Below are 52427 nucleotides of genomic sequence, written 5' to 3'. Positions count from 1 at the left end.
ATCAACATTTAATTAATAATCATTGTTTTCTATTTTATCTACGTAAAAATATTGAAAATAAATATAAGCACGTCGTAACTAAAAGATTGTCATCTCAGAAACTGAATATAAAAGTTGGTAAACAATTTAATATTATAGGCAGAAACAGAATTTGTAACCGGTTTGCTTTGAGAGACATAGATGATGAGTTTCAATTCACTTTGAAATGTCCGTTTAACTAAAGGGATTTGAGGTTAAGATTTATAAAACAATACTATTAAAAATACCATCTTTTTAAAAAATAATTCAGCTTTTAAGTATACATAATGACAGTTAAGGTTAATATCCCTGTCTAGCCTCGACAGGGGCGTGGTTGAAGGCTTTGGTGTTTGTGAAGTATGAAATGTACCGTGTTTATCATGAATTACAGTAAACCCCCTCTTACTCGAACTCACGGGGACCCGATCAATAGTTCGAGTAATACATGGTATTCGAGTTATCCGCGGTTGTTTCTGGATCCTCAAATATAGATCTGTCAAATCCTGAGTGATACTATATATAACACAATACGCATTGTGAAACGGTACTTGTGTTGTTATTATGCATGCATCATCGGAGACCCACGGTTGATTGAACTACGCCAAATATATGTCTAGATATTATTATGATAGACAAAATACATTTAAATTCCATACATTATTCAATTACGTAACTCATGATCAACTTACTTCATTGACTTGATTTATTATTGATGCAAGTTAGATAATTAATTCACAATACTGATGTCCATCCTGTTTCAGTATGTATCATTGTTATCCATTTGTTAATGTTCATATTCTCTGCACTGTACTGTTTATGTTTACGAGAATAAACAATTGTCATTGTCATTGTCACTATAGATAAGTCTAGCATAGCGTACTGCAATTAACCGTGGGTCTCCGGCGATGTTATCCACGTGGCCAATAGCATATGTAATGACGGTGATAAAAAGGAAGATGAATACAGTAAAAGCCCAATTACTCGAAACATTCTGGTATGGTAGTTTGTATATGTTTAATGTTAAATGTAATGTTATATGTTAATTTTCAAAATGATAATTGATCAATTAATATTGTATCATGCGATGTAAGTTTAAGTTAACTGATCTTCTCAATATGCCTATTTAAAGAAGTAACATAAAAACATAACTGACGAAGTTGTTGAAATGTTAATAAGTCCATAATGTTATGCTACATTAACTTATTAAGCTGGTCAAACATATTCATATCTTAATATTATTATAAGATTTATACAATGGAACGGTCTCAGGTGTTCGGCTATGATGTTGAACATTAATCTTATGTCAATTCGATGATAATGTGATTTAAGTTGGCAACTAGGGCAATGTCTAGGATGTACACAAAAAAACAAATGCAAAAAATAGTTTTACACAACCCCAAAATAAAAAATGATTGACCCGAAGGAAAACTGATGTCCTTCGGGATTAGAACTTGTTGCACCTATCTTCCCTTACAGATCTTTCGTAACATCTTAAAATCCCACTATAAGCTTTTTCTCCAGTTCCACTGGTCTCGTTTGGAAATTGATGAGGATATTAAGGAAATGAAGCCGAAAAAGTGTTATTTTTCGGACATGAGAAAAGTTTGACACGGCATCCATTTTATAATAGATTGTGCATGGATTTCCTGAATAACAACCTATTCAAACTTCATCTCAAGAGCCGTTAATGGGTTTAGCTCTAACTTTTACACAGGTTTCATAATTTTTTTAATACAGAGCGCCGGCAATGTAATCTCAAGTTGTGGTTGTATCCTTGAGCAAGACACTTATTGCTCTGGATGGCACGCGAGGGGCCTCCGTACGTTGTTCAGTGAGGTAGTCACCAACTACTACAAGGAAACTTCGCCTCAAAATGACCCTGGCTGTTCACGGGGCGAATAACCCAGCAAACAAACAAACCACTCTCTACATGTAGCTCAAGGAAATTAACACAGGTGAAAAACTAATATATAACTTACTACATTTATTTGTTATTATTCCACATGCGTCTTGCGGTATTGTTGACAAAGCATGGTAGGTCAGGCCAGTATTACGATTAATACAGGAACTTCAATGAGTTATTATTTCATGATATTTTATGAAATGGGTCCTAGGGTTATTGGTTTGTTTGTTTGTTTGTTTGTTTGTTTTTCACTCCTTGGCGAAATCGTATATTTTGACAGGTTTTCATGTCAAAATGGCGACGTAAACAGCCATTTTGTTGCGACATTATCAATTCACAATGTAATGTCATATTATGAGGTAAGAATCGCTTTCTGGTTGGTGTAATTAAAAGATACCCCGAGGTACACTATATACACTTCTGTCACAGCGAATCAACAGGATAACACGCCGATTAAGTGATGAATATGTATGCCTACATTCTATTGAATACGCTTTGCATCACTGACCAGCTCGTCCGAAAATCGCCAGAACAGATACATGTACTATACACAACTGTACCAGTTACTCCCTGTTATTACGAGGACGAGGCTGTAGTCTGTTGATCTTCCAACTCAGTTAGTGATATCAGAACTTATAATCGTTATGTCAAGTGAAATGGAAGAGAAGGAAAACAATGATGGATGTTCGAAATGTGCCAATACCTTGTGTCGAGATGGATTTAAAAGCGAGTTGAAGGTTCAGTTAGGCATCGCTTTGCCCGTGGTGAGTATAAACGAATTTATTTATTTATTTGTTTATTTATTTATTTATCTTTTGATTGTATTTTTCAAAATTATTTTCATCTTCTTGTAGCTATTGAATGAAGATGCTGTGAATATGAGTATTTATTAACCCGAAAATTAAAAACCGAACCGAAGACAATAATCATTTGAACATTATTATATATTTAAAATTCAGTCAATTAGACTCATTTATAACATGTCTTCATTTATCATGTTTGAACTGTACAGTTTATTATGAATAAGATTGACTTGAATTATTAAGAATGGATTAATAAACGGAAGATTGAAATTTTCGCCTGCCCTTGACCAAGAGCTTAAAATCAGCAGTTTGACGTCATAAATGTGGCAATGACCAGTGGACCTTTATCACAAAACATTGACACTTTCGTCCAGTAACTGGTAATAATTCGGAACAGTTATAAATGACGCTATGATTATGGACATTCGTTGAGGTGATTGTGTGGTTTATGAACAAGCGAAAGATATATTAACCTCGGCGAACCTTACATTTGACTAGAAATAGAATTTTTCTATTTAGTTCTAATCACGACGGAGAGTAAAAAAAAAAAACTGTCAGGAGAAGTGCCGAACTCTTGACAATTGAAGTGACGTCATGAAATCAATTTTGAGTTCCTCATTCTACAAACAGACAATACGCGATTGGTACACGTATCTTTAAATGTTATCTATATAAGACTGGTTTTTAACCTTTTATTTTTACTTTTTATCTATTTACATGTATGTATTTATTTACACCATCTTATATGTTTTCTAATTAATTATAATAGGTCTACGGCGAATTAATTATCAATCAAGGGGTCATAATCACAAACATAATGATATTGTTCCCTGTTTATCTACTAAACTTATACATGTAAACTGTCAGTGACTGTTTCATGCTCTATAAATATATATGTGATCGTTTGTAATTTATTTGTGTGTTGACAAATTTAAAGGGGCACTCGAAAATTCGACAATTTACTTGTCTGTACTGTCGTTATTACTACATGACCAATTATCTAATGTTTTAAGGTATTGATAATATATTCTATTAGTCCTGCAAACGGTACTGAACACGAAAAGGTTTAAATCTTCATTAATAATGTTTGAACTAAGTTTATTTATCGTCTACTCCATGCACGTGAAAATATCCAAACTCTGTATCTAACAGAAAGAGCGCTTGAAAACGCCGGCAAAATTACTCTGCGTGGAAATGATTGAAATTTTGTGCTTCAGATATTTTAATGAACTATAGAACTTCATCGGAATAACAAAGTCTTATTGTTTGTCTAGATATTAGATGTTCTATGTTGATACAGTATGACAAATGTTTCGGAGAATTAATGTACACACTAAATAAAGTCATGATTGACGACATGGATACATCTGAAATGTACGTTAAACCAGTAGCAGTGCGGGTTTCCGGATAAATACCTACACAGTGAATATGCTAAATATATCATATTGATATCTGGTAATATAGAGGTCATACTAGGGCCATTCAAATGTGAGGTTTATAGTATATGACGTACGACTGCACCCTAAAATTGCAGTGACAAAATTTAACACCTTGGTACTTGGCCGTTTATCTTTGATGTAGGTTAGTTGTTGTTTATGTACTACTTACACCCTGTTTTAATTTAAGGTTTCTTCTCAAATTAAGGAAATTTGAAGGCCGATTCACTGTGCCATTTCACCAGAATGTCATGTCGCTGACACAATGTCTAACATATATCTCGGTCTTTAATGTTGTCACTGTTATGTCATGTCGCAGATACAATGTCATTACATATGTATCGGTCAATTGGTGTCTACCGTTATATATTAATTGGTGTCTACCGTTACTAATTAATTGGAGTCTATCGTTACTTATTAATTGGTGTCTACCGTTACTAATTAATTGGTGTCTACCGTTACTTATTAATTGGTGTCTACCGTTATATATCAATTGGTGTCTACCGTTATATATTAATTTGTGTCTACCGTTATATATTAATTGGTGTCTGCTGTTATTAATTAATTGGTGTCAGCCGTTATATATTAATTGGTGTCTACCGTTATATATTAATTGGTGTCTGCTGTTATTAATTAATTGGTGTCTGCCGTTATTAATTAATTGGTATCTACCGTTACTTATTAATTGGTGACTACCGTTATTAATTCATTGGTGTCTACCGTTACTTATTAATTGGTGTCTACCGTTACTTATTAATTGGTGTCTACCGTTACTTATTAATTGGTGTCTACCGTTACTTATTAATTGGTGAATACCGTTACTAATTAATTGGTGTCTACTGTTATTTATTAATTTGTGTCCACCGTTACTTATTAATTTGTGTCTACCGTTACTTATTAATTGGTGTATACCGTTACTAATTAATTGGTGTCTACCGTTACTAATTAATTGGTGTCTACCGTTACTTATTGATTGGTGTCTACCGTTATATATCAATTGGTGTCTACCGTTATATATTAATTGGTGTCTACCGTTACTAATTAATTGGTGTCTACCGTTACTAATTAATTGGTGTCTGCCGTTTTTAATTAATTGGTGTCAACCGTTACTAATTAATTGGTGTCTACCGTTACTTATTAATTGGTGTCTACCGTTACTAATTAATTGGTGTCTACCGTTACTAATTAATTGGTGTATACCGTTATATATCATTGGTGTCTACCGTTATATATTAACTAGTGTCTACCTTTATATATTAATTAGTATTTACCGTAACTTATTGATTGGTGTCTCCCGTTACTTATTAATTGGTATCTACCGTAACTTATTGATTGGTGTCTCCCGTTACTTATTAATTGGTGTCTACCTTTACTAATTAATTGGTGTCTACCGCTACTTATTAATTGGTGTATCCCGTTACTAATTAATTGGTGTCTCCCGTTACTAATTAATTGGTGTATCCCGTTACTAATTAATTGGTGTCTCCCGTTACTAATTAATTGGTGTCTACCTTTACTTATTAATTGGTGTCTACCGTTATATATCAATTGGTGTCTACCGTTACATATTAATTGGTGTCTACCGTTACTTATTAATTGGTGTCGACCGTTATATATTAATTGGTGTCTACCGTTACTTATTAATTGGTGTCGACCGTTATATATCAATTGTTGTCTACCGTTACTTATTAATTGGTGTCTACCGTTATATATTAATTGGTGTCGACCGTTATATATCAATTGGTGTCTATCGTTACTAATTAATTGGTGTCTACCGTTACTGATTTATTGGTGTCTACCGTTATATATCAATTGGTGTCCACCGTTACTAATTAATTGGTGTCTACCGTTTCTTATTAATTGGTGTATACCGTTATATATCAATTGGTGTCAACCGTTACTAATCAATTGGTGTCTACCGTTACTTATTGATTGGTGTCTACCGGTAATAATCAATTGGTGTCTACCGTTATATATTAATTGGTGTCTGCCGTTATTAATTAATTGGTGTCTGCCGTTATTAATTAATTGGTGTCTACCGTTATATATTAATTGGTGTCTACCGTTACTTATTAATTGGTGAATACCGTTACTAATTAATTGGTGTCTACTGTTATTTATTCATTTGTGTCTACCGTTACTTATTAATTGGTGTCTACCGTTACTTATTAATTGGTGTATACCGTTACTAAATAATTGGTGTCTACCGTTACTTATTAATTGGTGTCTACGGTTACTAATTAATTGGTGTCTACCGTTACTTATTAATTGGTGTATACCGTTATATATCATTGGTGTCTACCGTTATATATTAACTAGTGTCTACCTTTATATATTAATTAGTATTTACCGTAACTTATTGATTGGTGTCTCCCGTTACTTATTAATTGGTGTATACCGTTACTAATTAATTGGTATCTACCGTTATTTATTGAGTGTTGTCTACCGTTACTTGTTAATTGGTGTCTACCATTACTAATTAATTGGTGTCTACCGTTATATATTAATTGGTGTCTACCGTTATTTATTAATTGGTGTCTACCGTTACTAATCAATTGGTGTCTACCATTACTAATTAATTGGTGTCTATAGTTACTTATTAATTGGTGTCTACCTTTACTAATTAATTAATGTCTACCTTTACTAATTGATTGGTGTCTCCCGTTACTAATTAATTGGTGTCTACCTTTACTAATTAATTGGTGTCTACCACTACTTATTAATTGGTGTCTCCCGTTACACATTAATTGGTGTCTCCCGTTACTAATTAATTGGTGTCTCCCGTTACTAATTAATTGGTATTTCCCGTTGCTAATTAATTGGTGTCTACCGTTACTAATTAATTGGTGTCTACCGTTATATATTAATTGGTGTCTGCTGTTATTAATTAATTGGTGTCTCCCGTTACTAATTAATTGGTGTCTCCCGTTACTAATTAATTGGTGTCTACCTTTACTAATTAATTGGTGTCTACCGTTACACATTAATTGGTGTCTCCCGTTACTAATTAATTGGTGTCTCCCGTTACTAATTAATTGGTGTTTCCCGTTGCTAATTAATTGGTGTCTACCTTTACTAATTAATTGGTGTCTACCGCTACTTATTAATTGGTGTATCCCGTTACTAATTAATTGGTGTCTCCCGTTACTAATTAATTGGTGTCTCCCGTTACTAATTAATTGGTGTCTACCTTTACTAATTAATTGGTGTCTACCGTTACACATTAATTGGTGTCTCCCGTTACTAATTAATTGGTGTCTCCCGTTGCTAATTAATTGGTGTCTACCGTTACTAATTAATTGGTGTCGACCGTTATATATTAATTGGTGTCTACCGTTACCTATTAATTGGTGTCTCCCGTTACTAATTAATTGGTGTCTCCCGTTACTAATTAATTGGTGTCTACCTTTACTCATTAATTGGTGTCTACCGTTACTAATTAATTGGTGTCTACCGTTACTAATTAATTGGTTGTCTACCGTTACTAATGAATTGGTGTCTCCCGTTACTAATTAATTGGTGCCTACCTTTACTAATTAATTGGTGTCTACCATTACTAATCAATTGATGTCTACCGTTACTTTTTAATTGGTTTCTACCGTTTCTAATTAATTGGTGTCTACCATTACTAATTCATTGGTGTCTACCGTTATATATTAATTGGCGTCTACCGTTATATATTAATTTGTGTCTACCGTTACTTATTAATTGGTGTCTACCGTTACTTATTAATTGATGTCTACCATTACTAATTAATTGGTGTCTACCGTTACTTATTAATTGGTGTCTACCTTTACTTTATCTATTAGGCTGTTACACAGTTGCTGCAGTTCCTAGTACTTCTTGTCAGTCTGACATTTTGTGGTCACCTCGGAAAGGAGACACTGGATGGCGTGGCACTGGCGACCACGGTATGTAAAGTCAATTAAATTTCAATTTTTATTATGTTTTATTAGATATTGTGTGAATTTTAAGAAAGCTGCAAATTTAATGTTATGTGCAGGTCTTCTTATTAGTATTGTTATTGTATAGAAACCCTTTTACTTTTAAAAGACTCCGATCACTTTTATACTCTCAATGTTGTAATTGATATTGTATATCGGTATTCTGTGTTTGTTTGTGTGTTTGTTTCTTTCTTTTTTATACACTTGTCTCTATAGGTAATCAATGTAACAGGGAATTCCGTGATGATGGGCCTAGGTTCGGCATGCGACACACTCTTCGCGCAGGTAAATATGATATATGCACATGCGCAATTGTTCGTTTGGTTTCACATATTTGATGTAAAATTTGTTAACACTACGAATATAATAGAATTTTATCCAACTACCACTAATACAGCTGTCCCACTGTCTAGCAACAACTTCTACAGCTATCCCACTGTCTGGCAACCACTTATACAACTATCCGACTGTATAGCAACCACATAAAAACCTATCCCACTGTCTAGCAACCACTTATACAGCTATCCCACTGTCTAGCAACCACTGATACAGCTATCCCACTGATAAGCAACCGCTCATTCGATTATTTATCTAAACAATGGATTATTTATCTGCTGTATTCTGTTCTGAAGCCTCGATATTCCCGCCGTTCCTTAAATGTTATCAGGTATATTATTATGTATTAACTACTGATGACAGGTCCACGTCATCAATATAGTAAGGCACGTCTGTAATAGGGGCCTTAAGCTATTGCCATACATAATTCATGACGTCATAATTAATATATGACGTCGCATGGTTGTCTCTGTAGGGAGTAACATACATTGTACGTACAAGTCGGAATTCTCCTGTCTTAATTAAAGGTTAATGTGAGCGTTTTTCACTTACACATATTGCAATATCATTAATATAAGTTATGTGATAAACAGAATCCTACACTCGTGTCCATGTCATATGGAATGAATTAGTTTCGTCCAATAATTTGATATGCCATTCGCCCAAATACTCACTGATGTAAGATTCTCTATGTATAATTATGCACTACGATTTTTAAAATCGTCTTGAATATCTATAACGAGGAAAAGCTGATGGAGTATCTAATATGAACAAACAAATGTCGCTTTGACGTTGTCTGGCAGGGTGAGTATGTCACGTGACAGGACACTGATGCTCTATTGCATACGAGTAGCTTTCATGTACAATTTGTATGTACTGTTTTGTTTACTACAGACATTCGGCAGCACAAACAAGTTCCGGATGGGAGTGATTTTACAGAGAAGTATGTTTGAATTTCTTCAATGTTTGTACCAATATACAGACAGGTCTTCACTCTTTGATTAGAACAAATGTAGTATTCTTAGTTTTCTTAGTTTTCGATAGGGATTTTAAAAAGGGTAAATATCGAACAAGGGCCTTTACGGTCGTCCGAGTCCTGAAATGTTTCAGTCCATTTCAACCTTACGCCTCATCAGCCCTTGTGGTTAAGTCAGGGCCAACGCATGCAAAAAATTGTCATCCCATACTGATAATTCTAATTGAATTCCGAAAGAAATCATCAAATGATAGCCAAAAATGTGATTTCCCTATATAAACTATACTGGAAGAGTAAGCGTCTTTTACGTCATCACTAAAATAAGCGCCGGTACTCCAATTATACCATTATTACCTTTTCTTACAATGAACAACATCATTACGTCATAAAGTAAGTTACTACATGTATGTAACGTAACTATGGCATAACTGCAATCACATGAAGAGAACCGCAAGGCTTGAAAACATTAGCGACTTTAATAATGAATTTCAGTTGTCATGTTAATATTTTTTTTTTTTTTTTAATTGATATACACGATACACAAAGTGTTTCTCATATTTAAACTAAATACAAAGGTTTCGGTTTCAGGCCTGATCATCATGGTGCTGTGTGGGTTACCATGTTGGGCAGTACTGATGAATACGGAACACCTCCTCATCCTTCTGGGACAGAATGAGTTTGTGGCAAGGTAATTAGCACCTTCCAATAGAGCAGTAGAGTAAGACGCTAGGGAACAGAAGTGTTGATACCTTAGGTACTTAAAACAATAGAAAGAAATGTCAAAATCGAGATGGAATGGTGAAATAACCCCATGATGTTATATTTTTCTGCATATTGGATTTCATTGGATTTTCAAGTAAGTTCATGCTCAGATAATATGGCATACAGTTTGAAAAAGCTTGGACATTCATAACCAAACATATATATATTCATCTTAATTTGGGGAGATCAAGACTTTTAGTGAAAAGAGCTAGAAGGGTGGCATAGCTACATAAATCAGGATGTGAGGCACTGCTAACCATTGGACTTCTTTTTTTCCAGACAAGCAGGAAAATACGCTGTTGTCTACATAGCAGCATTACCGGTATGTACTTGTGTGTAGTATTAAGGACATAACTATATGCAGCAAACAATTAACGGAAATCTTAACCAAAATTGGTTCCATATAATTCATTAATAGATAACTAAATACATAACAAATTAAAATAAAGATAATAAATAAGAAAATTAAAAAATAAATAAAAATAAAATAAAATAAATTAATTAATAAGAGAAACGTGAAAATAAAAGTAGTAACAATTTGAAATCAAGTGTGTTCAAACTTTATCTAAAGATAATAATAATAATAAAATACCTTTATTCGACCAAATTTAATTTTACCTTTATGTTTTCCTTGTCCCTTTATATAAATAACCAGGAGCGCTATCTAAGGTGAATCGATCTTCTGTATAAAATGAATAGTTACTTTATATTAATCATTGCAGGGTCAGGTCATTGCTATTGTTTTAGCGAAGTATCTTCAATCGCAGGTAAGATCCCCCTCCCCCACCTTTTATCCTGAACATGTGTAGCCACGCTGTAGCTGTAGCTGTTAGATTAACAGAATAAAAAGGGAAAGCCTCCTGTTTGGAAACTTCACAATGACCCCTCTGATCCTGGTTCTTTTGTATTTTGACATTGAAATGCAAATGGCAGCTGGGGATAATATATCACTAATATGGCCTAAAGAGAGGCGTTTCAATCAATAACAGATGCTCCTATGTCGTACTAGTAAGACATCTCATCATAGTAAGATAGATGTTTCAAGTGTCAAATAACAGCATTTGTAATGTTTGAAATACCTTCCTATTTGCCATATTTGTGTGATATTGTTTACAACAGGCATTTGCATTTCAAGGTCAAATAGAATCAAACACAAAGTCGTCGAATCCAGACAAACCTTTTTTCTTTTTTTTAATGCTCCTATTGTGTGCTATAAACATTTGTGAGCAAAACAGCTTTCTATGCAGTATATGTAATATAAATTAGCTAAAGGTGTCCCAATGAAACATGCATTTTCGCATGATTTGTTGAAATTTACAAACAGCTAAACAAGTAACATTTCTAAAGCAAGGCCCGTGATTATCGATAATGCATACTAAAAAATGTTATAGTTACTTCTGTTAAATTGCACCAAAGAAGTGAATACATTGTTTACGCTTCTATAATGTCATTAATATCGCTAGATTTGTTATTTAGATGACCCTTAATTAAATAAGCCAAAGAAAGAACATAAATAAGTCGGCTTAGAATGCTACATCTAATACCAAACAGAATCGTGACACTTACATTTTGTATATTTAGTATTGACACGTAAGAAAATATGAAATGATACATAAATTTGAATTTCTTGAATTTCTAACTTGTCAGTGACGAGATGATCTATTTATAGAGCATTGTTGTGCCGAGTCTGGTCATTGCCGTCGTGACAAACCTGATTAACCTGGGACTGCATGCGCTGTTTCTGACTGGTCTCCATTTTGGAATTATGTAAGTTAAAGTTTCATTGCCGAAGTAAGATATCCTAATCAATAATTTTTTTTTAATTCGTGATATTTACATAACTAATATTTTGATTGTGAAGAATTAACAGTAAAGACGAAATATAAGCTGATATACCGTCCGTCAATTTCCGTATAATCTTTAATACTGTCATTTCCCGTAGAATCTAAAATACTGTACGTATAATATTTTTCCCATGCTTTCGGTGTAATTGTATATGCTTCGAATTTTTAAACTCTAAAATTCCCTTGAACTAAAAAAAGTTGTTTCCTGATATACTCCTTAGTGACTGTTACCTTCCCTTGTTCCCACATTGAGAACGTTAATTGTTGTTTTTTAAGTATCAAGTGACGCGTCTACCTTTTCAGAACACATATTCATGAAACAAGTATCATTCTCAAACAGAATTTTTGAGCTCATATAAAACCGAAACTGTTATTATGCTTAATACTTTTTCTCACATTCAAACAAATCTTCGGGAAAGATATGAACATTTATCATACATTTTGTCACATTAAAACAAGGAATGAGACTGAGTAAGAGTGTGACAAGATAAATGGTCAATACAATATTTATATATATGTATGTACATTGTACACACAAGCAAGTAACTCTATAAAGTCATACCTTTTCACACACAATAAATCCTGTCAGACATCTAGCTCTGATCCACTGATATACACACCTATACATGTATTATACACTTCAACATACAGTATTTATATATAAGTACATATCATATACATGGCGTACTATATATACAATTAGTCTATGTAGCTTGCTAGTCAATAATCAGATAATCACATAGCCCATGTGAAGCCCTCTATCCCCTGACAAAACACAATGGTCTCCACACCGAATATGTTCCGAATCTGGCTGATGACGTGTAGATTAACAGCATCTAATTAATATAAGCTGCTCAGTCTACAGTCGGAATGACATGAATGTTACTACCGACGCTCCATACAGCAGTATGCGTCAATCACTTTTCAACTTAGATTAGCCTTTCAACGTTCCTAACTTCATTTTAATAGCGACACAGTTCTTATTTTGGACAAGTACCAATATTACAAAAAAAAACTTAAACATTAAAAACTACTAAATGTATTGAATGATCTGGTTTTTGCACCTTGCCATCCAGATTGCCACTTTTCGTCGGCCTATCATGTGGCAGGAGTATTCTCCGTCAAACACAACATTCCAGGCCCTCAGAACCACTGATGAGTTCAAGAAGGACGAAATAATTATATAATGCAGTTTAATTTTTTTTTCTGTCTCTACTGATTATAACTTTCAATTTGTATTTAAACTGTGGCAGTGAGGTGAGTGATTTTTTATATTTTCAGGGGCGCAGCCCTCTCTGTGGCTCTTACCCAATGGCTAATCGTACTAATAACTTTGGTGTACATACTTGTCAAGGGCCGACATAAGGAGACATGGGGAGGTAGGTATAATTGTTCTATTTATACACCAGCTAAAATACCCTACAGCTGGTTATATTCGCGAGTCAAATATGTTACAATTTTCATAGAAAGAATATTTTTTTAGCGAATTAATATTTCGTGATCTGGCTATGAGTGGATATCTGATTATTGCTTTTTTTCTTCGGGTATTCCACTGTGCTATTTTTAGCATTCAAATTCATGTAAGGTTTAACGTGATTAAATAACGATTTATGCTTATAATTTTTTTTTTTTTCGGAAAAACCATGCATTTTTCTTTTAAATCTGTTCTGATCAATCGCAATTGTCGAAATAACCTTGGATATAACGGTACAATATGATGAAAGTCTAAATCACAGGATTTCGTGTAAAATATTTCCCCGTGTCTTATTATTTCACGGATCAAATTTTCGCGCCCGTGGCAATGGCCCGCGAAATAGCAAAAATAGCAACCAGTTTTACGGTATGAGGAAGTAGTTCAAATTGACATCACCAATTAGAACACTTTTATTGATCGGATTTTTGAACTGTTTCAACATTTACCATTTCGATTTTCTCCGTTGTTTGTCTAAGGATGGACTATGGAATGCTTCGATGAATGGGGTCTCTTCTTTTCGCTGGCGTTACCCGGACTTTTTATGGTCTGTTTGGAATGGTGGACTTTTGAAATACTTTTCTTCATTGTTGGTTTGTATAAATACAGAATATTTTACATATTTATTACTTTAACATATCGAACGTTTATTTTTTACTATTATATCAGCGATTCTATCCTAAATGTTAATAATATCACGTTTAGTTGACAACTTTAGGTTATCATGAGATCACACGAAAAGATGACGCCCTGATTATTTGCAAGCATTATTTCAATACTTTTATAAAAGTTCTAACCTCTTATGGATATTCCTTGATAGTCAGTAAAACGTGTGACATTCATTCATATGAACTACAGATTTCCAAGTTAATATCATAATAGAAAAAGTATTGTTTAATACAAGAACACTGATTTAATCTTGCTTGTAACAGGCATTTTCATAGGCTTCAAAATTTATGTTATCGGTCCATAACGTAAACAACGACGTCGCTGTTTGTAATGTCGTTTTTGATTGGATGATACGGCGACGTAAAAAAAAGTTCGTCAATGAAGATTTTTACAAGGAATGTGAGCAGTTGATTAAATCATAAGGATTAACTTGAATATATTCTGTATGCTATGGAGCCATACAATTGGAAAAAAGTGCACTCGTAGCACAAGTTACTTCACAGTTTATTTAGTGTACACTCCGTTTTTTTGTGCACTATAAGCAATATATACTAAAGAATTCGCCGCATCTTAAACAAAATCAAGGAAGATAAAAAAAAACGTAGGGGTAAACATCAGCGTTTGAAACTGTAAATGAAACCGTACTCTTCATACTTTAAGGAAATTATAATGACCAATATTGAAATGTATTGTTATGACTTAATGTATTTTTATGCTGCAATAATATTTTATTTATATACTGTTGACAATTGTTTTAATGTAATACATTTAGGTACTCTGGGTGTAGTACCCCTAGCCAGTCATACAATAGGGTATAACGCGGCGGCATTAGCGTTCATGGTAAGTTAAAACAGACTGTGTTGCAATAAAGAAAATGAAATATAAATATACGTGGTGAAAATATGATGAATTGTAAACAAGTTTTAATGCAACAGGTTCCGTTACAGAAGTCTCACAAACTACTCCATGGATGTCATGAATTGCTTCATTCACTTTCCGTTCCTTTCACCAATGATTTTGAAGCTCAAATTAGAAACAAGTGCTAATTGTAATTACAGAAGTCCCTTATAATACCACCGTAGTTGATAATGAAGCTGAAAGTAACCACAATATTGTTCCCTGGGTCATAATATCTTAACAAACATAGGCACCCATTTTACTACCATGGTAAGTTGACCACCGAGCTTTTAAAAACTCATTATAATAATGGTACCTACATACCAAATTTCGTCAAAATCGGACAATTCAGTACTTCCAGTATTTGGATTAGTTAATATTCCGACTGTTGTGTGCCAAGTAACTCCTCAGGTAGTCAACTTAATATATGCTGATGAAAATTAAATTAAATATTTACATTTTGATTTTTTGGGAAACCTGAAAGTTGTCAATCACAAAACAAATGTCAAAATTATGTTTTAGAGCCATAACTAACTGATGTACATTTTTATCATGAAATTCGGGCAGCATCTGAATTTAGACCAATCAAAAGCCTCGACTAGCATATGTCTTTTAAACCCTTGATGGTTTTCGGGAAAAAAATCATAAGATAAAAACAAACAAAAAATGTGGTATGTATATGTATGCAAAGTACAGCCATGAATGATGATTTCTACAGTATATGTATATTGTAAAAATTAAACCTTTAACAAAACAATTGTTTTAAATGGCCTTTACCTTTTGGTATCTAGCATCCAGGTAGCTAATGTAAACAAGATTACGTTTTCTGCATTTCTACTACAGAAGACTGGATAATATGCTTATATTTAATATCATCGATACGGTAAATTGGACAGTCACTTTTAATTTTACTGGTATTGTATATTTTATAACAATGTCAACGAGGCAGTTATAATATATATTATGAATATCATATTAACGTGTAATCCTGTTTCAGATACCCCTCGGTCTGTCTGTGGCCTCCAGTGTCTGCGTGGGAAACCAACTCGGGGCGAATGAACCAAAAAAGGCCGCCACCGCTGCCAGGGTAGCTATACTGCTATCATGTAAGTGGGATTGTATACAATGTTTCCGTTTGCTCTGTATGGTCATTATGTAACCTTACCAAATAAAAGTTACCAGATCATAATTCTCACATACCTCCAACTGATGTCGTGATATGAAGAACAATAATTAATTTGGTGTCTTCAATATCTTTGCCTTCTCGACTTGTTACTCTAGTAATCCAGACAACACTAATTCTGTGCCCCATCTTCACAGATTATCTAGACTTAATCCTTCTAGTTAGCAAGTCATCACTAATTCGGTTATTAAAATACATTATACATTTCTCAATCATTATTTAATACTTTAAATCACCGCCAATAATATATATTAAGAGATAAGTTATTGCTTATATAAATACATATTTTCAAATGTGTTTGTTTTTCATTCAATCTAAATTTCAAATTTCTTTCAGTTGTTGTCTCCGTGATTATCGCTCTTCTCACGTTGGCAGTTAATGGGGTTTTACCTCTGATTTTTACTGATGATCCGTAAGGTTTATCATTTTGTATAGTTTAACCAGGTTTACTAACTCATTACTAATTCGTTTGTCATAATCACGCTTGTCATCAAGCCATCACTGATTTAGTGTATTTACTATCTTTAGCCCTTCGATTGAATTTCCGTTCTAGTAATGCAGCCATCATTAATTCGGTGTCTTTACTATCTTTTGCCTTCTCGACTAAATTTTCGTTCTAGTAATGCAGCCATCACTAATAGGTGTCTTTACTATCCTTTGTCTTCTCGACTAAATTTTCGTTCTAGTAATGCAGCCATCACTAATAGGTGTCTTTACTATCTTCGCCTTCTCGAATAAATTTTCTTAGAGTTATTTATTTTGTGCCCTATCTTCATACCTTATCTAGACAAAATCCTTCTAGTAATCTAGTGATTATGTTTTTACTATCTTCGCCTTCTGTAAGATTGTACCTAATTGTTCCCGTCTTCTAACCATTGCTTATTTGTTTTATTCACTATCTTCGACATCCTAACCAAATACTTCTAATAATCCAGCCATCAATAATCCGGCGTCTTAAGTATTTTCGTCTTCTCTCGACCAAATACTTTTAGTAAGCCACTCATTTGGTGTCTTCAATATCTTCGTTAATCCAGACATCACTAATTCGGTTATTAAAATACAACGTATCCACATTATACATTTCTCAAAGATTATTTAACACATTTAAATCGCATTCACTGATATATATTAATATAGATTAGAATAACACCTAACACATTAGGAAGTATCAAATCAATAATAACAATATGCAAGTACACAATGTACCTTTTATTCAATTTGAGATTATGCAAATTTGTTAATTGGTAGTTTAATTTCGGTATTTAGTTATGCATGTTTTAAAATACATGTATCTACATTATACATTTAATGATATATCAAAAACTGAAATTTCAAAAGAATAATTGAATGAATATTGAATGTGTAGCTTCAAATATTATTCTAATCATGCTAAACTCAAAATGTTTAAATTGGTATTTAATAATTATTAGTTCATGACTACTAACCGATCCTTTTATAAATATATATTAAATTTGTTAATTAAATTAATTGAATCTGTTTGCAGGGCGGTTGTTGATCTTGCATCCAAATTACTCATGGTCTCGGCGTTGTTTGAATTGTTCAACTGTGCACAGGTAATTTTCAATGTAGTTGATACATTGACACGAGTTTTTACCTTTAATGGGGTTGTGATTAGTTTGTGAAAAAATGTAGTAGTAATTAACGAGTTGCATACATATTTATCTACATGTATATAGCCATGTCCCGGCACGGAAGCTGTATTATACAAGGACAAGGTAATTTACTTCAAGTTCAAGTTCAATTTATTCCAAGGACCTATCGGCCCATAAGTGAAAATAACAACATGAAAATGCATAGGTATACAATAAAACAGTTACATGGTCGGAGAGTGTTCAACATAATATTGTAAGCTTATCCATCTCATTAGTTTAACAAAATAATATTTAACTATTAACCTTTTCTGCCCTTTTTCTAAAAGCTAAATGGATAAATTTACCAGTTTTATTTAGTTCTTTAACATTATTCACACTTAATAATTTGACTAATTTGAAAACACTTGGCTTTCTGTAATAATAATGTTTAATATATTGTTGACGAAGATCAGAGTAAAATGGACATTGTAGTAAAAAATGATACTCGTCTTCAATTTCCTCTAAATTACAACAATCGCATAATCTGTTAGCCCTAGGAACATTATGTTTTCTGCCATACTCTATATTTAAATTATGTGACGAAAGTCTTAATTTAGCTAGACACTTTTTATAAATACTATCAATGGGCTTACTTAGATAAAATTGTAAACAAAAATTATCGACTAAATGTTTATATACTACACCTCGTGATGTAGCATTAATTCTATTAATGATTTCTTGCTGATACACATCCTTAATTCTATTTTCTATAACACTATACGTATAACAATCAGTTGCAGTATCATGCCAGAGATAAGAAAGGCCTACTTTATCAAGTTCATTTACAATGTTAATTATCCATTCATCATTCGACTCAATTCTCTGTTCCAAACATGCTTTTAATATACAATTTGAAGTACTTTTCAGTTTAAGCCAATACTTAAAATTTTTTAGTTTCCTGATAATATATAATGGGAATCTGCCCAACTCCAAATAAAGAAAATCATTACATGTAGATTTATTAACTCCAAGTAAACTTTTACAAAAGATGGTATGTACTTTTTCTACGTCTGGTGCTTTATGATGCCCCCATATTTCACTTGCATATCCTAATATACTATTTATATATGTATCAAACACAGAACATTGTGTCTTAATATTAAATGAGTGACTTTTCAACTTACTATTTATGGAAAAGTAAGCTTTCCTACCTTGGTTAGCAACATGAATTTGAGTTTTTTTGAACTTTCCATTATAATTGAACAACATTCCAAGATAATTAAATTCATTAACTACTTCTATATCTACATTATTATAAAACCATTTTTCATTGTCACGCAGTCTACCTCCGTTCCTAAATATCATGATTTTAGTTTTATCAACATTAAGAGTTAATTTCCATTCATTATTATATAGATATAATGCATTTAACATTTCTTGGAGTGACTGAGGTGACTCTGCTATCAGAACGGTATCATCCGCATACATAATTAAAAATAGATTGATCAAACCAATTTCCACTGATTGGCAGTTCTCTCTAATAAAACACATTTCACAATCATTTACATATAAACTGTACAAAATAGGCGACAAAATTTCTCCTTGGAATAAACCAATCGTGTTTCTATAGTATTCTGACAATACTCCATTATGTTTGATGCAAGACTTTACATTATCATATAAAGATTGTATTATTTTTAACATCTTTCCATCAATTCCCTGTTTTATAAGTTTTGACCATAAACGGCTTCTATCAATTAAATCAAAAGCTTTTTTATAATCTATAAAGCAGCAGTATAATCTTTTTTTATTTTTCAATGTTTTGTTAACTAAAGTTTGCAGAACAAAAATAGCATCAACTGTAGAAAAACCAGGTTTAAATCCAAACTGAGCATCCGTTATTACATTATACTGTTTATCCCATTTCATCAGCCTCTTATTAAGAATGGATGTAAATAATTTGCCCATACAGCTTATTATTGTCAAACCTCTGTAATTATTCGGATTATCAATATCACCTTTTTTGAAAATTGGAACTATACAACCTTTTGACCAAGATTCTGGGAAAAAGCCAGACTGAAAAATATTATTGAAGACATTTGTAATACATGGTAGCAACTCATTCTCACAATCAATAAAAAATTCATTTAAAATATTATCCTCACTACAACTTTTGCTCCTTTTCAGATTTCTTATTGCAGCAACCACTTCATCCTCACTGATTTGTAAATCTAATTCGTCGAAAATTGTCTCACCAGCCGTAATTGACACGTCACCATTGCCAAAATCATCATTGTTTAAATTTTGGAAATGTGCATAAAATTCATCCAATTCTATATTAGACTGCATTGTCCTACTTTTAGTTTTCGAGAAATATTTATAAAACTGTTTTGGGTTATTCTTACGAATCAGATCTAACATATTACCTTCATGTCTGTTATATTGTCTTATCAACCTGTTTTCAAGTCTTTTGTACAATGTCTTTTTTTCTATAAGGATACGATAATTTTCTTCTGACTTAGAGCAGTTGAAGTTTCCCAATGCATGTTTATAGTCAAAATATTTTCTCTTACATTCATATGTAAACCATGGCTTGTCATCTGACCTTTTAGAGCTATGTTGAACATTCATATTGTCATTTTTCGCACTCACTTTACGCACGTCACAATAAGGTAAAACACATGTATTAACAAGTTTACAAAAATCATCAATAACACCATTAACATCATTTTGTGAACTAACAATTCTATTCCCAATATCTATAAGATTATTTACATTAACACTAAGATTATTTCTAATAATATTTACATTTTCATTTCTCCATTTAACAGACTCACTAGCCACTCTTGTTGTAGTGTTTATTTTAGCATTCTCTGGTTTATTAGGGTATTTAAACTTTACTTGAAAAGACAGTGGTGAATGATCTGAAATCGTTGAAAACTTTCCGGACTTGAACAGGCTAATATATTTAAAATTGTCTAAAGTTGTTAACAAATAATCTATAGTGCTTTTACCATTCTTACTGTAGAAAGTGAAGCTTCCATCTCTGTCTCCTTCATGACGACCATTAACAATTCTTATACCAGAAGATTTACATAGAGATAACAATCTCCTACCAAACGAGTTAACGAATTCACCCATGTTCTTTCTTATAGTTATTGTTTTATCTGGATAGTAGTTAAAACATTTAAACATATTAATTACGTCTTGAGTTGGATGGTCATTTTCAATATAATCATATCTAATCCCAGTTCTCGAATTAAGGTCTCCAATTACATACACAGAACCTACATCACTATACCTTACAAGCGTTTCCTCTAATCTTTGAAATAAATCAATATCATTAGTTCTGTAAGATATACTGTTTTCTGGAGGAAAGTAACAGAAAATAAAATGCATCGTACAATTCTGTTTGGAAAATTTCACCACAATAATGGTATCACTTACATTATGAACAATATTAACATTGTGAAATAAACAATGTTTATAGAAAATAACCATTCCTCCTCCCTTTCCAGATTTCCTTGGATAAGCAAATTTTGAATAACCGGGGCATTCAAAAGAATCGTCCTCTGATATCCAGCATTCACTGATACATATTACATCATGGTTTTGTATAGTTTGTAGACATTCTATGTCGTTCAGTTTAATACACAGACCTTTGCCAATGTTCCAATAAGCCACGGATATGTAATCTGAACAGACACTCTCCGCGCCTCCCTACCTTTTGTTGTCATTGCAATTAAGATGGTGCGACTTAGGATTATCGTGATAATCACTCCTACCAAGCCTAGTCCTATCTGTTCCAACTCGTCCAGGTGGCGAACGAGCTCCCATGGGATTATCAGTATATGATCCATTGTAGATATCTGTAGATGATCTCCGAGCTCGTGAGGCCGGAGGTTGGTTTCGGTCCTCATTGCTGTTAGGGGTGGAGGCGGAACGCCCTCTCTTGTTGGCTCTACTGTTGTTCGGCGTGTAGCTTGTTTCCTGTTGATTTCTTTGGGTCGAGTTATTTGTCCCATGACCATGGTTATCTTTCTGTCTCGTGCTTTCAGAGCACCATGTAGAGTCACCTTCATAAGGTTGACCATCAATGAAAAGCCTGTCTTTAACAAGTTTCACGTGATGACCAGCTGATTTATAGTGTCTCATTACCGGGTATAATTGTTTCCTCCTCTCTTCCACAATGTCTGGAAACTGTTCGTTTATGCCATATCGCTTCCCTTTCAACAGATATCCCCGCCGTTTAACTTCCTCTTTGTCCTCATAGTATAGGAACCTCACAACGATAGGGCGATAATTGCCGTGCCTGTTGAATCTATGTACATTGGCAAATTCGATATACTTATGGATGCCGAGTTCAAATTTGAAGAAATCTCTGACTTTATCAGCGACCACTTCATCTTTTTGTTCAAGAAGGCCTGTTAACACAAGGTTGTATTTCATTGACCGGCATTGTTGATCCTCCATCGTCCTTTGCAAAGCTCCAGTCTCATGCCGTATATTTAACATTTCATTTTGGATTACTGCCATGCTTGTCACTTGATCGGTCATAGAATCACTGCATGTTTTAATCTCTTTGTGAGCCCTAGAAATGTTTTTTTTCGTTTTGATCAGCTTTTTCCTTCACATTGTCATAGAATTCCCCTATTGCCTCAGCACTTTTCTCTAATTCCAAGTTCTTTTCTTTCACAGCATGGACTTCAAGCTCTAACTGTTGAACTTTTCCCGACAATTTGTTGAGTCCAAGTTGACTCAACTGTTAATGATTATGTGGTAGGACAATGCAGGAAAGTTTATGTGTAAGCTGTTAGTTCCGAAATGGCAGCTCTGTCGGTATGTTCCCCTGGGAGTTGAGAGACATTGGCTAGATGCTAATGGTCCAATCACAACGGAATAATAATGTTTAAATCACTTTGTTGCTTTGATACAGCAGTATATAAAATTCAAAATTATGATTATTATTAGCACATTAATCAATTGATTAATTATAGGGCTCACTTTGTGGCGTCATCCGAGGTGTTGGTAACCAGATATTTGGAGCTGTCACTAACTTTATATCCTACTATGTCGTGGCATTGCCGATTTGTATACCAATGCTGTTGCTAACCGACATAGGAGTATACGGTATGTTACTATAAATACATCTATATATCGAGTTTATCTAAATCCAATCAGTTTATACTGCATTCATTTAAACAGTAGGAATTGTATTATAATCATTTAGAATTGTGTTATAATCATTTAGAATTGTGTAATAATCGTTTAGAATTGTGTACTAATCATTTAGAAATGTTATAATCATTTAGAATTGTGTTATAATCATTCAGAATTGTGTTATAATCATTTAGAATTGTGTAATAATCATTCAGAATTGTGTTATAATCATTTAGAATTGTGTTATCATCATTTAGAACTGTGTTATAATCATTTAGAATTGTATCATAATCATTTCTCATCGTTTTCGGTAAGGTTAAGGAGAAATTAGTTTATATCGATAAATCATTATTTTAAACGCGATACTATCTACGCAAGGTTATCCGGGATATGCAATAGTTGAAATCTTCACAAACGATCCCCTTTTTTTCTAAATTGAAACATGTCAAGAGTCCTTATCATTACTAACATTAGAAAATCTGCTTATTTCTAACTTCACAGCTGATATCGTCTAGTGATGTTATTATGGACCAATAGAAAGGATATTGCACAATTATCAGTATCTAATAATTTGAGAGAAAGATTCTGTGGTAGCATCAATATTTGTTGATATGTAATCGTGTTGTGTTGTAGGTGCATGGTGGGGCGTCATTGTCAGTAGCGCCCTACAGGCAGTTACATACTTCTTGAAGATATTGCGTACCGACTGGGAAAAGGAAGCGGAAAATGTATGTCTGCAATGTCCAGTCAGCTACCTTTTAAATCAAAATAACCCTCGATTATTTTAATTCTACTTCAAATCGATATTGAATTGTGCGGAAGGGTGTTCCACGTCTCATTGAGCTGAAAGTAAAAAAATGTTTCTTAAACTTTTACACATATGCCTTTGGTACCGCTTTTTCATGGAAACGAGCAAGTAAATTAGATGAAGAGTTTTATTGAGGTATTAAATTTAATTAAACAGTATAATAGAGATGATATTCATAATTCGGTTAAGGATAACTTTAATGTCGTTTTGTTTCATTACGTAGGCTCAGAGTCGAGCTGGATTGGTGGATAACAAAGGATCACCAGGTGGGTATTGTTCTGTAACCGTCATTAGCCGTCATTATAAGAACTTTCTTATCGTTTGTTATGAATTCGATATATTCTATACCTTGGGTGCCATTGTATACATTTTTGTGAGAAATAGTGGATATAATCTGTCAGCGGAGCCAATTTTTCATTGTGGGCCAAACCCTAATTGTCGTCCAATTCCTCATTTTGGACCTATCCCTCATTGTGTGCGAATTCCTTGTTGTGGTAATCAGATATGCGCCAAAATAGATACGTTTGCAGCATGTTGATATCCAACAAATACTTAGTCACGATATTACAACGTTGGATAGTACAAAAGAAAGATTTCATGTTGGATCAAACTAAATTTGAAGCGAAAATCCAGGATAATCCACTTGCCAAAGGAAGACAATTCTCGCACATGAATTAGTGTTAGCATAGTAAGCCGATTTTTTTCACAAAGTCAAGTGTATTTTTCACTAATTCCTGAGATGTGAAAAGGATTGCCAGAGGACATTTAAGGGTTTAATCAATATTCTGTAAAGATAACATCCACTTTTAGATTTGCCTAGACTGTCAGAAATTCTTGGGTTTTTGTGGTCGCATTCATTATCTGAAATGAATCTAACTGCATGCATATGTTCTCAATACATTGTTGACAGATAATACCCGAACTCTACGTATATTTAATGGGGCAAATTGTTTTTACTGCAGCTTTAACCATATAATAGCACAAAACTGAAAAATAATTCACTTTTTCTCTAGATGATCCTTCCATTGCCACGATGAATGGCCTCAGTGGTAGTAAGAAACGGCTGATAGATGATGACGTCCTTTCTAATGGAGGGAATACAAAAAACTACGGAGTCCTATCTAGCGACGAATACATAGAACTGCCTTACAATAAGTATTCAGACAACGAAAACTCACAACACGAAGGCAAACTTTGCAGCGACCAAAAACAGAGATTGAACAGAACATTGGTGTACAGGATAGTTTTAGTGTTAATATTTGTAGCCATTTTAGCCGCCGGAGTCGCCATAAAACTGCATTTTGATCAGTACTTAGAAAGTGACGAAACGTTGTGCAGTGTCTACCATGTTCTAAGCTGTGCCCACGAGGAGCATGACGTTTCTGGTGTTAGCGAGTTGAAGGTTAACAAAACTGAAATGTTTGATAAATATCATCCTCATACATTCGGATGACGTGTAAAAATGAAGTAAGCACCCAAGGTAGTCGAACAGATTTATAGCCAGAATTATAGTTTGTACTGGTGTTGAAAAAAGACAAACTTGTTCAGAGAAACACAATTGGTTACAGACTTCTGTCAACTAAGGTGCAAGGAATAACCACCATGGGAAAGACCCAGGATGGTAGAAGGAGGACGGTGTTCAAGTCAGAAAAATGGCATTAAGGAAACTTTAGGCACATGGATTTCTTCAAACCAAGATGGGATGGTTATATGGCTATTTTGACTTCCAATTAGTGCAAAAGGAAGGCATGTAACTATAGAAAGTGAATGTCCTTGTTTGAAATATTAACCTCTGTGAGTGACTTTTCTTTATATTCAAGGATTTGCATTTCGGATAGCAATGATGATATACCAGTTACATGTTGCTTATGAATTGTGATGAAACTGAATGCTTAATGTATTAAAGTTCCGGCTGTATGTTCTCCAAGGAATATAGAAAGACGATGTGTGGTAGCGAATTTACTCATGTTCTAACCCCCACAAATTGCTTATCTAGATTTTATCAAAACCCGACGGACGGTTTCTAAGGAGATAACATCCTTATGTCTTTTGTATGCTGTGGAAAATTATATGTGCAATAGGTCGCACATTAGTGATTTAGGTAAATAAACAACTGGATTGATTTTGATATCAATACAACTTATCGTTTCACCAACGATTTACATTTTTTGTTCTGATGTAATTCAATGCTGCTGTATTTATCATATAAATGACATTCCCAAGGAAACAGGACTAGTAGCTCTATGTATTATTTGTGACAGAGCCTTCAAATACAAACAAACGTCAATTATGGTACTGTATTGTCCATAGGTTTTTTTTCCATTTTATTGCATGGGAAAATATCACAGCTATAGTGTAGCATTACATATTAATGTCATGATGTGTTATAAAATAATTTAGCTTCTAAATGCTGCAACTTCATATCAGTTATGATTACGTTCTAGACAACTTGGTAATATATTTCGCTTAGATTCATCACTAATGAAACTAAATTGTGCCGAATGCTTCTTTGCTAACTTGTAACAAAACAACAAATACATGAGGCTTCTTCTATAAATTCTACAAATATGAAGTCAGAGACATAAAAAAACATTACCTTATCCAAAGATTTCTGGGTAACAGAGCAAGTTTTATAAGAATCTATACTGCTGGGCTCGAGTTATCAGAGTTGAAGATAAGATTTTACACTTCCACATAGATCAGGCAAACAATTTCATTGTCCGAGACATTTTCGATGAGTACTCAAAATATAGAGAGATGTGGCAGCATCAATCGCTCCAGTAGAAGTATATTTCAAGGTTTTACCACTGATCCACTTTTGTCACTGCCGTGATGAAGTTCTGCAAGAGCCCATTGCTTGTTGTCCTTCTCTTCCTTGAGTTTTCTGAATTCCTCAACCAGCTCATCAAATCCCATACCCACAGATTCATATGAACGTAAAGCCTGTGAGATGTGATGAAATTCTTTATCGCTGTCACGGAAATTTGTGTCCAAATGGTCTCTGTAATAACAATTTGTGATGTAGATCAATGATACCTCTTGGATTGAACCAGCGGCATGATGTAACAAACTGGATTAGACCCAGGAATTCAGCTGCAGTTGTTAACCGTACGGTTACTGTTTAATTCAAACAAGCATGCTGGGTATTACTAAAGCAAAACATGTCCCCTACCGACCCCCGTTCAAAATTGTTACAGTGACCTTGAACCCAAAACCCTGAAACTCAAACTTGATCTGTAGCTACTCATACTGAAGTTACATACCAACTTTCACCAACATACCATGAAGCACGCCTGAGAAAAGTGCGGAAAATTGAGTGGACAGACTGACAGGTGGATGGAAGAGCCAGACAGATGGACAGGGATGAAACCTAAAGTGTCCCTGGTTTCACCAATAGGGGACTATCAGATTTTCAATATAACTGTTTGGTTTAGATAGGGGACTATCAGATTTTCAATTTAACTGTTTGGTTTAGACAAGATACTTCAATACTTAGAGGTCAAAATAGTCAGGTTTCAGAGAACATGAAAATTATGACTGTGGATTATAGGTGATTGGTTCATCTTCACCTCAAACAACATTTTGTGTGGGATAATTAAGTCTCCCAACACAGTTACCTGATTCTATTGAGGACCTACCTGACAGAATGTAGAGCTTTCACTGTATCCTTGGTGTAAGTATCGCACAAAACCTGCATCTCTAACAATCTGAAGTATTAAAACAAATCTGTATATTAACCAAACAGTATATTGGATCGTTTTTTATTTGTCGTGTCCTAGGCAACACATAGCAATAGTCTGAGCTAAAAATACAGGTAAAAACATTACTTCCGTTTTGCGATTCCCACAAAACTTAAAAACAAATTTAAGGTACTTTTTTATGACATAACTCAAGTTTTCAAGTGAAAATGTGGAGGACAAAATATACTGGATGCTGAACCCCTCTCTTCGAAGTATTTTTAAAGAAAGGAAATTAACAAAATGGTTATTAATGATAGGCTGATTTTCTGCTTGTAAACTGAATGATGGGCACAGCGTAGGATAACACTCAAGCAGAAAATAGAAAGTAAAATCTTGTTTATCTTTATCTATATGTTCAGAGAGTGAAATTACTATTGTAATTATTCTCTGTATACACACCTGATCTTGAGACATAGGCCATCACATCTCCCTACCAGCCATTCTGTCGTGACAGTGTTTTGTTCAGTCTGGTTCTGAAATCTGTGTTTGGATACGACCTCTTCTAGTAACTCCAGGGACTCTATCAAAGTCTACGTACAATATAAAGCATATATGATATACTATACAACACACAAAATTTAACCTTGACCTTTGACCTTATTTTATTACCTTTTTATCAGTTTCACTTTTTTTCACAAGTTTTGTTATTTATGGATATAAACCATGGATATCATTGTTTTTTCTCTCTTTTTTTTAACAGCCCTGTTCTGATGCATACACAAACATTAATATGTTTTGCAGCACTAACCGAGCACTGTAAGCCATTAATTTATTGCCTCTTTCTGCAACAATATAATTGTACAAAGCATTAAGTCAGACTGAGAATAGATACTATCAATATGACAATTTATATTGCCTAGAACTTATAATTTATTTACTTAATTGATATTTGTCAATTATTGTTTTATTTTTCTCACAAAATTTACCAGTCAAATATTTCTAAATTACATCTGAAGGTTCTTTCTCTTTGACTGCAGCGTAGATTCTGCCATTCCCTTGCGGTTTTTAGTATCATTTGCTCCGAGGACAGGCGTGTGTATTCCCACGATACACAAAACGAAACTCCAAACATTAGAGAGTTCTCTTATTTACCGTACACAGCTGAGAACGTTCTCAGAAAGATTGATGAATACAGTTTTTGAATACGTTCTCACCGAGTACAGAATTGAGCATGAGCACAAAAGTTCTGTTTGAGCATGAGTACAGTTTCATGAATACAGGCCCAGGACTGTAATGTCAACTCACCTTATAGTACAACCAGAACTGTTTGTCCTTATCATGCTTTAGAGTTTTCAACTGAGCCTTTGTTTTCTGTAGCTGGTGTTTATCAGATTCCACAAGGGCAGGTAACTGTGTTGTAGGACTGAAGGACGTTTCAATGCCATCTTGTGGAAAAATTATAAAAAGTAATAGATAATATATGGGTAAAGTGTACACTGAATGAAATCTTTTGTGGAAGAATACTGTTTGATAAGATGCAACAGGGCCCTTCCCCCCCCCCCCTTTTTTTTAAAGACAAAACAATATATTTATGTCAACATACAAAATAATTTCTATGAAATTTCACCCATATGCCACCAAATATATTTTCATTCCAAAATTTTACACTGTACATTTCTACTTTTTTCCTGTTAATAACATTTTCCTATCATTTAGATTAATATTTTAACCAAAGATACAGATGCTGACCAGAAGTTTTAAGCACTGGATTTTATATTTTATAGACACTGTACATGTTCTTTGATAAAACTTATATTTTTCAAAACACTTAGATCATTTTGAAAATTTTAAATTCTTGAAATTGACTCTTAAGAATGATTCTTTGTTTTTATCAAATCAAATTGACAAAATATCGTATGAACAAGTGCAAAAAGCATTCATATACTAATGATGCAGTCAATGTGGTAAAACAATTTGTTTTTTAAGGTTATTTCAGAAATCCTTATTTAACATGATGTTCAAAATGTACAATTTTTCGAAAATTTTGTCCTAGTCCATCACTCAAATATGTTATCAGTGGCATAATCAATAATCATCGTGAAAATCACATTTGAATCTGATCAATTGCATTTCCTGGGGGGTCCCAATCAAGGGCAATAACTCTGTCAATAATCTAATCAAATTAAGTACTTGCCATAATGGTAAGCTGTGTATGACTTAATTTCTGTCTACAAAGTAATTATAATAAACAGGTTCAAAAATAATTAAGGCCAGATTAGAAATCAAGTATTCGAATTCCTTGCTAACCGATGAATAGCATCTTTTACCCAGCAGAACATAACATATTTGAGTAGATTAGACCTTACACATTGATATAAAAATTCTTATCTATTCGTAATTTTCAGAAGAAATGAGATTACATCTCTCTACCAAGTAAGTCAGGATGTCAAGAGTAGCCATGTGAAAATTCAAATATCAATATCCTTACCCTCATTTAGACCAGTCTGATGGAAGTTAATAAGGGTGTCACATTTCTCTGTTAGTCTCTTCTCGATGTCTGGGATCAGCTTTTGTTGTATGAAAGGAAGATGCTGAAAACATATATTACATTTGAATTAGTCATTGATAATAACGAGTAAAACAAGAACTGACAACATGAGTAACAATGAAAATATTTCATACAGAGAATAAACTTCAAACAGAAAAGTTCATATAAAAGAACTAAATGTGCATACAGAATGTTACAATCAGTGATCTTAATTTCACACGAGATTTTGTAATTTTGTGCTGAAATATGATTAAGCAAATGCGAGAGTTTCTACTCCGGTACTGTATGTCCAAGTTCTACAGCAGTAATTCTTGTCAGATATATTTGCTGTCATTGAGAATTCAAAGGATGAAGAAAAGAATTAAGCCATCAGTGAAAATGAGGAGTAAGAGAATTCAAAGTTATTGGTGGAGCTTGTCTATCTATAAGATTTATGATATAATCATGCAACACGTATACCAATACTTGGTTTGTTTTGTTTAACGTCCTAGTAACAGCCAGGGTCATTTAAGGACGTGCCAGGATTGGAGGCAGAGGAAAGCCGGAGTACCCAGAGAAAAACCACTGGCCTTCAGTCAGTACCTGGCAACTGCCCCACTTAGGTTTCGAACTCGCAACCCAGAGGTGGAGAGCTAGTGATTAAGTGTCGGGACACCTTAACCACTCGGCCAACGCGGCCCCTATATACCAATACAATAATAGTATTATTTTTCTTAGTATGATCAATGTAACATTCCTACCATTATACTGTATGATTACATATATAAATGTATAATGATAATGTGAAATTTCCAACTGTTCTGTTACATCAAGAGCTATTCAATTACCATATTTTTGATGGCATGCATACAGAGCTATTCAATACACACCTTTGTGTGGGCATACATCCAAATCTATTAAATACACATCTTTTTGTGGGCATACATCCAGAGATATCCAATACCTACTTTTGTGTGGGCATACATCCAGAGCTAATCAATACTCACCTTTTTGTGGGGATTTTGCTGGGACAGTTCTGCTTCACTCAGGCCCAAAAGTGTGTTTTTTGAGGAGGGATCTGGAGAGCAGTACAAGTAGTCGGATATCTCAGATCGTGTCAATGTCTCCTGTAGGATTGTGTGGAACTAGAGGAAAATGGAAACATAAAAGAAATGTTATTCATCATCCTGTTACCAGGTTACATGTTGCAAATCAATATATGCTTCTACTTTGGATGTCAGGCAGTTAAAATAAATATATATTAAAACAAATTCTTGTGGAAAAGCAGCTTTCACATGACAAGATGATATGTGCTATAAACTGATATCCATGTATATATAGGTATCTACCTGTCTACTGATGTCCATGTATATATAGGTATCTACCTGTCTACTGATGTCCATGTATATATAGGTATCTACCTGTCTACTGATGTCCATGTATATATAGGTATCTACCTGTCTACTGATGCCAATATCTTGTATATATATGTATCTACCTGTCTACTGATGTCCATGTATATATAGGTATCTACCTGTCTACTGATGTCCATGTATATATAGGTATCTACCTGTCTACTGATGTATATAGGTATCTAACTGTCTACTGATGTCCATGTATATATATAGGTATCTACCTGTCTACTGATGTATATAGGTATCTACCTGTCTACTGATGTATATAGGTATCTACCTGTCTATCTTCTGTACATAAAGCAGTGTCTTGAGATTTAATGTCATAATCATGTAGAAGTTCCTCGAGTTCATGGTAGAGAATTTTCTGCAATAGCCAACTGTGTTTTTCATGTTTCAGCTCTTCTTCTGCCTACAGAGAAATAATCATACAAAACATTATACATATTCCATATATTGCAATTAAATTTATCAACAACTTTACATTAGAAAGATTTGCCCACAGTTCTTGATAATTTTATATAATTACTGTTTTTAAAATGCTTCCTTTTTTCCAAAGAATTATAGCATATATGCATGAGGGATGATATGGATTTTATAGTTACTTACCAGTAAACAGCTGAAGCAAATATGCTTACTAGAAGACTGACTACAGCATTTGTTATTTATATATCTCAGTTTTGTTTTGTTTTTGTTTAACGTCCTATTAACAGCCAGGGTCATTTAAGGACATGCCAGGTTTAGAGGTGGAGGAAAGCCGGAGTACCCGGAGAAAAAACACCGTCCTATGATCAGTACCTGGCAACTGCCCCACGTAGGTTTTGAACTCGCAGTCACAAAAGATATCAGTAAGAATGGTTGTATAATTACCAACTGTAAGTAAGTGTATACATATATATGTAAATGTATTATCCACACTAAAATATCAAAGTGTCAAATGCATTTTAAACTAAATCACGCAAAATACAACAAGATTTTACATAAAAGGTGTTACACCATTAAAAGCCTATATAACTATTTGTCTCCAAAGTATATAAAATGGCACCCATATGAATGGTATAGAAATATTTCTACCACAATACGCTCTGTTATTCCACTCTCAAGCCATTGTATAGATGTGCCGACTGTTTGATAAATATATGTTATATACCACTGGTGGTATATGACCTTCTGGTCTTTTGATTGGTCAAGAATTCGAACTTTGACCCAAGCTGCAATTGTTATTGACGTCATCAATAATCGAATGACGTCACATCACCGGGTCCTGGACGTCACTGGTACACTTTTTTTGCATATGCGAAATTATACTTGACCACATTTCCCTTTGATTCAAGCCGATATTATTGTGGTAGAAACAGGTCACACGACTCATGATTGTTGGATATGGAATCTATTTCACAATCCTAAGTTATTTTTTAAAAGCTGCAAAAGACACTTGCTAAAGCTCGTGTCTTTTGTAACTTTTAAAAAACAACTTGCGAGTGGGAAATAAATTCCATATCCAACAACCACTTGTTGTGTAACCTCTATATAAATGGAATCAAAGGGAAAAAAAGAAAAACAATAACAGCATCCCTGAAATAATAAAGTCATGATCACTATTAATAACACATAGTAAAATATCTAGTTGTACGAGTCCTAAAGTAAGTAATTGTGAAAGAACAGGGAAAAACACATCGCTGCTCAATGCCTCGACAGGAATCGAACCCGAGTCACTGGCGTGATATGCCATGGAGGCCAGGTAGCTGAAATAGCTAGCTAGAGCTTCTTTAGAGTTTGGAGGTGCCAAGTTTGAGTCCAAGTCTGGTTGTTGAATTTTCAATTGGCGCCCAACTTAATACCTACAGAAGGTGTTATAAGGTTTTGTGTGTATTCTGTGTTAACGACTGTGTTGAAGGAGGCAGTAATGTCGCACAACTCGCTGGTATAATTATAAGCACAAATGGTAACGTGGGTCACATTTTACAGTACACTGTTATATATATGAGATCGATCGTACAAGTGTAGCCAGTGTACGTATATAAGCTTTGAATTCCAGCCTCACCTGGTCGTTGCATCTTTCCTTTCCTATTGCACATGTGCATAGTTATATTACCTGTTGGAGATCTTTATGTACAAGAGAGGACACACCCTCATCGTTGATGTGATTGGTCAGGACCGAGAGAAGATGCACAAACTCTGGGTTGCTCTCAACATCTTCAGCAGTTAACTCAACTCCTAAAGCTGTATTCACTACAAATCAACATAAAATGACATATAATATTTTATATACCCACAAATTGTGTAGTATTGCAAATGAGGACAAAATATCCAGGCCTACAACTGTATATATAATCATATATTTACATTAACATGTTTGGTATACTCCCAGGCACGTGTAATGGTAATGCATTTACGGAGCAGTTTTACTAACTTACGGGATGGAAATATTTTGCATATTGCCTTATTTCATAAATGTTGGACCATATCATACGTACAAAATGACTGTCAATCGGATCCACTTTCGTTTATTGCGGGCCAAATGGTTGGACCAGACTTGTTCGTTTATGAAATAAGGGCGGACCTGTAGATATTTTGCTTTCAGATAATCTTGCCAAAGAATTGCAAGGCCTGCATTAACAACTGCATTATATGCCTGAAAAATTACATTTAAAACAGACGAATCGGTTTGTTCGCATAATCGAACAGGCCCCGGGAGTCAGACTCATAGTCAGAGTTACTCATATACGTATATATTATGCATTTATGGCCCTGGATGCAGGGTAATATGAGGTCTTATTCCACCTGAATAGTGTGCCCATCCTGTTGACGGGCCCCGGGTCTGAGCGTGTAATCATGTAGGGTTTTCAGTTTCTATGACTGTCTGTACAGTGCACGAATACAATATAAAGGCATATATGGGTTTGATTAGATCAAGAAGGGAGGAAACAACCAATAAATCGTGTACGTTTGTCTGAGATGTCGGCGCTGTTGTTTTCCATCTTTTAGGTCCTAGCCAAGTTCGACATTGTACCTCCCGCTTCAAGCGTCATTTGGAGTCGGATGGGATAGACTAATAAAAGTACACTATCATGATTTTCCGGAATATTAAAAAATTCAACATAAAAAAAATCCTCATAAGAAAACATCTGAAATATTTCAATCTTACATCCAAGTTATTTGTGTATATGTTCTTCCGTTATAATAAATCAAATATTTTAGTTTATGATTGATAATTTAGCACAAACGAACATACACTCTGATCTATCAGAGTTGCTTCCCTTCGTTTCGCTGTGAGTGCTAGCTTGACCCACTGAATATTTCTTTCGGATCATTTTAATGTCTATCGTAAAGACTGTCAAAAATCCTTTGATGAAAACTACGGTGGTGTACGGAAGCTCTCTGCTTTCTATAGTATGATACCATAAACTCCCTTCATAACCAATTAAGATGTTAATTATCTGTGGCTTCCTTTAAAGACAAATTATACTAGTATCTCCGTCCATGGGTAAAACATAAGATAAAACAAACTTGTATGAAAAAGGGACCGCAAATACAAAAATGCAAACAAACAAAACAAAACGAAAACAAAACAAAAAAAAAAACAAAACAAAAATTGACCTTTCCATAATATTTTCTTAAATATATATATATGTTATTCAGAAAGCGCTACGTCAACCATACTGGCAACATATTTAGGGCATATTAATTCCCACGAATCACGAAGAAAACACAGTTGCATGAAAACATTTTGGTCTTAAATTAAGCAAAAAACGACCAGACTATAATGACGTATCATCTCTTAAAGTAGAAGGGAAACTAGTGTATGACCCTGTCTCCAAAGCACGTGTTTTAAATGCACAATTTCAATCGGTTTTTAGAAAAAAACGCAACATCTCTGGAGACCAGTTTCCCCGTCAATGTAGTGTAGCCCAGAGTAACATATCTGGGCCTTTGTACCTGTTATTGTGTGAGTGTGGTAGAATGGTGTATGTGGTCACGTGTGTAGTGTGCATGTCCTGAGTATATCTCAGGCTTGACCAGTGATCATGACGAACGGACTGTATGACTTGCCACGGACTTTACCCAACACTCCCTTCCTACTCGCCCTAAGCCCCGTGTTTCTACCCGCCAACAGTCACTCCAGACTGGGACTCGCAACAGTCCAGATCGACCAAACATATGTATCTAACATTGTTACCGCTGGAGTCATTCTTCACAGACTATGATCGGGGAGCCTGGTAAGTGTATATAGACTATTCTATATTTGTGTGTGATGGTTGTGTATTTATGTTGTAGGTTTTTCGTGTATACAAATAAACAAATAGTGAAGAGCCCATGCTTTGTGGTTGTGATTGCCCACCCCGGCTTACATAGTATGCCTTTCCATTCGGAATTTCCGGTCATGCCTGATATTACTATCAGAACAAAAGGTATTGCCCAGCTCTTGAGTAATCTAAATCCAGACAAAGCAGCAGGTCCAGACAGTGTGAAACCAAAAGTACTGAAAGGGCTTTCCCTTGAGATTGCCCCCAACCCTATTAATATTTTTCAACAAATTACTAAATCCTGCAAAGTCCATAAATTATAGGCAAATATCATTTACCTGTGTATTCTGTAAAATCCTAGATCACATTATAGTATCCAACATTATGAACCATAGCATCACATACCAACTCCAACACGGTTTCCGCAAATGAAGATCATGCGAGAGTCAGCTTTTAGATTTCTTAGAAGATGTATCACAGACTGTAGATGATGGAAATCAGAGCGATGTCCTCTTCATGGACTTCCCTTGACAGAGCAAATCATTTTCTACTCTGTCAACAGCTTAGATAGTATGAAGTAAATGACAAAGTCAACACCTAGATAGAAAGTTTACTATCAGACAGAGAACAGTGTGTGGCCAAAAATCTGAACCCATCAAAGTAACGTTTGCTTTGTCATCGGCCCATGTCTTTTCCCTTTCAATATGAACGACATCTCCAAACACCAAGTCTACTGTTAGGCGTCTGCTGACGATAGCATCATGTATTTGACATTAAGTTCTAAGTCAAATGCTGATAACCTACAGGAAGACTTAGACAAGTTGGCGCTCTGGGAAAGTCGTTGGGATGTGTCATTCCATCCAATCCATCTCCAACAATAAAAACCCAGTGCAGTTCTCTTACAAACTACTTGGAAAGGAACGTAATAGAAACACTTTGGAATAATACGTACACGATTTATTGATTGTTTCCTCCCTTCTTGATCTAATCAAACCCATATATGCCTTTATATTATATTCGTGCACTGTACAGACAGTCATAGTCACTGAAAGCCCTACATGATACAGGTTCTCTGACTATGAGTCTGACTCCCGGGGCCTGTTCGTTTATGCGGTTGGGGTATTTACCGAAACGGACCGAAACGGAGATGGAATTACCGAAACGGAGGAAAATGGGGCTAAATTAGCATTCTTTTCAGAGAACGGACTCGAATATATGTTCTACAGTGCCTAACTGTGTCATATGTAAAATATCGGGGGTTTATTTGACCGAGAAGTATTTTAATTCGATTTTTTAAACATTCGCGATTAGCGGCCCGATTGTCGTCCGGGTTGCATTACCGAAATGGCCGATAATGGACCCGAAATCGATATTTTTACAAGAGAATGGACCCAATAGAATAATATTTGGTGTGTATAGATGTCCGAGGTAAAATATTTTTTATTTCTTTTGCCTAAAAGTATTTAAAAATAATTATCAAAATATCCGATCCACGACCCCATTGCCGTCATTGTTGAATTACCGAAATGGCCGATAATGGACCCGAAACCGATATTTTTACGGGATAATGGAGCCAATTAAGTATTCTTTGGTATATACAGAAGTCATATGAAAAATATTTTTGATATGTTTTCTCTAGAAGTATTTTAAAATAATTATCCAAAAACCCGATCCACGACCTAATTTTCGTTTACGCATTGGTCATGAATAAAAAAGGAGCCGGAAAACAGAAATCCGGATATATTAAAAACGAATCGGACAGCTTCTTTATTAAAAAACAACAACAACAAAAACAACAACTTCCACCTGCTTTATGACATGATTTGGACTTCAACATTTTTGTGTTATTGAAGATATCTGAGATTTTTTAGCTATGTATGAATGATGTCAGTTCAGGGTGAGTAACACAAATTAATTCCATCAAGTACAGTACACAATATAAATCTTATTTATCCAATATTTTAATTATTAATTGACAAACATTTGAGGGAGAAGTTATGTTTTTTTTACAACAGTTCTTGGCCTACAGAACATTTGATGAGATTATTATGATATACATTATATATTGTGTTGTCGTTCTATACTTATTGGGAAATTGGTAAGGCTTTATTATCAAATTATGTTTCCATGAAAAAAATTGATTTGACCATTTTTGCAGTCTACTGCACATTGTTTATTTCAGTATTTGACTTTTGTCTGGAGACCTACAACATGTTTCAAATGATTTCTTTAAAACTTTTAAATATTTAACTTTGTAGTGTAATTAAAGGTGAGGGTTACAACCACTCATAAGAATTTCAATGCAACATTATATGACATCAGATGTGTGCCATCCCTTGCTACTCTTGATGTCAGTACAAAAGCTTCTCATCTCTGTATGGTTCCGATGTTTATAGTTTATGCAGATAGATTCAGCAGCCACGTCGGTCAAACGTGCCATAATAATTGTGTTGAAGATATCAATATGACATTCATAATTATAAATCTTGTCGCTTTCATTCCCATGATGATAACTAGAAGACATTGTTGTTCAGACCTATCTTTGGTAAAAATTTTGATTCAAATTCTTAAACAGTTTTCATTAATGAAATGAAACATGAAGCATAATACATGAGCATTTATGTTTTTGATTATCTTTCGAAAACAAAATTAAACTTCGTGCTTTAACCATTGTTTATAATTCAAATAATTGAAACCTCAACAAGATAAGACAAATAATTACTTTTCACATTTTATTGAGCACAAAGGCAAAGACATGAAATAAACAGTTGGCAATATGAAACAAGTCAAAGTTATAGAATAAATGTTTCCCTTGTGAGATATCATTTTTTGAAAACTTCACCCACTAATGGAAAATCACTCAAATAAATCTTTAGTGTAAACAGATAATAAAATATGTGTTCTATAACTAATGAATTTAGCACTGTAATACTGCAAATTTAAAGCAAGCACTGTATTTTGCATAAAACCCCATAATTGGAATAATAAAAAGGAGACTTCCATAATTATTTTACAAAGTCATGTATTCACTGCAAAAAAGGTAGCATATTACAAACAGGTATATTTTTAAGTAAAATGAAAAATACAAAGATTAAATTTTAATAAAAAAGAAAATGAGAAAACAAATGTGCAATATAATATCAGTTGTATAGGTATGCATGGACAAAGTGATAAGCACAAAGAGAAAAAGTTATAATGTAAATTTCATTGGAATATATATATATAACAGTTACACAAGAAAACAATGCTTCTAACATGCAGTTAGCCTTATATAGTTAACATAGGATGATAGAAAATATTCCCCTCAAAATATGTTAAAAGCTTAAACACTTATGGAAAAAATAAATCAACTTTTTGTGTGAACAAATAATGTAATATATATTGTATAACTGATTTTAAAACAAGCACAGTTAAAGCATAAAACCCATAATTGGAATAAAATACAATAGAGATTTCAAAAAAATATTTCACGCAAACATGTCTGTATACTCATATTTCACTGCAAATGTAATATACCAACAAGCACTTTAAAAAAATGAATTAAATTAAAAAGATCTATCAACAATTAAAAAAAATCAGCAGCTCTATTTCCTCTGCTCTTGCTTGTTGTTCTTTAACAGAGATTCCTGGTAATCCCAGTATTCTGAAATAAAATGTTGTTACTTAATTATCTGATATATAGTGTTATTCTAATAAGATAACAAGATCCGAGAGGGATCTTGGCACCCACTATTGAATGGTATTTATTGGTTCAATAGCAGACAGATCTTATCTCTTCTTTTCCCTTCTTTCCCTCTTAATGTCTCTTCTTTTCCCTTCTTTCCCTCTTAATAATAAGATAACAGAAACAAGTGGAACCTACATGTGAAGTTTGAGGAACATCCTCCACTTCTTTTCAAGTAATAGTGATGACAATCTTAAATTCTCCAAAATCAAGATGGCTGCTTGTCAATTTTTTTTGTTTTTCTTACCACAAATCTTTACTGAATTTGCACAATTAACTAATCACCAAGGGGAACCTACTAATCACCTTTGAGAAATAATTCTCCAGTACCTATCAATAATAATCTATAATTGCCATTTATTACAATATATGTTTAAATGAATGCTGGTTATTCGAAAAAGATGAATTTTATTAGGTCACCTGAGACGAAGTCTCAGTTGACCTATTGCAATCGCCTTTTGTCCGGCGTCGTGCGTCGTGCGTCGTAAACAATTTACATTTTCAACTTCTTCTTAAAAACTGCTGAACCAAATTCAATGAAATTTTACAGGAAGCTTCCATGGCTGAGGGTGAACCAAAATTGTGAATTATATGGTCCCCACCCCCCAGGGGCCTGAGGGGCGGGGCCAAAACGGGTCAAATTGACTTAAACTTCAAAAATCTTCTTCTCTACTCTCAGATAAGGTGGAATCAAACACTCTTCATAGATGAAAGGGTCTTAAGGTGCTTTACCAAAATTGTGAATTTCCTAGCCCTGGGGTCTCGCGTTTGCCCCATGGGAGGGGATACACTTTACTATAGTTATAGGGAAATCACATTTTTGACTATCATTTGTTTTATTTGTTTTTAAATTCATTCTTTCATTCAAATTTACTGAAATATTTCAAAAATCAGGTGACCGTTAAGGCCGATGGGCCTCTTGTTTAAATGGTTATTGTAAATATGTATTCCCAAGGAAAACTGGTTTTGATGAAAGTAATGTAATCTTCTATAAAACTGCTAAAAAGTAAGATGTCTTTAGTTGAAAATATACATGTAGCATAATGGTAAAAATTTGAAGAAAATCTAAAACATAGCTAGTTTGTGGTTTGCTATTTTGCACCTGAAATCAGTGTTTTCTCCAAAAATAGCAAATTTTGCAAGATTCCATAACAAGTTATAAATCAAATATTAATGTGTACATAACTGGAGATTTCAATGCCAGAACTTATACCAGACCTGATATGATGGTTTGGTTACTACTCAGAATATAAATGAAATGAATAATTTAGGAAAATATCTGACACTTAGTTAAAAATATTGTACTTGAATTGTTGAATGTATATTTCAGTTTATCATAGGTAATAAGATAAAAAAAAATTGCTTCTCTTCGTTGTATCTGTCTTTTTTTTCCCGAACTGCTCGGTTAATGGAAATTATGTAATATTCTATGAATCAAAGGGGGTAGATATGTACTTTACAAGGATGTAATATTCAATGGGGGTTAGATATGTACTTTACAAGGGTGTAATTATCAATGGGGGCAGATATTTTGAGAAAGATCCCTTCTGTACTTATGATTTCTGAAATAGCGACAAAAAGAATTGTTTATTGAGGGCCAGATTTCTAAACTCCCAAGTTTCGACATACAATGAAATGCTCATTTCTATAGCCATAGGATTTGTATCCCCCTAACTTCTGTAAGATATGCCCAATATATATATATTTACCGTAGCTGTAGAATTTGTATACCCCCTTCATTATGTAAGATATGCTCATTCTACAGCCATTAAGGATTTGTATCCCTCTACTTTATGGAAGAAGAAGAAAAAGAAGTCAAGAAGAAGAAAAAGAAGAAGAAGAAGAATTTCCTTTCCTCTGTCCAATATTAGCAGTTAAAAGTCTAATATTTATGGGATTATGAGTGAAAAATTCTAAATTTAATAAATGGCATGATCAATCCAATATTAGGAGTTAAGTATGTCTAGGATTTAAGGTTTTCTGATTTGGTGACAGGATCCTTCCAACGTTAGGAGTATATAATTATAAGTGCCTAAGGAAATAAGAGTTTGAATTTTTGATCATCAAATGATGATGTTTGATTTTTTTTTTAAACATTCAGGAATTTAATAAATAGTATGATCAACCTATAAGATGTTTTGCAGCAGATTCCATGACTGTCATTTCTTCTACACCTGCATCATCTGTCCAAAATCAGGAGTCTATTTTGTTTAAGATTTAAGAATTTAAGTGTCTGAAAATTAAGAATTTTAATCATAAATCATCAAGTGATGACATTTGAATTTCATCATCATCAAATGAGTATGTTTGAATAATCTTAAAATATCAGGATTTTGACTATTAACATTTTATTTGACTTAATGATAATTTATGATATATTTGTACAATTATCATTACATTTTGTGGTATCTGAATTTTCTTTAAATATTCACGAATTAAAACAATATGTTCATTAATTTAGATATTGAGGCATCTCAAATATGGAACTAAAATTTTAAAAGTTTAACAAGTTAAAAATTAAGGTCTATGGGTTCAGGAATTAAGATTTTTTACTTATTGGTAAAGATTTGTGAAGAATTGGGTTTTGAATGCAGGATCCATCCAATATTTAAGGACTTTGATATGCATACTATTTAAGAGTTTAAGAGTCTGGGAATAAAGAGTTGTAATTTTCTCATCATCAAATGAGTATGTTTGAATTACAGTGTATATCAAAATATTCAGGATTATAACTAATATCATTTTACTTGACTAAGTGATAATTTATGATATATTTGTACAATTATCATTACATTCTGTACCATATAATAAAAAATTATAAACCTGTAAATTTTGACTTCATAAAATTGATTTTTAATCTAAAAAATATTGGGTCGTCATCATCCTATCACTGAAATCAATGCAAGTCTAGACTTAGGAAAAATTCCTTGTTGGAAACATGTAAATGGTTAATTCAAATTTATAAATCTACAACAGTGTCAAAATTTGCAAAAAAAAAAAGTTAAAGTGTTTCTTTGGTCCGACTAAAATATCTCTTAAATATTGACGAAAGCTTCACTTCAGGAGTTTATTATAAATGAACTAAAAGTGTTCATTTATGCAGTAAATTTTTTTTATGTGTGTATATTTTTGCTTAATAATCAGTTTTAATATCATAACAAACACAAAACTGATCTTTTAAAAACCTATGGATATTTATGTTTTATTTCAGTTAATTATAGAAAAGGTCTGAATATTATAAGTAATTGAGGCAAAATGCAATCTCTCAAATAAAATTGAATAAAATTCATGTATTGAATATTGTGTTCGCTTTGATTTTATTTTGTATTTAGATGATTGGTTTGGTTTGGTTTATTTTGTTTAACGTCCTATTAACATCTAAGGTCATTTAAGGACGGCCTCCTGTGTGTGTGGTATGTATGCGTGTGGTGAGTGCGTATGTGTGTTATGGGAGGCTGTGGTATGTTCGTGTTAAGTCTCCTTGTGATAGGCCGGAACTTTTGCAGATTTAAAGTGCTATCTCACTGAAGCATATGACATGCCTACTTCACAAGATATTTTGCTTATATGACGCCCTCTTATCAGTTTTTTATTTCTTTTTTTTTTAAATTAAAATATTTTGGAATATTGTGGTTTATTATACAGTATATATATAATTTAAGGTTTATCATGGGTTTATAAGATATATTCTTATTTTGGTAAAATGTGCCATAATCAAAATAACATATGTTTTTAATATTGCTTATGTAATATTTTAATGTTATTATGGAATATTTAATGTACTTAATATTAATTGCACAAGGCACAAAAGAAGAGTAACAAGCTCAGTACCTGATACAATATTTTTAATTCATACTCAACTTTTGAGTTTTATACTGATGTTTAATGAACAGTTTAAGATTTAATTTATACCTGTTATATTTAAATCTTAGGAATTAACTCTTAAGTATATCTCACAGGTGAAAAAAAGAGGTTATAGGACCCCCCCCCCCCTTAAGGGGATCTTTCAATACACTGGTCAATTAGTGTAAGTTACACAGGCGTGTCAATCATCTCCCAAGGTGTGAAAAATTAATCTTCAAATATTTAGAAATAACTTTCATATCTGAAAGTATTAGTTGGCTAAAAGGGTGATGTGGAGTAATATGTAAAATTTACGTATCGCAAATTCATATTGTCAAGTAAGTAATTCATACAGAAATTGGATCCAATTAAGTAGTTAATGTCATAAAAATGGAAATGATCATAATCTTCTTTGTCCTGCACTCGCTATTTCTTGCATATTGGGTAATAGGTATTATCATGCAATGTAAATTCTTATTTTTGCATTATACAATTTCATGTGTGTGAATTTGCTCATCATAATGAGAATGTTGGAATTATGAAACATCAACATGGTAATTATAAGGAGGTACGGACAAAAACATCATAATTTATTGTACAAACTTAAAGAGATTTTGTTTTCAATGATAAGCTTTCCTGATTTTTTTCTACACTCAATTATAAAGTATCTTAATTATGAAATGTGTGTGAATGAAAGTTAATAAGATTTCTAAAAGCCAAAAGGTTTTCAATTCAATTCAATTCAACAACTTTTTTGTTGATTACTGAATTTTAAAGCAGCACAGTATACATGTTTTATAAGGAAATAATTAAAATAATGTGTTTGGTTGCTAGGTTTCCAATGTTTCTAACAATATCTGCATGATCCTAAAGAGTATACGTACACGCCTTTCTGAAAATGACAAGTAAATATTAAAAATCTTTACAACATGATTAAGGGTTGTACAAATGACACAAGATATTTATATCTTTCAAAATAAATTAAGATATAGATACAGTATAGCAAAAATCAATTATAATTGTTTTGTCCTAATTAAGACACCTGAATGATTCTCAGGGACTTAAAGTGATTAAAAGGACCCGAAAGCGACCAAAAAACTGATATCAGATCATCTTATGTAAAACAACTAGTTAATCAAGTATATCTAATCATCATATCATCACTACTTATACACTTAGTTAGAAGTAGCTAAATATTTCCTATAACTTAAAAAAGACAGAATGTTTTAAGTAATTTATTCATACAAAAAAGAAAACCTACAGAATAAAGATTTTTGCTCACCATCATCAGATGGAAGTACATAAAGAATTCCTTATAATTCCCATTTTTTTTAAAAGTACTGCCTAACAAATTCCCTTAATCCCTACTTTTACCTATTTATCTTTGAGTCTGATCAGGAAAACAAAATGTCTTAAAGGCAGCCAGCCCACCATACGTATCGACAGTTAAATCTGTTATTGATACTTTTCCAAAAGTTTTTCTTAAGATCTAACTTAGACTTCATATGTAGGTTTCCCATATAATTAAAAGAATTAAAGTAAGAGGGGAAAGAATGGAAAAGTAGAAAAGAGATCAATCTCAATGGTGGATGCGTAGATCCCTCTGGGATCTCTTGTTATACATACATGTATACAGCTGATGGATTATGAATATTCTGTTGATTTTTTTAGAATAGATATTATTCATGGATCTGATTTTTAACAATAATGAATTTTTACTGAAATTACACTGACATGTTGATTTCATTTAGAATTCAATTATAATAATCCACTTATTGTTCTTGATGAGTCTTAATCTAAATTTGATAACATTCGATCATTCTAAAGTTATAAGAAAAAAGATCTGTTCATATAACAGTAATATGCATATGTACCACTATCCACTGACATGATTGGGATTACTGTATACTACACTCGCTTTTTTTGACAGGCTATCATATTTTTATGTTAATTTTTGATTTTAGAATTATAATGGAAATTTTGTGACAGCATGGCACAAAAAGTCATCTGGACACTTTTTTGCAGTTTATTAAAAAAATAATAAGAAAAAATATTAATTCATTGCCTTGACTCAATTCAATTAATTAATTACTTCAAGTTTGAAATATGGATTGGTGAGAATAAAAAATTACTATTTTTATAAGTTGTTAAAATAAATTGTTTTAAAAAATACCAAAGGTTCCACAACAATTTTACTTAGAGAATCAAACACAGTATTTCTATAGTTAAAAAACCTATAAAGAACAACTTAGAGAATAAAACACGGTATTTCTATAGTTTAAAAACCTATAAAGAACAAGAAATCCTTTTATTAATTATAACTAAATTTATAAGTATTTTTGCATGTGTTTACAATAATCCGGATTTCCGTTTTCCGGCTCTTTCTTTTACTCACGCCCTATGCGAGCGACTCTGTGAAATCCGAATGTGAAATCGCGAGTTTTAAAAAAAATAAATTAAAACATTTCCAGGTCACATAAACCCCTAATATTTCATACATTATTCAATTATCTACTGAAGAATAATATTTTGGGCCCTTTCTCTTCAAAAACAGATAATTCAGGTAAATTTAATTCCATTTCGGTAGTTCGTCTCAATCGAAAATTGGGCCATCAATCGGGTATTTTAATAATTATTTTTAAATACTTCTAGGCAAAAGAAATAAAAAATATTTTACCTCGGACATCTATACACACCAAATATTATTCTATTGGGTCCATTCTCTTGTAAAAATATCGATTTCGGGTCCATTATCGGCCATTTCGGTAATGCAACCCGGACGACAATCGGGCCGCTAATCTCGAATGTTTAAAAAATCGAATTAAAATACTTCTCGGTCAAATAAACCCCCGATATTTTACATATGACACAGTTAGGCACTGTAGAACATATATTCGAGTCCGTTCTCTGAAAAGAATGCTAATTTAGCCCCATTTTCCTCCGTTTCGGTAATTCCATCTCCGTTTCGGTCCGTTTCGGTAAATACCCCAACCGCATAAACGAACAGGCCCCGGGAGTCAGACTCATAGTCAGAGAACCTGTATCATGTAGGGCTTTCAGTGACTATGACTGTCTGTACAGTGCACGAATATAATATAAAGGCATATATGGGTTTGATTAGATCAAGAAGGGAGGAAACAATCAATAAATCGTGTACGTTTGTCTGAGATGTCGGCGCTGTTGTTTTCCATCTTTTAGGTCCTAGCCAAGTTCGACATTGTACCTCCCGCTTCAAGCGTCATTTGGAGTCGGATGGGATAGACTAATAAAAGTACATTATCATGATTTTCCGGAATATTAAAAAATTCAACATAAAAAAAATCCTCATAAGAAAACATCTGAAATATTTCAATCTTACATCCAAGTTATTTGTGTATATGTTTCTTCCGTTATAATAAATCAAATATTTTAGTTTATGATTGATAATTTAGCACAAAAGAAACATACACTCTGATCTAAAAAAAAAAACAAAAACGTTCTCAATAAGGACAGTAAAATATTGGAAAAGTCTACGTGAAATAATCGTATCCGCGCCCAGTATAAACGCTTTCAAAAACGCTTTGGACAATCACTGGGGAAAAAAACAAGAAATCTTCTATAACTATACAGCTGAAATAACCATATAAAACATAATGTAATATACTGGACTGAAATTTAATCTTAATGTATCTGTGTACATGTTTTTGATATGTGTTATGTATATATATGTATATAAATATCTGGGTTTTTTTTAGTCTGTTATAGAGGACTATCAAATGTCCTGAACCAGAAATAAACTTATCTTATCTTATATCTTATCTTCTCTATCAGAGTTGCTTCCCTTCGTTTCGCTGTGAGTGCTAGCTTGACCCTAGCATCCACAGCACAGCACTGGATTTCTTTCGGGTCATTTTAACGTCGACTGTAGAGACAGAAGCTCACTGCTTTCTATGCTACCCTAAACTCCCTCCATAACCAATTAAGATGTTAATTATCTCTGGCTTCCTTTAAAGACAAACTATACTAGTATCTCCGTCCATAGGTAAAACATAAGATAAAAAAAAACTTGTATAAAAAAGGGACCGCAAATACGAAAATGCAAACAAACAAAACAAAACAAAAACAAAACAAAAAAACAAAAAAAAACTTTTGACCTTTCCATAATATTTTCTTATAAAATATATATATATATATATATGTTATTCAGAAAGAGCTACGTCAACCATACTGGCAATATATTTAGGGCATATTAATTCCCAAGAATCACGAAGAAAACACAGTTGCATGAAAACATTTTGGTCTTAAATTAAGCAAAAACGAACAGACTATAACGACGTATCATCTCTTAAAGTAGAAGGGAAACTAGTGTATGACCCTGTCGCCAAAGCACGTGTTTTAAATGCACAATTTCAATCGGTTTTTAAAAGAAAAAAAACGTAACATCTCGGGAGACAAGTTTCCCCGTCAATGCAGTATGCCTTTCCATTCGGAATTTCCGGTCATGCCTGATATTACTATCAGAACAAAAGGTATTGCCCAGCTCTTGAGTAATCTAAATCCAGGTAAAGCAGCAGGTCCAGACAGTGTGAAACCAAAAGTACTGAAAGAGCTTTCTCTCGAGATTGCCCCAACCCTTTAAGTAATTTTCAACAAATTACTAAATGCTGGCAAGTCCATAAATTATAGGCAATAGGAGTATTGAAAGAACTTTCTTTGAGATTGCCCAAACCCTATTTATATTTTTCAACAAATTGCTAAATCCTGCAAAGTACATAAATTATAGGCAAATGTCATTTACCTGTGTACTCTGTAAAATCCTAGAGCACATTATAGTATCCAACATTATGAACCATAGCATCACATACCAACTCCAACGAGTTTCCGCAAATGAAGATCATGCGAGAGTCAGCTATTAGATTTCTTAGAAGATGTATCACAGACTGTAGATGATGGAAATCAGAGCGATATGTCCTCTTCATGGACTTCCCTTGACAGAGCAAATCATTTTCTACTCTGTCAACAGCTTAGATAGTATGGAAGTAAATGATAAAGTCAACACCTGGATAGAAAGTTTACTATCAGACAGAGAACAGTGTATGGCCAAAACTCTGAACCCATCAAAGTAACGTTTGCTTTGTCATCGGCCCATGTCTTTTCCCTTTCAATATGAACGACATCTCCAAACACCAAGTCTACTGTTAGGCGTCTGCTGACGATAGCATCATGTATTTGACATTAAGTTCTAAGTCAAATGCTGATAACCTACAGGAAGACTTAGACAAGTTGGCGCTCTGGGAAAGTCGTTGGGATGTGTCATTCCATCCAATCCATCTCCAACAATAAAAACCCAGTGCAGTTCTCTTACAAACTACTTGGAAAGGAACGTAATAGAAACACTTTGGAATAATTCTCCAATCTAATCATAAGTGGGAAGCCGATATTAATAATACACGTGCAAAGCCAAATTCCACCCTTGGCTTACTAAGAAGAAATATCAAAATAGGGTTCCAGCTTATTTTCATTTGTAAGACCAACGTTATAATTTGTTTGTTCTACCCGGGATCCATACTTGAAAAACGACATAAACAACATTGACATGGTTCAACACAGAGTTGCCCGTTATGTATCCAATAAACCAGCTCTAGTGTTTGAAGATATTATGAATAACTTTGGATGGCGCTCTTTAGTAAATAGAAGAAAAGACCCAAGGCTTGCATCATCTTTTCAAATAAAGCTAAAAAAAAATAAACCAAATGGGCGTAAAGAACAATTCATTCATTCTGCCGAACCTTTTCTTTCGAAATTCCCACTTTGATCCATATTAAATTCCATCATGTAAAGTGGAAAACACAAAAGAAAATCTTCATACTTTCACAGAACAATCACAGACTGGAATGCTTTATCGTCACAAAATACTTCCATTGGTTCTCTAGATTTTTATTATTCAGATTGGCTGTTCTTCGGGCCTATAAGTAAACCAAAATTATTTTATCTATTTTTAACGAGCGTTTTTAGCTCTCCCTTTTAGCTATAGTTATCTTCGAGTGTTGAAGTTGGATAATATCCTTTAGAAATAGACATAGGCCTCATCCATATTAAAATTATGAAAATTTAAATGAGATTTTCAACAAAAATATAGATAAAAATCCCAAATTCCCACTCCAGAGTGATGCTTGGTTTGTATATATTCACAATTAGCTCATAATGTTTTAAATATGCCCATTTATAATAAAAAAAAATATCACTGAAACGGTCCGATTCAATTCTGTTCCTGTAATCGTCCGACTGTGCAATGGACCGATAATCAAATGTCAAGCCCCTGTGTGTCAGGCGGTCGAAATAATGGCTCCATTTGATCTGAATCAATGTAAAAACTATCAACTAACATTCAATAAATGAAGCTGCACCTTTTAATCAGTTATAGGGCATGTACCAAGGTTACAACCAGCTCGGTTACATATTTCGTAAAGATGGCTGTTTATTTAAAATCGAAACGGGAAACAAAAATCCAAGCTTTTGAACACAATCTAGTCATTCTTCTTCTGCACAGCTGGCGGAGTGTTTTTATAATAACTTTAAAGTTCAACGATAAATTATTGTTTCATTGAAATCATGCATTTTTTATATTGCATAATCGTATTTTGGTTTGCTGTTTGGTCTTCATCTAATGACGGTCAATTTCTTTCAACGCAAACCATCAGATTTACACAATTTCTAGTACGTAGAAGACTAATAGTATTTCTGCAATTTATTAGGATGAATGCGTGTAATCTGAAATATAAGTATTGACTGTTGCTTAGGTCGATTTCATAAATTCACGAATTGAGTTGCTCTTGAGACAAATTCAACATGCTTTGCAGTTCATTAAATATCACCCCAATGTATCGACTAAAGTAATTTTCAATCCTTAAATATCTATTCTATGTAAGGAAGCCTTTTACAAATTCATGACAAAGATGATTGACCCATTTGACCAGGAAAACCACCACATGACGTATCAGTGAAAGGAGCCTAGAACACGGCCCTGATAGATAACAAGCATGAGTTAATCACGTGATCTTACTGTATAGTCCACCTCGAATTCAATGGTAATGTTTGTATATATCAGCGTGTGGTAATGGTAATTATGTCTACATCAACATCGTTCCTATATACTTCCTACTGAGAGTCAAAACAGCCAAGACGTCCTTTATACAGATGTATGAATTGAACATTTAGCCCCTATCATCACCTTTGGTATTATATTCGAGGCTTTACTCGAAAATAAATTCACCACATTTTATTTTTGGTTTTTCACACAAACTGATGTATGCTTTATAAAGGAATAAAAGTCTCTGAAATCAACCGTTAGAAAGCTGGAGGGTTTTTTCGCACGAAATACGTTCAAGAAGATAGAAATAGTTGCTTACTGTACCACCTTTGAAGTGTATTTATCAAACTCTTGTGGATAGGACGGGGGCTCTTTTTGAAGATCATATTGACCGATATTTCAATTGATAAGTATAAGATTTTAACAACTTCTTCGGCAAATTATGAAAATAGCATTAAATCATATTCTATTTAAGTTATTCTTCCCAAAAATGCCATTTTGTTATAGACATCTCAGACTAATGAATGACGTCATGATCAGGTTAATAAAAACTGACCTCAACCAAAAAAGTATTCCATATATGAATGTTGCAACAAAAAGGTAGCCTTCTCAAAAATAGAGAGAAAAAACCATAAATGTCAAAATCTAAGCTTTTGAATACAAAAAGTATATCTATGACATATAAATGTTCATATTTGCGTATAAATGTGTTTTTTAATTACAATGGATATTTCATTATAACACCGTATTACCATATTTGCATCATCGGGCTTTTGCAACTTGCGAGGTATTTTTCCCCGAATCAAGATATTTTTAGACAAAGAGCGCATCCGAGGACTACATTTCAAAATGTCTTATATTCTATGTGCCAAAAGACAACTTAAATCCTATTTCCAAAAATGGAAAAACTTATTTGATAAAATGTTTAGATTTAACATTAAATAGATTGTCATTAGATAATCAAAATATTCCAGGTACTTAAAATCTGGCTATGACAAATGACCGATGTTTACTAAGATATTGGTCTTATTAACTAGTATAATCTATCAAATGATATACGAGTAAGCTGAGCTAATGAATGAAAGGATCATTAATTTGATTAATTATTTTACATTATTAATTCATTAAAAACTTATATCACCAATTAATGCATTGAACTTTTTTTTTTTTTTGAGTGACCCGTTAAGCTCAAGATTTTCAGCGAAAGAGGAATTTGAATTAGTCAATTCGCTGAAAATCTTGAAGGATTACGGGTCTTTCAAAAAAAATATCAACAACAGTTGAGAAATGACAGTTATCTTTGATGGAAGCGGTTTATGAGACAGTAACACATCAACTTTGACTGCAATGCATGCACAGCTCTCTCTGGCATGGTTCCTTACATATAGCAAATCATGACGGTATTAAATAAAATCAAACCACTTATTGTAATAGTTCCAGATTTTATCTACCTTCAATCACTATTTGGATTTAAAACAGTCACAAATCAAACATGTATTTTATGCCAACCAATTAAACATATTGGATAACTAACAAATGTGTCTTTGTAAGCATGACTCACAAGCCGTTGTCATGTGTATCCGTGATCTTGTATAACAACCTCAGGGAACACACTCATCTGTTTATCGGCCTGATAGGCGACAACAACAGGGGGCAGATGGAACAACCAAAACAATGTCCAACAATTAATAATTTTCTTGGGAAGCGAAGTTCATCGGCTTCTTCTTCTCTAACACAGCACAGATATTTGACTTTTTTTTTACTTCTAAAAGAAAAGAACATTTTGACAATAAGCATCAGATACTATTCTTTCCATCAATCTTCTTCTATGTTTTAGGTAGGAAAAGATTACAGCGCCACTTTCTCATCCCTGAGTAACAGGAACTAATTACATCAGCGCATTGATATATCTCAAGGAAGTAAAATTAAGCATCATGAAACAATCGCTATCGACTATAGCTAGGTCCGGCAAGGCTTAAAATATAACCTTCTTTAGCCGTGAAGTCTTCTTCGCTTATATGATAGAACCACCACTTGGCAGCCTGAAGGTTCGGAGTGTGAATGGGTTTTTTTTATCTCTTGATATTTTCAATATTTATAGTATATTTAATATTAAGTAATTA

At 33.4% G+C, this 52427-nt stretch overlaps 2 protein-coding genes across 2 annotated transcripts; one reads left to right on the top strand and one right to left on the bottom strand.

Moving 5' to 3' along the window:
* The first annotated feature begins 2439 nt into the window (after positions 1 to 2439).
* LOC117337797 (multidrug and toxin extrusion protein 2-like) lies at positions 2440 to 25255 on the top strand. Its single transcript, XM_033898915.1, has 18 exons — positions 2440 to 2685; positions 7970 to 8071; positions 8321 to 8389; positions 9335 to 9383; positions 10005 to 10104; positions 10458 to 10500; positions 10901 to 10945; positions 11848 to 11945; positions 13304 to 13401; positions 13973 to 14086; positions 14935 to 15002; positions 16057 to 16165; positions 16579 to 16654; positions 17747 to 17816; positions 22832 to 22964; positions 23628 to 23722; positions 24026 to 24068; positions 24816 to 25255. Exons 1-18 carry the CDS (start codon positions 2566 to 2568, stop codon positions 25253 to 25255), a joined length of 1872 nt encoding a protein of 623 aa, XP_033754806.1. The 5' UTR covers positions 2440 to 2565.
* An 837-nt stretch (positions 25256 to 26092) lies between these two features.
* Positions 26093 to 34477, bottom strand: LOC117338106 (HAUS augmin-like complex subunit 4). Its single transcript, XM_033899305.1, has 9 exons — positions 34369 to 34477; positions 33517 to 33653; positions 31702 to 31833; positions 31017 to 31154; positions 29971 to 30073; positions 28788 to 28927; positions 27942 to 28072; positions 27441 to 27509; positions 26093 to 26803 (listed from the first exon to the last, which is right to left on the bottom strand). The coding sequence occupies exons 1-9, from the start codon at positions 34400 to 34402 to the stop codon at positions 26596 to 26598; spliced, it is 1092 nt and encodes a 363-aa protein (XP_033755196.1). The 5' UTR covers positions 34403 to 34477; the 3' UTR covers positions 26093 to 26595.
* Positions 34478 to 52427: the final 17950 nt, after the last annotated feature.

This window comes from Pecten maximus, chromosome 11, assembly GCF_902652985.1.
Source record: "Pecten maximus chromosome 11, xPecMax1.1, whole genome shotgun sequence".
Taxonomy (NCBI): Eukaryota; Metazoa; Mollusca; class Bivalvia; order Pectinida; family Pectinidae; genus Pecten; species Pecten maximus.
The sequence above is the reverse complement of the archived record's forward strand: the minus strand, read 5'-3'. Positions and strand labels throughout refer to the sequence as shown.

What these genes read in the sequence shown, in the direction of transcription:
- LOC117337797 (XM_033898915.1), top strand. Translation starts at nt 2,566, where the DNA reads ATGTCAAGTGAAATGGAAGAGAAGGAAAACAATGATGGATGTTCGAAA. An exon ending in CAGAATGAGTTTGTGGCAAG is followed by an intron (nt 10,105 to 10,457) that starts GTAATTAGCACC and finishes CTTTTTTTCCAG; the next exon opens with ACAAGCAGGAAAATACGCTG. An exon ending in AACCGACATAGGAGTATACG is followed by an intron (nt 22,965 to 23,627) that starts GTATGTTACTAT and finishes GTTGTGTTGTAG; the next exon opens with GTGCATGGTGGGGCGTCATT.
- LOC117338106 (XM_033899305.1), bottom strand. Translation starts at nt 34,402, where the DNA reads ATGGAAAACAACAGCGCCGACATCTCAGACAAAC. An exon ending in TCAGACTGGTCTAAATGAGG is followed by an intron (nt 28,928 to 29,970) that starts GTAAGGATATTG and finishes TTTTTCCACAAG; the next exon opens with ATGGCATTGAAACGTCCTTC. An exon ending in AAAGCTCTACATTCTGTCAG is followed by an intron (nt 26,804 to 27,440) that starts GTAGGTCCTCAA and finishes TTGTTATTACAG; the next exon opens with AGACCATTTGGACACAAATT.